This window comes from Indicator indicator, chromosome 1, assembly GCF_027791375.1.
Source record: "Indicator indicator isolate 239-I01 chromosome 1, UM_Iind_1.1, whole genome shotgun sequence".
Classification (NCBI taxonomy): Eukaryota; Metazoa; Chordata; class Aves; order Piciformes; family Indicatoridae; genus Indicator; species Indicator indicator.
In genome coordinates, this window is record NC_072010.1 from 91,217,971 (window position 1) to 91,289,612 (window position 71,642).

At 44.2% G+C, this 71,642-nt stretch overlaps 2 protein-coding genes across 2 annotated transcripts; one reads left to right on the forward strand and one right to left on the reverse strand.

The window, feature by feature from the left end:
• Positions 1–17,384: 17,384 nt before the first annotated feature.
• Positions 17,385–35,620, forward strand: B4GALT3 (beta-1,4-galactosyltransferase 3). The gene is made up of 6 exons (XM_054400669.1): positions 17,385–17,708; positions 28,177–28,412; positions 29,796–29,986; positions 30,652–30,774; positions 33,976–34,080; positions 35,077–35,620. The coding sequence occupies exons 1-6, from the start codon at positions 17,471–17,473 to the stop codon at positions 35,216–35,218; spliced, it is 1,035 nt and encodes a 344-aa protein (XP_054256644.1). The 5' UTR covers positions 17,385–17,470; the 3' UTR covers positions 35,219–35,620.
• A 1,142-nt stretch (positions 35,621–36,762) lies between these two features.
• B4GALT4 (beta-1,4-galactosyltransferase 4) lies at positions 36,763–50,455 on the reverse strand. Its single transcript, XM_054390644.1, has 6 exons — positions 49,995–50,455; positions 48,321–48,553; positions 45,837–46,024; positions 40,430–40,552; positions 37,810–37,914; positions 36,763–37,397 (listed from the first exon to the last, which is right to left on the reverse strand). The coding sequence occupies exons 1-6, from the start codon at positions 50,260–50,262 to the stop codon at positions 37,259–37,261; spliced, it is 1,056 nt and encodes a 351-aa protein (XP_054246619.1). The 5' UTR covers positions 50,263–50,455; the 3' UTR covers positions 36,763–37,258.
• Positions 50,456–71,642: the final 21,187 nt, after the last annotated feature.

The window sequence follows — 71,642 nt, forward strand, 5'->3', positions numbered from 1 at the left end:
CATTGTCTTTCTTACCCATATTCACACTACCCTTATCCATGTCCAGCTGAACCATGGCAGTGTTTGTGAGTCTGGGGCAGAAAACTCTCTGTGTCAAATCAGAGCAGATCTGCAAAAGGAGAGCAATAAGGAACACCAGGTTTTTGCTTTTCAGAAGAGACAACAGAAAGAAAAAGAGGTCGACATTAAAAAAAAAAAAGAAAAAGAAATATATTTTGGGGTTTATTTTGCACTAGAAATTCTGGGGGGGTTTGCTGCTCTGAGGATCCTGAGATTTGTTGGGATTGAGAACTGGGAGTGAGACCTCAGCTACTTCCCCAGCTGCTTCATGCAAAGTGGAGGAGCAGGGAAAACAAAAAGGTGTGTGTGTGGGGGGGAGGTCTCCGATCCCACCTCTAGCTGGGCAAAGGCTTTCACTGTGAAGATGTGGAAAATGGCCATAAGCCTGGTCTCTGAAAAACACTGTGGGGACATGCAGATTAGGAAGGAAAACAGGTACTACCCTTGCAATTGTCTGCCACAGGAGCCACAGGGCAGCCAAAGGTATCACAGCATATGTCCCTGCAGACTGTATTGAAACACCCTCAGAACACAGGCTTTGGCTTCTGAGAGCAGGAGATGGAAATTAATTTCACTCCATATTTTTCTCTTTTAAAGCCCTGAAAACTGTAACTCAGAACTTGTGTTAAGAAAGCTGCCTGCTCTTGTTGATAACATCTACCTACAGGCATCTGAGAGAGAAGAGTTTGCTTAGGCTAGAATAGGACTCTAGCTGCCTTCTGATATTTAGAAACAGGAAAAGAATATCACCTGCATAACTTTGCTTCCAGACAGACTGATCAGGGATCCATAGATAGCATTCTCATTGTGTTTCTTAAAAAAACAAATGAACTATCAGGGGCAGAAAATTATTAAAAATCTTTTTTCTTCTAATTCAATAAAATCTCCCAGGTAGGACTCCACGGTGCAGACAGAACAAGAAGCTCTTCAGCCATATTCCAGCTTGAAATTGTGCGTACTGTGGTTGAGGAACTGATTTACTGATGTCTGACTAGTGTCTACCTGAGCCAGTGGACAGCATTGTTGGAAATGTGTCTCCTGCCCTGTTCTACTGGATCTCATATTGATACCCCTATCTCCTTCACAAGTGGAGTTCCCCAGGGCTGAGTTTTGGGGCCAGTTCCCTTTAATACCTTAATCAATGATCTGGACAAGTAAATTTGCAGATGACACTAAATTGGATGGGAGTGCTGATCTGCTTGAGGGTAAGAAGGCGCTGCAAAGGGATCTGGACAGGCTGGATTGATGGGCCAAGGTCAGTTGTATGAGGTTTAACAAGGCCAAGTGTCAATCCTGCACTTGGATCACAACAACCCCATGAATGCTCCAAGCTTGGGACAGAGTAGCTGGAAAACTGCCAAGCACTTGCCCACAAGACTTGGGCATGCTGATCAACAGACAAATAACCATGAGCCACCAGTATGCCCAGGTGGCCATGAAGGCCAAAAGCATCCTGGCCTGTATCAGGAATAGTGTGATAAGCAGGACTAGGAAGGAATTGTGTCCCTGTATCCACTACTGGTAAGGACACAGCTTGAATACTGGGTTCAGTTTTCGGGCCCTCACTACAAGAAAGACATTGAGGTGGTGGAGGGCATCCAGAGAAGGGCAATGAAGGTGGAGAAGGGTCTGGAAACAGGTCTTATGAGGAGTGGCTGAGGGAACTGGGATTGTTTAGTCTGGGGAAAAGAAGACCGAGGGGAGACCTTCTCACTCGCTACAACTCCCTGAAAAGAGGTTGTAGTGAGATGGATGTCAGGCTCTTCTCCCAAGTAACAAGTGACCTGATAAGAGGAAATGGTCTCAAGTTGTGCTAGGGAAGGTTTAGATTGGATATTAGGAAAATCTTCTTTACTGAAAGAGTGGTCAGGCATTGGAACAGGCAGCCCAGGGAGGTGGTGGAGTCGCCTCTCCTGGAGGTGTTCAAAAAAACATGAAGATATGGAAATTAGGGACATGGTTTAATGGCCAAAGGGCTTTTCAAACCTCAATGATTCTATGGTTCTATGACTCTTACCTCATGTTATGTTTGCTTTGACAGAGGCAGCAAGCAGTGATCCTGAAGTTTGTCAGAAACAACAGCAGCTGTGTGCCCTGCCTGTTCTGTCTAATCCTCTGCCCCACTGATGAAGGATAATAACCACCCCAAAAATGTCTCCATGTCAATGAGCTCCGGCTCTTCACCTTTAACTTGATGCAAAATCTCTTGTTGCCCACCTGGGAGAGCAGTGCTTCTCCTCCTCTGCAGGCTCTGTGTTTTTAACCATTCCTTAAAATTTATTACATGTGATCTCCATTTTCAGCTGTCCCAGTATAGAGGATGAAATCCAGGATGGGTGCAGGTCCCTCTGAAGGTTTCTCCAGGTATATCATAAAACCTGAACTTCACTACAGCAGCTGTGGAGCTGCAGTGGTTCATGGACATGAGCTGTTGCAAAAGCACAAACGTGGACCTGTTAGCCTGAGGCTGGTATGCTCTCAACACAACTTTAAAACAAAGCTAGTCTGAAAGAGGCTCTTCCTCTGAAGGATGCAGCCAGATAACTCCATGGATCAGCCTTCAGTATTGAAGAGGAAGCTGAGCTGAAGCACCTCATTTGGGGTTTGTGAGTTCAGAAGGGATCTGGTGCCTGTGCCTTTGCTGACAACTTGAACTGCCCTTGCTTGACATTATTTTGGAAAATGCCATCCCAGATTCCCAGAGCCATCTGGCTAAATATCCTCTCCCTCTCAGGGAGACCCAGGAGGTACTACACCTCAAAGGCAATGCCTCCATGTCTCACTGGAGAGACCAGAAAGGAGGGACAAAGATGGGTAGACTGACAAGTGTTCTTCATAGCCCGGAACCCTGCTGCAGCACCATCAGGAACTTGAGTAGCCTCAGATCACAGATCTGCTTCCAAGACCTCCAGAAAAAAAAACACCTCTCTGAGCTGGAGGTGGGTGAGAAGTGCTCAGAGAAGAGGAACTCTCAGCCTGCACTCATCTCCTGTGAGAACATCAAGGAATATGGAGAGACATCATTGAGAAACATTGTCTTGAGCATGTAGATGATAACTGAAATAGCAAATGTGACAAGGTTTTCCAGTAGAACATTGAAAGCTATGTGTGGTGCTGTGAAATGAGAGAAGATGGTGTCATGTGGATGGGTTTCCCTTTCCCTCAATAAAACAGGAAGGCAGCCAGGTGGAAGACAGCCCACAAAGGAGGAGGTGGCAAATGAGGAATAAAGGAAGGATGCACTGGATTAAAAGCACAAGTGTTGGTACCATGTGTGTGCGTGGGGAGTGGTGTCGATGTGACTTTTCCAGGAAGATTCCTTGAATAACCCAGAAACCTCTCTGAAAACCATCCTGAAAAAAATCTTCACTCAGGCCGTGAGAAACAAGGCTTTAGGCATTCAAAAACACATTGAGGGTTTCACAGCTGGGGAAAAGTTATGAGCATTTGAGTCATCCCCTGCTCAAGGAATTCTAGGCTGGCAGGAACCTTATTTATTTGTTGATTCATTTATACTGGGATTCTTCTCTGCCTCTTCCTCATTTAATTTTGGTTTTTAGCTTAGATGACCTGACTTGTTCATGAAGAAAGAATATTCTCCCCCCTCACCCCAGAACCGTAGAGCCTGATGTTCACTGATGAATGTCGCATGTTCTGCACTCCCTGGGGTTTCTTCACAATGGTGTCTTAAACTGGCAAAATAATCAGAATCACAGCAAGGAAGAGAATAGAACAAAGGGAATTACAGCTCCTTATTAAAGAGACGTGGGTGGCACTAAGTTTCTGGCTCCTGAGCAAACATAGCAAGGTAAAAACATGTGCAAAGGAGTACTTCACTTACCAGACAGTCCCCATGGGACCTTGGGAAGCCTCCATAGGGGGGTTCTTTGAAGGGTATCTGAGAGAGGAAGTCAGTTTCCAAATGGGGAACAAGCAGCTGCACAATCTGCTATGGAGGGAGGCTAAAACACAGGAGGGGGCAAAGAGGATGAGATGCCTCCTGTCAGGGATGGTTGCAGGAGAGAGCAAAGAACAGGCAGCAAATAGAGAAATGGAGACTGTTCAGGAAGGCTTAGGCCAAGGTCTTTCTACATTGACACACCCTGCCAGCTATCTCAGAATGAAGAAATACTGAATGGGCTGTGAAAACAGTGTATTCTATAGACCCTAGAAATGTCCTTTCACAGAAAGGGTCTGGTATACTGGCACTAGATAGCATGAAGGAGGCCTGGTGTCCACAAAACACTTCTTATTCTCCATTTGTCAGAGCTTTATGTCCAGGTCTTGCACTCCAGTGGACACTGACAACCCATCCTACAACCAGATAAGTGGGCTCAATGCTTCTTCCACCCGGCACTAAAGCAACATTAAGTCCCTTCGTGTTTTTGAGGGAATAAAGGAGTTGATCAATTATGCTCCATTTTCTCCTCTGAGATGGGCACGGTTTCTGCCCATATGAACAGGAGGGAATATGGGGTTAAATTCCCTGATCTTTAATCTTGTACAGGTCCTACACAGGGCTTTTGGCACTGACAGTGGGTGTTTGTATTAAGGATCTATTCCCATTGCAAAAGATATCCCCACACACGTGTTTCTAGAGGGTTGTTCTTTAGGCATCCCTACAAGAAAGCAAAACCATTACTCCTGCCTTTCCCACTGCGGTCTAGATTCCTGTGATGTGCATTATGCTATCAGCTCAGTGCCAGTCAGACCAGCCCTATCACACCATCCCTATTCTTGCCTCAGCCTGGTCCTGTGGTGGAGAGTTTCCATCAATCAAGAAATTCTGTCAGTCGCTAAACTGTGCAGGACCAAGATCTCGTATGGTCAGCACAGATGTACACAGCCAATATTCCAGTCTAGCAGGCATTTGGACCTGTTCAGCACAAATATTCTCATCCCTGTAGAGCAGCTTAAAGACAGCAAGGACTGCTGCTGGCCAAGGTGTATCAGCTAAGGGTAGCTGAGTAACAGACATCACCATTTTAGCAGCTTGTTAGCAGAGCTGGGTTAGGGAGCCCAGGGGTGGAGCAGCAGTCAGAGCTACAGGCTTCAGGGAAAGGGAATAATGCAGTGAAGGAGGGAAGCTGCAGGCCAAGCCTGAAGTATTTAGAGAAGGTATCCCAGCACCTGTTTTTTACTAGCATATTAGTATCTGATATTCATGTTCTCTGAGATTCATCCAGCTCACCAACCAATGAATATTACTAACATTTTCTGTTGCAGAAAATCCTGTTGACAAAGGAAAGAAAATGTCAAGAAAGTACTTTTTAATGGTTATTTATTTATATTGAATGGTACTAGAGCGTTATTAAATGATGTGAATAGTACGTATGATACTGCACTGTTGTCTTGTCTACTCCTTTTTCAGGAAAACACAGCTTGGACTTCACAGTGGAGAAGGTATCAGTTTTAGTTGTCCTCTTTTCAAGGGTACTCACTTCAGCCTTCACCTACACCTTTACAAGGGCTTATAGTGATAGAACAAGAAAGAATGGATGCAAGCTTGAGAAGGGTAGCTTTTGACTAGGTATTTAGAAATAAATTCTTTACAACAGAGGCAGCGAGACACCAGAACAGATTGCCCAAGGAGGTTGTGGAGATGTTCAAGGTCAAGTTAGATGAGGCCTTGAGCAATCTGATCTAGTGGAGAGCATCCCTGCCAGTACCTGATCTTCAAGGTCTCTTTCAATCCAAACCATTCTACAAATCTGACCCAAACGCTACAGGAGAAACTCAAGCTGGCACTGTTTAGTCTGGAAAAGAGAAGACTGAGAGGAGATCTTATTAATGTTAACAAATATTTAAAGGGTAGGTGTCAAGAAGAAGGTGCCAGTCTCATTTCAATGGGGTCTTGTGATAGGACAAGAGGCAATAGATACAAACTGGAACACAGGACGTTACACCTCAACATGAGGAAAAAGTTCTTTAAGGGTGCCAGAGCACTGGAACAGGCTGCCCAGAGAGGTTGTATAGTCCCCTTCTCTGGAGACTTCCAAGACCAATCTGGATGGGTTCCAGTGTGACCTGCCCTTGGTGATCCTGCCTTGGAAGGAGGGTTGGACTTGATCTCCAGAGGTCTATTCCAACCCCTAACATTCTATGATTCTATGAAAAAACATTTCAGATCACTGGGCGTGGTGCCTGCATTTTGGAGATAAAGGAAAGTGACAGGAGAATCTAAGCCTAAATTCCATAGTATCAAGGCATCTCTAGCTGTCATTTTGATGACATGGTGACCATCTCTACTGAGATTGCGCTGCAGAGGTGCTGCCCATAACTCAATGCTTCTGCCAGTCCCTGTAAGCTACAAGCCACTGGGAAAAAAGGTATGAACTCTCCTTGGGGCATGAGATGTCAGTACATTGGGATCAGGTAGGAAAACAACTCTTGGTTCTTCCTTCTCTCTCTAGACTGGAGAAGAATGTGGCCTGTTTCACAGGAGCCCATGGTTAGCTAATTGACAGGCCTGGGAGACACTAACAGACCTGAGTTCTTCTAGTGCTCTCACTGATTTATTCTGTCATTTGGCCAAGACACATGATATCAGCCATCTGAGGTTTTTTTTTTTTTACAACAAGGGACCCATTTCTCAGAAACATGGAAGCACCTTTAAGACTCTTTTGAGGAAGCACTGCTAAAGGTTTAGCATACTGGAGTACAAGCTAAATCCATACCTATGTAATAAAAATCACATTCATAAAGGTGTTGCTTAAAGAGTAATGTGATGTTTGCAAGCCAAGATCTTGCAAAAGGCTGAAAAAGACATGCTGTGGCCAAAGTTACCTGAAACATCCACCCCAGTAGAAAACACATCCATACCTGGCAAAAAGAGGGACAGTTCTGCTTGTCTGTAGTGGCTGAAAGCCTCTATAATGTCTGTACAAAGAAGAATCACAAGGGTTGGAAGGGACCTCTGGACATCATCTAGTCCAAACCCCTGGAGAGCAGGTTCACCTAGAGCAGGTTGCTACCTTCCTCTTCCTGTGATAGAAACCCTGGCGACTGGGAGGCCAGCGGTTAAGACTCATTGATCAGTACTCCATGAGTGCCCTGCTTGGTATCACTCTGTTACACCAGCACAGCCTTCCTCCCCTTCTTGGGCCCTTCATTCTCAAGGCCAAGCTTCCCAGCCACTTTGCTGCATTTTCAACAGGGATCTAGGGCAGGCTCCAAGAGACAAAGCATAGAGGAGAAGGGGGAAGAGGAAGAGAAAGCAAGAAAGAATCCTATTAAATGGAGCAAGATACTTCTCCCAGTCTCTCATCATGTTTGGGGCTGATTGGAGTGAAATTGCAGTTGGAGAGAGTGAAAGCCCCCTCCCCTGGGACGATCCAGAGGCTCTCGCACAAACTTAATTTCAAGCTCTGCTGAAGATGGTGTTTGTTGTCCTTTTTTTTTTTTTCTCTCTTGTATACAATCAATTTAATTTCTCAGGCAGATGTGAAAATGAGAAAGGCAGACCTTTGACTGTGAAGACAGCCCAGTCCTGGCTTCTTACAAATCCATCCTCACATTGTTTTTTCCTTCATCACCACTCTCAATAAATTCATGTGCAGGTGTTGCTAAAGTGCCCAACACCTCCCTTCCATGCTTCAATGAAGATACTTTTTCTTTTTTTGCATTTAAGCAATTTGATTCATTTTTAATTCAAAACACAGCCCAGTTTTCCACAGCTCTGTTTAAAACAGGAGCACTGTGACCTTGAAAAGGTTCAGACCCACTGGCACCACAAAATTCTGATCTGTACTCTGCTTTCCAGTCCTTACTTGTTTGCTCTCGTGAGAAAAAGGCTCACAGTGGTTTCTGATCCACCTGTTTCAGTGACAACAGCTGAAGGGGAAGGAGAGGAACTGCATTCAGCTTCAGAAGGCTCCTGAGGGAGTCATTCTAGGACATTCTCCTGGCCCACACAGAAACACATGCCGTTCAGCTCCTCTACAGACAGCTGATCTAGGCAGTTGTATGTTAGTTTTACAATCTTCAGAGCATATACATACACACAAGTAAAAATATAACTTGAGGGAAGTTGTTGCCTTTCCAGTTGATCTGCTGCTTCTTCTGCCCAGAATCTGACAAAGGGTGGCCATTTTTACAACTAAGCTCTGACTACAAGGAAGTTAGAAGAGCCACTGGAGCTGGGCAATTCCAGTGGGTTTCAGCTTTTCCCTGTCTCCAAGACAGATGGAGGAAGACAGGCCTTGCCTAAGTTGTTCCTACATCATGATTTCCTACTGTGACCCAAGAGAAGATTGCAAGCAAAGCATGAAGCATAAAGCAGTACCAGGCTCTAAAACAATTGGTGTCTGCAACCCTAGGTCATACCATTAAAAGGTATTGGTTCCTCTGTTTGTTTCATGGTTGACGCAGAGATTAATTTTTTCCCGTCCATGGCATTGTACTTCTCAGACCTTCCAGCAGAATAGTCATTGTTGCTTTGTTTTATGGAGGGGAGGACAAGCAGTGTGGGTTTGCCATGGTCATGGGGCAAATGGCACAGGGAGAACATAAATGGTAGAAACTCACAGCAGCATGCAAGAACAGCAATCTTTGCAGCAGCAGCACTGGGTGGGTTTCAATAAAGCAAAACTTTGCCTAGGCAAAAGAAATGTTCAATTAATTTTTCATTTTGAGAAACAATATTAAATGTGACAATTTGCATTCAGGCCTTAAGCAATCCACTTAAATTGAATAACAGGTTGGTCTACACAGCAGAATGACTGAGGTGAAGTTTCCTATAGATGTGTCCCCTACATCTTTGTCCAGTTCTGAAGTGAGATTACTCCGAGCTCCTCATATAAATCAGTCATATAACCATTTTGGTTGGGAAAGACCTTTAAGATCATCAAGTCCAACCATTATCTACTCTACTGAGTCTGGTACTAAACCATATCCCTTGGCACCACATGTATGCATCTCTGAAACACCTCCAGGGACGGGGAATCAAACACCTCCCTAAAGAGCCTGTTCCAGTGTTTCAGAACCCTTTCAGTGAAAAAGCTTCTTCTAACATCCAATCTAAGCCTTCCCTGATGCAGAATCACAGAATGTTAGGGGTTGGAATGGACCTCAAAACATCATCGAGTCCAACCCCCCTGCCAGAGCAGGATCACCTAGAGCAGGTCACACAGGCGGGTTTTGAATATCTCCAGAGAAGGAGACTCCGTGAGGTCTCTGGGCAGCCTTTTCCAGTGTTCTGTTAACCCTCACTGTGCAAAACATTTTCCTTATGTCTACATGGAAGCTCCTATGCTCCAGCTTGCACGCATTGCACCTTGTCCTATCCTTGGACACCACTAGGAAGAGCCTGGCTCTATGCTCCTGACACTCACCCTTTATAAACATTAATGAGGTCACCCCTCAGTGTCCTCTTATCCAAGCTAAAGAGATTCAGCTCCCTCAGTCTTTCCTCATAAGGGATATGTTCCATTCCCTTCATCATCTTTGTGGCTCTGCACTGGACTCTTTCAAGCAGTTTTCTCAGGTCCTTCTTGAACTGAAGTGCCCAGAACTGGACAGAATATTCCAGATGCGGCCTCACCAGGGCAGAGGGGGAGGAGAACCTCTCCCAACGTACTAACCACACTACTTCTAATACACCCCAGGATGCCATTGGCTTCTTGGCCACAGGGCACATTGCTGGCTCACGGCCATCCTTCTGTCCACCAGGACTCCCAGCTCCCTTTCCCTTAAGCTGCTCTCCAACAGGTCACTATCACACCTAGACTGGTCCACTGGGTTTTTCTTTCCCAGGTGCAAGACTCTAAACTTGCCCTTGTTGAATTTCATTACATTTCTCCCCACTCAGCTCTCCAGTTTGTCCAGGTCTTGCTGAAGGGCAGCACAACCTTCTGGTGTGTCAGCCACTCCCCCCCCAGTTTTGTGTGATCAGCAAACTTGCTGACAGTGCTCTCTGTTCCCTCATCCAGGTTGCTGATGAATATATCGAACAGTACTGGTCCCAGTACCAGCCCCTGAGGGACTTCACTAGTTCCAGGCCTCGAGCTAGACTCAGGCCCCTTGACCACAACTCTCTGACTTCTTTCCTTTAACCAGTTCTCAATCCTCTTCACTACCCAATCATCCAGATCGTACTTCCTCAGTTTAGCTGCAAGGATGCTGTGGGAGACAGTGTCAAATGCTTTACTGAAATCAAGATAAACCATATCCAGTGCTCTAATATCATCTATCCACCTGGTTATGTCCTCATAAAAGGCTATCAGGTTGGTAAAACATGACTTCCCCTTGGCAAAACCATGTTGGCTGCTGCCAATGACCTTCTTATCCTTGATATGCCTAGAGACAGTGGCAAGGATAAGTTGCTCCATCATCTTTCCAGGGCTGGAGGAGAGACTGACTGGTCTATAGTTACCCAGGTCCTCCTTCTTGCCCTTTTTGAAGACTGGAGTGACATTTGCTTTCCTTCAGTCCTCAGGCACCTCTCCTGTTCCCCATGACTTCCCAAAGATGATGGAGAGTAGCCTAGTAATGACTAGCTCACTGTAATGGTGCAAGGGCTAAATTCCCTGCTCCCTGAACACAGAAGTGAGGGGCAAAAGTAACACACAAAACTCAGGGTTGAAATAAGAGTTTAATATAACACGAGGTAGTAGAAAGTAGAAGTAGAAAGACTAAGGACCATAAGGGAATGTGAAAGGGAGTTAGATTTGTGGTACCAGGCTCTGCAGACCCTCTTAGCAGAGGGAAGTGACCCAAGTAACAGGCAGCAATGGATACAGGTGCCTGTCAGAAGGGGCAAGTTAAACCCCTTCCAGTCCCCCTCACCTCCTCAGTTGCCCTTGCACAACAGATATGGGGCACTAGAGGTTGAGGGTGAGGTGATCCTGGAAGCAAAAGTCACACCATCTGGGAGGTTGACTAAAGCAAATCAGTTCCCCCTCACATTAGAACTTGTACACACAAAAAAAAGAGGAGGGTAATGGTTATCGGCGATTCCCTTCTGAAAGGAACAGAGGGCCCCATGTGTTGGCCGGACCCTTCCCACAGGGTAGTCTGCTGCCTCCCTGGAGCCCGGGTCAGGAATGTTACCAGAAGGCTGCCTAACATAGTACAGCCCTCTGATTACTATGTCTTGCTAGTTATGCAAGTGGGAAGTGATGAGGTCAATACCAGAAGTCTTAAATCAATCAAAAGGGACTTCAAGGCACTGGGAAAAGTAGTAGAGGGATCAGGAGCACAGGTAATTTTTTCATCTACACCCTTAGTTGCAGGCATGAATGCTGAAAGGAACAGGAAATCATGCCTGATTAATGAGTGGCTCAGAGGCTGGTGTCACCAACAAAATTTTGGATTCTTTGATCTTGGGGAACTCTATATGGTCCCAGGTCTGCTAGGAACAGATGGGGTACACCTGTCACAGAGGGGGAGAAAGATCTTGGCACACAAACTGGCAGGGCTTGTACAAAGGGCTTTACACTAGGCTTGAAGGGGGAGGGGAGTGAGCACAACACTACTAGAGATGAACCAATGGAAGCTGAGGGTCGTAAGCCACAGACAGGGGTAAAACCAGCAGCCCAGCTGAAGTGCATGTACACTAATGCACAAAGCATGGGTAACAAACAAGAGGAGCTGGAAGCCTTGGTACAGGAGGAAAACTAAGATGTTGTTGCCATCACAGAAACGTGGTGGGATGACTCTCATAACTGGAGTGCTGTAATCAAGGGCTACAGACTCTTCAGGAGAGACAGGAGAGGGAGAAGGGGTGGAGGATTGGCGCTGTATATTAGGGAGGCTCTGGACGTCATGGAGGTAGAGACTAAGGATGATCAGGTTGAGTCCCTATGGGTAAGAATTAGGGGGAAGGCCAACAAGCCTGACATCCTGGTTGGAGTCTCTTATAGACCACCTAACCAGGAAGAAGAGGTTGATTTAATTTTCTTCAAGCAGCTGCCTCAAGATAGATTCCCCTTGTTCTTGTGGGTGACTTTAACCTGCTAGACATCTGCTGGGAATTGAACACTGCAGAGAAGAGGCAGTCTAGAAGGTTCCTGGAGTGTATGGAGGATAGCTACTTACCCCAGCTGTTACGTGAGCCTACCAGGGGTGCAGCCCTGCTCGACTTGCTGTTTACAAATAGAGAAGGACTGGTGGGAGATGCGGTGGTTGGAGGCTGCCTGGGGTCCAGTGACCACAAAATAATTGAGTTTTCAATATACAGTGAAACCAGGAGGGGCATCAACAAAACCTCCTCCCTGAACTTCCAAAGGACAGACTTTGGCTTATTCAAGGAACTAACTCGGAAAGTTCCTTGGGAAACAGCCCTTAAAAACAAAGGGATCCAGGAAAGCTGGACTTACTTTAAGAAAGAACTCTTGAAGGAGCAGGAACAGGCTGTGCCCATGTGCCAGAAGAGAAGCCGACGAGGGAGAAAACCAGACTGGATGGGCAGGGAGCTTCTAAAATAATTAAGAGGAAAAAAGAGTGTGTATCACCTTTGGAAAAAAGGGGAGGTATCCCAGGATGAGTTTAAGGACGTTGCTAGGTCTTGTACGAAAAAAATCAGAGAGGCAAAAGCCCATTTAGAACATAGACTCGCCACTGCCATAAAGGAGAATAAAAAATATCTCTACAAATATATTAATGGCAAAAGAAGAGGCAAGGAAAACCTCCACTCCTTACTGGATGCAGAGGGGAATACAGTAACAAAATATGAGGAAAAGGCAGAGGTACTTAACATCTTCTTTTCCTCAGTCCCTGTCCTAGTGGGACAGGCTGTCTTCAGGACAACTGGCCTCCTGAACTGGAAGATGGAGTTGGGAACCAGTATAGTCCCCCTGTAATCTAAGAGGAAGCGGTAAGGGACCTGCTGAGACACTTGGATCCTCACAAGTCCATGGGACCAGATGGGATCCATCCTAGGGTGCTGAGAGAGCAGGCAGAAGAGCTGGCCAAGCCACTCTCCATCATTTATCAGCAGTCCTGGCTCACAGGTGAGGTCCCTGATGACTGGAAGCTGGCCAGTGTGATGCCCATCCACAAAAAGGGCCTGAAGGAGGAACCAGGAAATGACAGAGCTGTCAGCCTGACCTCAGTGCCAGGCAAGGTCATCCTGAGTACAATCACATAGAACCTACAGGATGGTTAGGGGATCAGGCCCAGCCAGCATGGCTTCAGGAGGGGTAGGTCCTGCCTGACCAACCTGATCTGCTTTTATGATCAGGTTACCTGCCTGGTGGAGGGAAGGCTGTGGATGTAGTCTACCTGGACTTCAGCAAAGCCTTTGACACTGTCTGCCACAAGAAGCTCCTGGCAAAGCTGGCAGCTCGTGGTTTGGACAGATTCACTCTGAAATGGGTCAAGAATCTAGAGGAAGTAAAAGTCGTAACAAGGTTTCTGTAGGTGAATCTGCGGATGGATCATTATTTTTTTTTCAGGTAGTGATAGGACATGGGGGAATGGAATAAAGCTGGAAGTGGGGAGATTCAGGCTGGAAGTGAGGAAGAAGTTCTTCACCATGAGAATGGTGAGAGCCTGGAATGGGTTGTCCAGGGGGGTGGTTGAGGCCCCATCCCTGGAGGTGTTTAAGGCCAGGCTGGATGAGGCTCTGGCTAGCCTGATCTAGTGTGAGGTGTCCCTGCCCATGGCAGGGGGATTGGAACTAGATGATCCTTGTGGTCCCTTCCAACCCTGACTGATTCTATAAGTCTATGAAGAACTGGCTGGAGGGCTAGGCCCAGAGAGTGGTGGTGAATGGTGCCACATGCAGTTGGTGGCCAGTCACTAGTGGTGTCCCCCAGGAACCAGTGCTGGGCCCCATCCTATTCAATATCTTTATTGATGATCTGGATGAGGGAATTGAGTCCATCCTCAGTAAGTTTGCAGATGACACTAAGTTAGGAGCAGGTGTTGATCTGTTGGAGGGTAGAAGGGCCCTGCAGAGGGACCTGGACAGGCTGGATGGGTGGGCAGAGGCCAGTGGGATGAAATTTAACAAGGCTAAGTGCAGGGTTCTACACTTTGGCCACAACAACCCCAAGCAGCACTACAGGCTGGGGACAGAGTGGCTGGAGAGCAGCCAGGCGGAAAGGGACCTGGGAGTGCTGGTTGATAGTAGGCTGAACATGAGCCAGCAGTGTGCCCAGGTGGCCAGGAAGGCCAATGGCATCCTGGCCTGGATCAGGAATAGTGTGGCCAGCAGGAAAAGGGAGGTTTTTCTTCCCCTGTACTCAGCACTGGTCAGGCCACACCTTCAGTACTGTGTCCAGTTCTGGGCTCCTCAATTTAAGAGAGATGTTGAGGTACTGGAACGTGTCCAGAGAAGGGCAACGAAGCTCGTGAGAGGCCTGGAACATAAGCCCTATGAGGAGAGGCTGAGGGAGCTGGGGTTGTTTAGCCTGGTGAAGAGGAGGCTTAGGGGTGACCTCATTGCTCTCTACAACTACCTGAAGGGAGGTTGTAGCCAGGTGGGGGTTGGTCTCTTCTCCCAGGCAATCAGCAGCAGAACAAGGGGACACAGTCTCAAGTTGTGCCAGGGGAGGTACAGGCTGGATGTCAGGAAGAAGCTCTTCACAGAGAGATTGCCCATTGGAGTTGTCGTCACTGGAGACGTTCAAGAGGAGACTGGATGAGGCACTTAGTGCCATGGTCTAGCTGATTGGATAGGGCTGGGTGATCGATGGGACTGGATGATCTTGGAGGTCTCTTCCAACCTGGCTGATTCTTTGATTCTATGATTCTATGATATCATAATACAATGCATGATTACCTTAGCTTAGCCTATTTGCAGAAGAAGTGCAGTGAAATACACGTGGAAAAAAACCATAAAACAGAAACCCAAAGCCTGCTACCTGACTCCCACTCTTTCTGCTACCATGCCTGCCGAAAAGAGCCAACATCCAAGAAACTGGAACTCAGAAGCAGCAACTGGAACAGGAAGCCTCCCGTGTTACAATCTGAACTTCAAGCCCCATAATACTTTGCTGCAGTTAGCACTTTCATTTTTGAAGCTTACATGACTGCAGCATGGTATGAGTAACAGCAGCAAGTTTAACTCAATCCATGACACTCACTCAGCACATGTGGCTGCATCCCATCAGGACTCATGGATGTCCAGACTGCTTAACTGAATCCCTAACCCAGTCCTCATCAACCAAAGCATACTCCTCCTCTATCCTGACTTGCTCTGTGGCGTCAGGGGTCCAGGGCTCCTGAGAACAGTCTCCAGCAGTAGAGACAGAGAAAAGAAGGTATTCTGTAATTCTGCCTTCTTTTTATCCTCTATCACCAGGGCACCCACCTCATTCAGCAGTGGGCCTACACTACTATCAGGCCTGGTGTCTTATAAAACCAACCATGATCAAAGAATCTAAAGCCCTGCCTGTAGCACCAGTCTCTGAGCCAGCTATTTACAGAATCCATTCCATCCTACGTCATCACTCACAACTGGAAGGAGGGAAGAGAAAATATCCCACACCCCAGACTCTTTCACCAACCACCCCAAGGCCCTGAAGTCTCTCTTCATTCCTCTCAGGCTACAGGGTAGCTTCTTCCTCACCTGTCTGGAAGATCAGTAGTGAGTAATAGTCTGACAACCACACCAGGCTGGAGAATTTCCTAGTGATATTCCTGAGTCAGGCTCCAGAAAAAATACAGACTTCCTTAAGATGAGGGTCAGCTCAGCACTTTGGGCCCTCTGTTCCCTCTAGGAGTAAGTCTCCAACAATTACAACTCTTCTTCCTGAGGAAGGGGTTGTTATATGGCTGAAAGCTCTGCCACTCTGCTGAGTGGCAGATCCTGGAGGCTGATCTCTGTAATATGACCAACAGATGCAACTTGAGGCAATTTCCATTCATCCTATCACTTTTTACTAAGGAGAAGAGATTGACATCACCTAGCTTCTGCCTCCTTTCAGGGAGTTGTAGAGAGTGAGGTGGTCTCCCCTCAGACTCCTTTTTCTCCAGGCTGAACTACCCAAATTCCTTTAGCTGCTCTTCGTAAGACCTGTTCTCCAAACCTGTCACCAACTTTGCTGCCTTGTCTGCAATGCTCTTCCTCATCTTTTTCCCATGCCACCCTGACTGGAGAAATTTCATATTGGTAACACTTATTTTTGTCTCCCAAATTTAAGTGAAAATGAGCAACATATTAAGAATCCGTTCCAAAAGCACGCAGACAGACTGACACCATGATCTTGTAAGCCCCATTGTGTTAAGAAATCAGCTGGGAAAGAGAGGGGTGTAAAAGTCAAAGTTTTGACTGGCAGTGAGTCCATGACAGGAGGTTCTTCACTGTGGAGTCTATGCTGCTGTTGTCCCTTCAGACACAGGTAGAAAGAGGCATATGCACTTCAGAATCACAGAATCATACAATTGTTAAGGGTGAGAAAGACCTTTTAGATCATCAAGTCAAACTATGACCTCAACGCCACCATTCCCACTAAATCATGTCTCAGAATACCATATCTACACCGTTTTTAAACACCTTCAGGAATGGTGACTTCTCGACCTCCCTGAGCAGCCTATTCTAACGCCTGACTGCCCTTTCAGTAAAGAATTTTTTTCTGATATCAGATCAATCCTTTAACTAATTTAAGGCTAGAAGAGCGGCACACATCAGCATCCACCCCTACCCTTCTCCCTTCCACCCCACAGAGCCATTTTGGCGTCGGCCGCCCTAGCTGAGGGCCGTACTAGCGGCGAGCGCTGAGGGGAGCCCGGGGACTACAACTCCGAGAATGCCCTTCGGGGAACGGCAGGGTCGGACTCCGCCCTTGCTCTGCTTTGCATGCCGGGAGCTGTAGTCTCACCAACGCAAGGGAACGGCGGGCGCGAGCTGTAGTCGCGGTTGAGGCTGCGTGAAAACGACCTCGGCACTGCCTGGCAGTTGCGCGGCAGGGTGAGGACTCTTCCCTCCCTTACCCTCCCCTACCCTCCCCTGAGCTGGGGTGGAGCAGGGAAAGTCTGGGTTGCCCTGCGTGGGGGCTGCGAGTTTGCCTGCCTCCCCACAGACGGTTTCCCCGGCCGACGGTGCGCCGCTCAGTCCCCAGGCGGCCGGTATTCTCTCGGAGCCACTCGCGCTGACTTCCCGCCATTGGCACTTCTCAGAGGGCCTGTCCCGGGCGGGTAGGCGTAAAGGGGGTGTGGGAGGACGGGTGCTGCGCCTGTGCCGCTGCCCTCCCGTGGCTCTTCGGCTCCGGGTGGCCTCGAACGGCTTTTTCTCTCCTTCAGTCCGCCCTACAGAGCTTGTAGCGGGAAGGGGCGATTTGGCTCGAAGCGTCATGACGAAGCCGTGTTAGAAGAGTACGCTGCCGCCTCGGAAAGTTTGAAGAGGAGGTGGAGGTGGAGGAGGAGGAGGAGGTCTTCTAGGCACAACGATGTAGCCCTGAAAGGCAGCCTGTAGAAGGCAGTTAAACACCTCAGTGGTCGGATTCCAGAGCATGGGCTAAAAGCTATGATCCTCTCTCGTGTTGAGAGTCCTTGTTTTCTGCTTTTTCTGTTTGTTTTCCAAGCGATATTTATCCTGATACTCTACCGAGGAGCACCTTCAAATGTGTTCCGCGGGTTTTTAGACTCGAAACAGGTTTTGGACTACTCCAAAACTCATGATGTGTATACCAACCTCAGCTTGTTCACCCAAGCTCCTAATGAAGAGACGATGCCGTACTGCTCAGCGCAGTCACCGATATTTGGTAGGTATGAACCCGTAGTGTTTGAAGTGTTGTTTTGGTACATGATTAAAGCTGAGCACTTAATAGTTGTATAGTTCTAAAACTTGCCCACTTTAAAAATGCTATACTGATGTTATACACTGACAAAACTTCTGTTAATTAACTCACTTTTATTGGTGTTATGAAGAAAAGTATTTTACTGATCTATAGACCTCCAATATTAGGGGTTTGGCTTCACAGAATTTGTACAAGAGTGAAAACAGTATGTGACGCTAGTACCAAGTTAGTAAGTTTTTTTTTCTTCTTGGTGGTCCTGTATAAAATGTGCCAACATTTGTACTTTGGGAAGGGCATACTTTTGATGTAGCCTTATGTCCTGTAGCTTGATACAAATTGATTAAGTTGGTTTTAAATACCGTTTATATGAGAATGTAACTTGGCACCCTGCTCTTCATGGTGTTCTTTTTGGTCTATGATTGTGTCCTTTAGACTTAGAAACTTCTCTTCGAGACTTAAAAGTCTGGTCATGGGTTAGTTTGTAATTTTGCTAGGACTAAATTAATTTGTAATTATGCTAGGACCAAATTACACCTGATCCTGGTGGCCTTATTAATCCAGAATTACTGCAGCTAAAACAGTTGACAAATATGAAGTAAAGATTAAGTCAAATCCATAAACCAGGTTTGTTGGTAGAAAAGTAGGGCATCTCTGGCGATAGTTCCACACAGGCAAGAATGAGTTCTGCAAACATGCAGTTCCAGCTGCTTTTGGGACATCTGCTTAGATTACTGTGTTTTAGGTTCCCTTGTCTGGTTTTCCATATTGCACAGGTTCCAACGTATCTTAGTCTTGTATCTACCTACTCTTGAAGCAGTACTTAGTAGTTGCCCCACTGTTCTAGGAAAGCTGATCACTGCATGTGGAGCAGAGAAAGAGCAAATGGCTGACCTTGCTTCACATGTGGAAGTACTGGGGAAAGCCAGTGCTGTGGTTACTCTTGGGTCAAGTTGCTTGCTCCAGTTAGAGAACGCTGCTGAATGCTTTGGACAAGCCTTTTTAGATTGAGAACACGTATAACAGTGCTTGTTCTTTTGGGAAGTTTTCTTCCTTCCTCTGTTGATGAAGTTGAATGAAATACAGGCAGTATGTATGTATGATGAAATTATTTAACTTTGGGGTATATGCTTCAGCATTTCCCTTGGAATCAGATCTACTAAGTAAATGCTGAAATACTAATAGTACAGAACCTTTTTGCACAGGTACCAGTTCTGAAGAACTTGGTGCAGTCTCTGTTCATCACTAGCAACAGCCTTCCATCTCTTCTTTTGGGAAGCTACAATTCTGTGGTTTAGACTGAATTGTTTTACTTGAAAAAATCACAGCAGAAATATGCCTGCACCCTACTTGTGTCACTACTGATTATGATCTGCTGTCCTGAAAGGAGCCAAATGAGAAAGCTTTGGTCTTACAAGAAAAGAAAACCAAACAAAACTAGGTGTAATTCTGTGCACTTGCTGCAAACCATCAGATAAGGAGTAGTGACACAATAGAGGAGGCAGAGTAAAATTACACTTATCAATGCACTTTGACTTGTGAAATCTTATCAACACTTCTGCTCACTGTGGCCTCTGTTGAGAACAGAGGGGACTGGAAATCAGCCTGCATGTGGTATTTCCAGCTAAAATGAAAACATTATGTTAGTTACAGAGAGAAACAAACAAAATTAACTGAGAGGAGGGAGGGGAAAAAAAAAAAAAAACAAGACAAGAAAAAATGAGGAAAATTAATTGTGGAAGTTTTGCTGCATAAATAAAAAATCTTGAATTGAGCATATGAAGCCTTTTTACTGTTAAACACAAATCATTTAGAACATTGATACAAGTTCAGTTTAAGGAAAATGAGCACTCTTGTTAAAACTTCACTTTTACTCGATATTTCCCTTGAAATATAAGAAATAAATGATTGCCTTTTGTATGTGATGTGTGCATATGAATAGAAATATAAATACTCTATAAATGTCTTGATTGGTTGTTATCATCTTCTCTCATGGGACTGATCTCTCTTGGAAGCATATTATATCAGAGAACAATGCCATTTAATGGTAATTTCATAAACTTCATTTAATATGATCTCAAATCAATTCTTGAGGACTCCACTTTCCAATTCAGAGCTGGTAATAAGTCACTGTGTCCACCCCAAAGAGTGTTAAAGTAACTGGAAGAATGCCAAATGGCTTAAATGGTTTCCACATCAGGGCTTTTATGAAGTGCAGCACTTTTCCCACTTAATGTATGTAGTGGATCATTTTGATAACTATTTGAATGTGAGGTCAGCTTGCAGCTCATCTGTCTTTTCCCAGCCTCCTGAAGCTGCAGTGTCTTGGTTCTTCCAGGACTGTGGAGCAAGAATTAATATGATAATTGCTAAACATCTCTGCCTTGGAGGAACTAGACTTGCTGACTACTGCTGCTTTTTTTAATGCTTAGTAGTGTCCATTGAACCTTCTGTGACCAAGAGCTTTACAAGAATTGTATAGATATTAAGTGTCTTCATCAATACTGTGAATAAAATTACTGAACTTCCCTTAAAGGTTAAAGTTCATGCACAAATAACAAGTTGCCTGTTTCCTCCTTCTTTGTTTTTGGAAAAAGCAAGGTGTTCATATGCTAGAGTTGTGCTTATTCAAACTTAATGAAGTAGTATTTAAATTCAAAGTCTGACTTTCTAACACTGCATGTAAATTATGTTGTTTCTTCTTTTACCAGGAAGAAGCTTCATGTTAGAAAGACTCAAATTTTGTTGTTGTTGTTGTTTTTTTAAGAGGTGTCTTGATGCATGGTTTGTGCTGAACAAGTTGGTTTGGCCCTTGAGGACGTCAACAGTTGAAAGTTCTGACTGTAACTCTGTTGTTTCCAATTTGCTCATGCTATGGAAGATTTTTTTTCCAATCCCTTCTTACAGTAGTTACTCCCTTTCATTCCCATCTGTCATAACCTTTGCATGAGTGTGACCATCTGTTGTGGTAATGAGTTGCTCCTGCTATATTTCCTAATTGGTGCTCTCCTACTAGAGTTTCTTCTCTTGGATTTGAAGAGAAGTACAAAGATGGTAATGCTGGGCTTTATTTTTGTCTGCAGTTGAGGTAGTCTTGTGTTCTGCCATTAGAAAACAGTGCTTAAATTAAGGCTGTCAATCTGCCTTTTATGTTTTTTCTTACCTTTTTTTCTTTCAAACAGTGGTGGAATCATGCAAATATGACTCTATTAATACGGTGTGTGGTGCTGCACTTTCTCATTGAGGTATTAATTCATGCTACCCTTCCTGTTTGTTTAGTCTGTGAAAGTTCTGCTTATTCTGTTTGAACTCAGTTCAGTTGTAGCTATTGGCTCTAATTGTGTAGCAAAGGGCTTAGAAGTCATGTAATTTCTTTCTGACCAGATAGATCTGGGCAGAATCAGTAGATATCCCTGATAGTGAAATGTGTTGACTAGAAAGTAAAGCAAGCAGGGACGATGCTGTCACTGGTGCCAGCTAACAATACAGACAGGGAATTGTGAGACTGAACTCCACACACCAAAATTTCAAGTTAATTAAATGTGATGATGCAGGCACAAAAAGAGGTTAGGAACCAAACTGTGGAGAAATTGCTTGGATACATCAGGGTGTTAATTCTGTACTTTGGCTGAATTGGCATCCTGTGGTTTCTAATGTGTCCAGGAAGGGTTTTTCCTTCTTTCCCAAAGCTACGTTTTATTTTTACCTATTTGGTCCAGCTCTGTTCACATCTGGGATTTAATTGGATTACAGTGTGTTAGCCTTTTCTTAGTTGGGCAGGAAGGAGACTGGAGAGCCAGAATTTAGCTTGTAGCCAAGGAATGTAGGGCAGCCAGAGGTTTTGGGGGATACAAGTCACAAACTAACCTTTTTTTCTCTTTCCTTGGACGTATAGTAGATTGAGGTTTTTGAGCTGAGTTGAGGTATGGAGTCAGGCATCTTTGGAGAGAACATGACATCTTGAAAAACCTGAAAAATGCAGATGTTACCCTAATGAGTCATATGCTTCGGCATAAAAGGAGACAAGAAGAGTGAAACTATTGCACATTACCTTGCTCATCTGTCCAAATTTAGATTTGATTTTTTTTTTTTAATTTAAGGATTATTGCTACAGAATCTTACTCTGCAATACAAAGAGCCTTCGTTGTATTAGAGGAAACAAAGCCCTGCCTTTGTGGTACAACAGAAGGGAATAATTCCCTTTCTTATATTTTCCTTGGAGCAGTGATCTGTAGTTGAAATGTTATATTCAAATTGCTTCTTTTTATTTTAGCATCCTCAAGCTGTCATCAAATCAGCAGTTAATGCTGCTCTATTTAAAAGATCTGATAATCAGGGAGTTCATAAATCTAAAAAGCAACATAAATTACATGTTAAAAAACAATGCTGGACTGAAACATGGTGGTCTTAAAGGCAGAAAAAATGGAATTGTAGAATGCTGTGGATTGGAAGGGATCTTAAAAGATCTAGTCCAACTCTTCTGCAGTGAGCAGGGATGTCCTCTGCTACATCAGGTTGCTCAAAGCCCTCTCCAACCTAATCTGGTTGCCTGGGTTGGGTCATCTCTCATGTCTCTGGGCAACATGTTCCAGTGTTTCACTATCCTCATAAAAATTATCTTCTTTTTTTCTAGTCTAAAAGGAGACTGCATAGAAGTAGGTAATAACACCATAAAATGTTAACTGAGAATGTGACCTAGATTTATGGTTCTCTGAAGAACTACTTTTCTGTTCCAGTTGCAAAGGTACAGCACTGCACTCCAGATTCCTGCTGAGGGTAATAGAGCCAAAATGAAATTCCCTTCCGTGTTTCAGATGCCTCAGGAAGAAGGACTGAAAAGTGATACTTAAGAGACAGCTATTGCAAGATCTTGCTGACAAGCAAAATTCAGGTTTTCCTTTTAAAAACAAACAAGACTCAACTAAACAAAAAACCAAAACTGTGAAGTGGGATTCACAGTGGCTAGACCTTTTTGGCAGCCTGAGAAATGGGATCAGTCACTGTTCAGACCAACCTTCAGGAAATGCTGTTATGAGTGTTCCTTGAGGGGAAAAAAAGGAGACTCTTACTGAATAAAAAACAACCCAAAAAATGGTGGAAGGATGCTGCTTTGTTCTGTGTCAGTTTAAACAGGATGTGGGTGAACACAGGCTCAATTTGTTGTGGTTAGAGTTGTAGCAGACACTAGAATGTAGGATGGGCTACAAGGAACTGTCTTCTGGACTCACCTGCTTAAATACTTACATTAGACTTCCTTTCCCAGTTCAAATGAAAGCTACTAAAAACTAGGCCGAAATATTTGCTTTTTTTCTCTTGAGCTTCATTACTCAATTTTTTTAGAGAGAATACTTCATTTCAGTGGTTTAAGAGGCAGTCTTATTTACCAGATACTGAAAACTTGCTGTAAGACTGCTGTAGCATTAAATGTGAGGTTGAAAGGAAAAGAAAATCTTACTTAACTATGTAAAAAACAAAACCACCAAAGCCTGGTCTCTCAGGCTTCTGAATGTAAACAAGTATTTTGAGTACCATGGCCTGGAGAGAATAATTGGTCATGCTTAAAGCTGTTTTTTGTCAGTTTTTAATTGTGATTTAGGTGAAGGCTTGTTCTTAGTTCATTTAAGTAATCCTAGAATGGCTTAGGTTGGAAAGGGCCTTAGAGATCATCTACTGTAACCCCTCTGCCACAGGCAGGGATGCCTCTCTGCTGGACTTGGTTGCTCAAGGCCTCATCCAGCCTGGCCTTGAACACCTGTAGAGGAGGCATCCATAGCCACTCTGGGCAACTTAATCCAGAGTCTCACAAGAACCTTTTTCCTCAAGTCTAATCTAAACCTACTGTCCCTCATCTTGAAAACCATTCCCGCTTGTCCTGTCACTAGACACCCTTAGGAAAAGTCCCTCTCCAGCCTTTCTGTAGGCTCCCTTCAGGTATTGAAAGGCAGCTTTAAAATTCCCTGGAGTCTTCTTCTCTCCAGGCTGAACCACCCCAGCTCCCTCAGCCTGTCCTCCTACCAGAGATGCTACAGCCCTTTGATGGTCTTTGTGACCCTCCTCTTGACTTGCCCCTGTGGTTCCAAGCCCTTCTTATGATGGGGACACCAGAACTGAATGCAGGAGATTTGAATAATTTTCTGCATGTGTGCTTCTTTTTTCTTAGAAGTTGGGAGTGGTTAGAAACTATTACAATGCATTGATTTGTGTATAAATATAACTTTCCTGCTACTCCTAGAAGGACAGGCATTTAAATAATTGTAGAATTTGTTTATTCATGCTGTTGTGATATGAGACTTGTGTTAAAATGGTGAGTGACACTTTATATTGATTCTTTCTTATTTGTGACTTGTCAAGCCTTTTCCATCTGGAAGGATTTTTAAAAATATTTTTAATAAGTAAAAATTGTTGAATGTGTCTGGAGTGTTTTGTGTTTAAAATTGAGGAGCTGTCATATGTAGCCCATTCCTGAAAATGTAACATCTCTCTTCCTCCTCCTTAGTTCTGTCATTTGCATCTCCAAAATTTTTGAAGCAGTCTGGTTATTATGGTGTAGGTAATTAAATATTACCACAAATACAGCCCTTGTGGCATGTGATTATAGTGTCAAATTGAGCTTAAAACGTTTTAAAATATAAAGCTAACATTTCCTGAAGTGTTTTTATTCATCCAGGTTTTAAACTATTTCCCCTCCAACCTGCTGAGGACATATTTATCCTTGAATCTCATCTGAAAGAGCTGTAGAGATTTTCTCCATATGAGTAGCAAAAACAAAGAGGTCCTTTTCATCATGGTTAATTTTCAAAGCTATTCTTACAGTGAATACATTTAAGGGCCCCATCTAAGCAACACAACACAGAAGGTTTGCTTATGGAATAGGGAGCAAATGCTAGTAAAAGTAAGCTGTGCAGGAGCCTGGTGAGACTTGTTGGTTGTGCTGGGACTTGGGATACCTCTGGCAGATTGCCTGCTGTCCTAGTGCTGAGCCTAACACCCCTTGGTGTGGAGTCATGAGAAGGTGACCAGCAGTCAGTGGTGGAATTCATCATGTGGGCACAAGCTGTGTGCTGTTAGCTGTTCTGTGTTAGGGCTAGTGCCTTCAGTAGTAAACATATGTAGATAACCTGATGACAGGTGAAGAAATTGAAAAGAGCAGCACCAGGAAGACTAAAAAAGAATTTAAGGCCCTTGGGAAATCGATTGACGGGGCAGGAGCTCAAGTGGTGTTCTGCTCAGTTCCCTCAGCAGCAGTGGTGTACACTGAGAGGAACAGGAAAACCCACACCATCAACAGTTGGCTTAGGAGATGGTGCCAGCAGCGGAATTTTGGCTTCTTTGATCACGGGACAACTCTTACTGCACCTGACCTGCTGGACCAAGTTGGGTTGAATTTATCTAGAAAGGGTAAGAGGGTGCTGGCACTGGGGTTGGCACGACTCGTTGGGAGGGCTTTAAACTAGGTCTGAAGGGGGTGGGTGAGGAAACCAGTCTCCCTGGAGAGAAGGGAGGACCACATAAACTGGTGAACTCAGCAGCCCAGCTGAAGTGCATGTACACCAATGCACGCAGTATGGGCAACAAACAAGAGGAACTGGAACTCTTGGTTCACCAGGAAGACTATGATGTAGTTGCCATCACAGAAACATGGTGGGACGATTCACACAATTAGAGTACCGCACTGGGGGGTTATAAGCTCTTTAGGAGAGACAGGCAAGGGAGAAGAGGAGGAGGGGTGGCCCTGTATATTAGGGAATTCTCTGATGCCTCAGAACTTGAGGTTGCAGATGAAAGGGTTGAATGCCTGTGGGTTAAAATCAGAGGGAGGCCGCACAAAACTGACATCCTGGTTGGAGTCTGTTATAGACCACCCAACCAGGATGAGGAGGCCGACGAGATATTCTATAAGCAGCTGGAAGCTGTCTCAAGATCATCAGACCTTGTCCTTGTGGGGGTCTTTAACCTACCAGACATCTGCTGGGAACTTAATTCAGCAGAGAGGAGACAGTCCAGAAGGTTCCTAGAGTGCATGGATGACAACCTCCTGATGCAGCTCTTAGGTGAACCTACCAGGGGTAAGGCTCTGCTTGATCTGCTGTTCTCAAATAGAGAAGGGCTGGTGGGAGATGTGATGGTTGGAGGCTGTCTAGGGTGCAGCGACCATGAGATAGTGGAGTTTTCAATATGCAGGGAGATAGGGAGGAGCAGTAACAGAACCCTCACTTTGGACTTCGGAGGGCGATCTTCAGGTTGTTCAGGCAACTTATTCGGAAAGTTCCCTGGGTAACAGCCCTTAAGAAGAAAGGGGTCCAGGATGGTTGGACCTACTTCAAACAGGAGCTCCTAAAGGCACAGGAACTGGCAGTTCCCACATGCCGTAAGACGAGCCGGTGGGGAAGACGACCGGCCTGGATGAGCAAGGAGCTCCTGAAGGATTTAAGGGAAAAAAAGAGGGTTTATCGCCTTTGGAAAGGGGGGAAGGCAACTAGTGATATGTTTAAGGATGTTGCTAGATCATGTAGAAGAAAAATTAGAGAGGCAAAAGCACAGTTAGAAATTAAACTGACTGCTTCCGTGAAGGACAACAAAAAGCATTTTTATAAATATATTAATGCTAAAAAGAGGGGCAAGAGGAGCCTCCACTCTTTATTGGACGTGGAGGGTAACATTGTAACTAAGGATGAGGAGAAGGCTGAGATTCTAAATACCTTCTTTGCCTCCATTTTCAACAGTAAGGCAGGAGGACTTCAGGATAACTGGCCTCCTGAGCTGGTTGATGGGGTCAAGGAGCAGTGTTGTACTCCTGAAATCCATGTGGAATTAGTTCGAGACTTGTTGAGTCACTTGGATATTCACAAGTCCATGGGACCTGATGGGATTCATCCTAGGATGCTGAAAGCTGGCAGATGACCTGGCCAAGCCTCTCTCTATCATTTTCCACCAGTCCTGGCTCACTGGAGAGGTCCCAGAAGACTGGAAACTGGCCAATGTGACGCCCATCCACAAGAAGGAACGGACAGAAGAACCTGGGAACTACAGGCCTGTCAGCCTGACCTCAGTGCCAGGGAAAATCATGGAGCAGATTGTCTTGGGGGCAATCACTGCGCACCTGAAGGATGGCCAAGGAATCAGGCCCAGCCAACATGGATTTAGGAAGGGCAGGTCCTGCCTCACCAACCTGATCTCCTTCTATGATCAGGTGACCAGCCTGGTGGACGTAGGAAAGGCTGTGGATGTAGTCTACCTCGACTTCAGCAAGGCCTTTGACACTGTCCCCCACAGCAAACTCCTGGCCAAGCTGTCAGCCTGTGGCTTGGACAGCAGCACTCTGTGCTGGGTTAGGAACTGGCTGGAGGGCCGAGCCCAGAGAGTGGTGGTGAATGGTGCCACATCCAGCTGGCAGCCTGTCACTAGTGGTGTCCCCCAGGGATCAGTGCTGGGCTCCATCCTGTTCAATATCTTTATTGATGATCTGGATGCGGGGATTGAGTCCATCATCAGTAAATTTGCAGATGACACCAAGCTGGGAGCAGGTGTTGATCTGTTAGAAGGTAGAAGGGCTCTGCAGAGGGACCTTGACAGGCTGGACAGATGGGCAGAGTCCAACAGGATGGCATTCAACAAGTCCAAGTGCCGGGTGCTCCACTTTGGCCACAACAACCCCATGCAGAGCTACAGGCTGGGGTCAGAGTGGCTGGAGAGCAGCCAGGCAGGAAGGGACCTGGGGGTACTGGTTGACAGCAGCTGAACATGAGCCAGCAGTGTGCCCAGGTGGCCAAGAGAGCCAATGGCATCCTGGCCTGCATCAGGCATAGTGTGGCCAGCAGGAAAAGGGAGGTCATTGTACCCCTGTACACAGCACTGGTTAGGCCACACCTTGGGTACTGTGTCCAGTTCTGGGCCCCTCAGTTTAGGAAAGATGTTGAATTGCTGGAGCATGTCCAGAGAAGGGCAACGAGGCTGGTGAGAGGCCTTGAGCACAAGCCCTATGAGGAGAGGCTGAGGGAGCTGGGACTGTTTAGCCTGGAGAAGAGGAGGCTCAGGGGTGACCTCATTGCTGTCTACAACTACCTGAAGGGAGGTTGTAGCCAGGAGGGGTTTGGTCTCTTCTCCCAGGCAACCAGCAGCAGAACAAGAGGACACAGTCTCAAGCTGCACCAGGGGAGGTTTAGGCTGGAGGTGAGGAGAAAGTTCTTCACGGAGCAAGTGGTTGGCCATTGGAATGTGCTGCCCAGGGAGGTGGTGGAGTCACCATCCCTGGAGGTGTTCAAGAGGGGATTGGACGTGGCACTTGGTGCCATGGTTTAGATAGTCATGAGGTTTAGGGTGACAGGTTGGACTCGATGATCCTTGAGGTCTCTTCCAGCCTTCTTGATTCTATGATTCTATGACAGTTGAGAAACATCATTGATTTTTTTCCTTTTTATTCGGTCTCTCCTTACAGTTGGTCCATTAACCATCACTTTCAGGGTGCTTCCTAGTGAAAGAATGATCATCAAGAAAAATCCTTTTGTTCAGTCTGGTGGCCGCTACAGACCACCTCACTGCTTGGCTCGCTACAAATCAGCCATCCTTGTAGCCTATAGGAATCAGGAGAAGTACCTTCACCATCTTCTCTACTATATCCATCCTTTTTTGCAGCGCCAGCAGCTCAGTTACAGTATCTACTTGATTCAGCAGGTAAGTCTAAATCAGATGTGCCTGGTGGCATTGCTGAGCTTCCTAGTTAGGGGTGAGGTTCTGAACAAGACATGTGAATCTTCTGTGGAACTACCATTTTATGCATGGTTTGAGAGGAGGTTATTTATGTGCTGTCCCATGTTCATGGCTGCTAATGACTGAAATATCATACTACTTATCAAGGTCATCATTCTGCTAATGATTTGGTTCTGCTTTTTCTTCTGAAGGGATAAGTTGTCATTAAGCAGTAGCTCGTATTTTCAGCTGTTCAAGAGCTAGATGTGGCTTGTCTGTAGCTGTTCATTGTGGCTACCAAGCAAAAGTGTTGAGACCAAATTGTAAAGTGAAGTTGGAATTTTTACCCTCTATCAGGTAAAAACATCTGTCTTGACCCTGCTGTGGAGCAGCCTTTGCAGGTCAGACAGCCATTTTTTAACTGACGTACTCTAGCATTGCCAAAGGTCAGTGACAAGGGAGCAAGTTTGGATTTATTAATTAAAACTGATCATAGAAGCATAGAATTTGGGTTTGGGTTGGAAGGGACCTTAAAGATCATCTAGTTCCAACCCTGCCCCGCCGTGGGCAGGGACACCTTCCGCTAGACCAGGTTGCTGTAGGCTTTGTCCAACCTGGCCTTGAACACTTCCAGGGAGGAGCCATCTACAACCAAGAATTTCTTCCTAATGTATGGTCGAAATCTATCCTTTTCCAGCTTGGAGCCATTCCTCTAGTCCTGTCACTACCAGCCCTTGTAAAAAGTCCCTTCCCAGCTTTCTTCTGGTCCCCCTTCAGGTACTGGATGGCTGCCGTAAAGTCTCCCTGGAGCCTTCTCTTCCCTGAGCTGAAAAATCCCATTTCTCATAGCTTGTCCCCATAGGGTAGGTGCTCCAGCCCTCTGAGCATCTTTGTGACCCTCCACTGGTCCCGCTCTAATGCTTCAGTGTCCTTGTGTTCAGGGCCCCAGAATTGGATGCAGTGCTCCAGGTGGAGTCTTCCCATAAATAGGTTAAATAAAACTGATTGGGAGGGAGAAGAACCTTTTTTTGTTTAACCAAGTGTTATTTTTGTCCTTGTTTCTATGCTTTAATAAGCAGTAGTCAGAACAAAAGTATAGATGTGCAGGTGTACAGCTGAGGACTGACTTACTGGTCTCCTAAAAGTCTGCCTTCCTCAGATGCCCCCAGTACATAAGCCCCTGACAACACAAAGCTTACAGTTGTTGACAACTGTTGTGAGGTGAATGGGTGACATTTTCAGAGTCTGGGGCATGAAATTTGCAGCCAGCATTATTCAGAATAAGATGGGTTTTTTACTGACATAAATTGCAGTTGGGAGTTACGACCTTTGTTGTTTTGGTGAAGAAATGTAGGTTTTCTTTTCCAGGTGGGGAATGGCACGTTTAACAGAGCAAAACTGCTTAATGTTGGTGTCCGGGAAGCCCTGAAGGATGAAGACTGGGACTGCCTTCTCCTGCATGATGTCAATCTAGTGCCTGAGAATGATTACAACCTCTATGTTTGTGATGAGTACTATCCCAAGCACATGGCCAGTGCCATGGATAAGTTCCAGTACACGTAAGTGCCTCTGTTTACTGTCCGTGCTCACTGCAGGGGCGTTGGACAAGGTGACTTTCGAGGGTCCCTTCCAACCTGATGCATTCTATAATCCTCATTGGTGCACTTTCTGCATAGAAGTATGTATGGGGGGCAGTAAAAGAGACAACCTTTAAGGGGTTTTCTGTTTGGTTTTGCAGTAATGACCTCCCCCGAAAAGGGTGTTCTTGGCCTAAGCATGCAGCCTTGAACTGTTCCTTGTTTGCAGTTCCACTGTCAGCTCAGCTTTGCAAATGAGCAGCGGATTGTTGTTTGCCTTTCCTAAGTATAGGGTTGGATTATTGGGTCATGTGGGAGATGTATGATAGGATGCAGGTATTTTTAACTGACCCAAAATGTGAATTTCAAAACCACCTTAACTTTGGTGTGCTGAAGGGGAAAGGCTGGGGGTGGGGAATGATGGAGGGAATGGAACATGATGGGAACAACACTGGTTTTGCTATTTTGAGAGTTGGCATTGTCATGGTAATGTCTGCAAGGTGCACAATTAATGTATGTGTGACGTGGATCACATTGTTAGTTTGTGGAGGACTGGTATTAGCATATTAGCCTTCATTATTAATGTTTTTTTTCTGTTTTTTTTCTTTTCTTTTTCTTTTTTTTTTTTTTTGGCTTTTCTCTTTTAGTCTGCCATATAAGTCTTTTTTTGGGGGTGTATCTGCTCTGACTCCAGACCACTACATGAAGATGAATGGTTTTCCAAACACATACTGGGGCAGCAGTGGTGAAAATGATGACATTGCTACAAGGTACTACTGCACAGAATAGGCTTAAAATAGAACCAGGCTGGCTGGTAAGGCATGCAGCATTACCCTAAGAAAGGAACTAAGATGCTGTCTCTCTGTGCTTGCAGTGTCATTATAATCCAAAACACTGCTGGGAACAATTAATCTCAGAAGATGGTCGGAACCTATGAATCCGAACATTGTGTGCTGAGAGGACGAAGTGTTCCTCAGACTCTGGAGGGCAGAATGTTACTTTGTATCCTTGTGCCTTCCCTCACTCTGGAGTGCATCCAAGGGTTTATAATCAGCAATAGCTGACAAGCTGACTCCATCGACATTATCAGCCCCAAGGGAGGGAAGGAATCTGCAAGTCTGATGAATAAGAAAACCAAGAGGGTACTTAGTAAATCTCAGACGGTTGGGAATTTAAGTTATGTTAAGTGCATCTGGGTTGCTCCAGGTATTACCTAATCACCAATGCTTGGAATTAAAGAACTCAAACTTCTGTCTGTAGTAGTAGGTGATGGAGAAGCCTGTGCGCTATTGCAAGTGATAGCAAGATCTGACGTTTTCTTTCTTGTACTTGGTTGCCATGGCAACAACAGACTACAGAAGGGAGTATAATGAGTTTAGTTCTAGGTACTCTGCTTAATTCAGATTCTTCAAGGACAAAATCATGGCTGTAGCTTTTTTATTCAGATTTACAGTTGTACCTTCATCATCTAGTACTGAGGGAAGTTCTCCAGCAGTTTACAAAATTAAACTAACAATAAAGGCCTTCCTTGTGTGTTTTTGGGTCTTGCACAGTGTGATAAGTTACACAGTTTTGGTGGCATGTTCTGTTGGAGACCTGTAGGAGTTTTTTACAAAGCAGTATTCTTCTGGGAATTGGAAGTTAGATTTTCTAACATTGAATTCTCCTCCTCCTTTCAGACAAAGCCAACTAAAAGGGTATGTGATTGTTCAGACATTCAGCCTTTACTAAAGGAATGAAATGCCAGGAAAATAGATCTTTACATGAGGCACAACAATAGTGGGTCTATTCACCTGTTCTTAGTACAGCTTCAGCCAGTAATGTGGTTTTCAGTACCATGGTGAAGAGCCATGCCAGTTACATGTAGGAGTTCACTGCCTTACAGAATTCTCTCATGGCAAGTATGTTCTGTAGATTCCAAACCAGCCTTGGGAAGGGAAGTAAATCATCTGTTGCTTCTCTGAAAACTTAACACTGGTGATTATCAGTGTTCTGGCCTATAGCTATGGAGCAGGTCCAGAGGAGAGCCACAAGAATGATCAGGGGATTGGAGCACCTCTGCTATGAAGACAGACTGAGGGAGCTGGAGTTGTGCAGCCTGGAGAAGAGGAGGCTTTGGGGAGATCTAATAGCAGCCTTCCAGTACCTGAAAAGGGTGTACAAGAAGGATGGAGAGAGGCTGTTTACAAAAGCCTGCAGTGACAGAATGAGAGGCAATGGCTTCAAACTTAGAAAAGAACAGATTTAGATTAGATGTTAGGAACAGGCTCTTTACTATGAGGGTGGTGGAACACTAGAACGGGTTGCCCAGGGAGGTGGTTGGGGACCCATCCCTGGAGCTGTATATTCAAAGTGGAGGTTATGAACTGTGCCTGTTAGTGATTTATGCACATACTTGATGATCTCAAATGTCTTTTCCAAACTGGTTAATTCTGTGATTCTGTGATACTGAAGTCTCAGCCTGCAGAAGTTAGGAATGAGCTGGCTAGTTTTGAATGGCCAGCTTGATGCACCTATTGAGATTTGGATTTTAGGAGGTGCTCAAGCACTGCTTACGAAGTCCTGTCAAGATTGATTTGTTGTTTTTTTTTTTTTTTTTTGGCTGAGATACTGCTTATTAAAGCAGAGTTAGTGAAAAAACATACTTCAGTACTTCAGTCCTAGCAACCACCAGAATTTACCTTTAATTAGAAGAAAACACTCCTTGGAACCACTTCTGTGTTAACATTATCAACTACAGGAAAGTGTCTTGGATTCTTCTTAACAGCAAAGGAATGCATTAACATAAAATGATTCTATAATTCTCTGGTTTAGACCAGACTTGATAGAATTAGATAATGGTTGGACTTGATGATCTTAAAGCACTTTTCCAACCAAAACAATTCTATGATTCTCGCTGTTTCATGTAATGGTTTCAGTTCAATCTTGCAATGCAAAAACTGTAACAGGCAAAGCTAGTTTAGTGTTTTTTTTTCTTGTCTTTGAATGTGCGGCAAGCTTATGTTCAGAAAACAAGACACCTTGTCTAAACCTCATTTTGAAATAAGTTTGTCTTGCTGTCAGTGAAGTGTTGTGATGGCTCTAAATGTGCAAATATTTTCAGCTCTGTAGCCTCTTTCAGCTTTCTAACATTCCTGCTTCAGTGCAGCTTGCTGCTGTACCAGATCTCAGTGGAAGGTAATCAGGTGTTGCAAATGTGCCAGTTAGATAACCTCAGCTGAGCAAACATTCATTCCTTCACACACAGGAATTTTCTCTGCACAAGAGCTGCCCTGTGATAACAGAGCTCTGCTAGCCCTGGCGCTATTGTAGGCACTTGTTATTCATAAACTAACATAGATGGCGTCAGCAGTGGGGTGCTTGAAAGTCACCCCAAAAGCTGTTTTTAGGAACTCTGTTCCAGAATTCTGAGCCTTCAGTTCGCTTTTGTCTTCTCTGTCATGCAGCTGAGCAGCCCACAGCTATTTGTCCAGTGCCTGTATCTTTTATGAAGCCTGATCTCTAATCAGGCCCTCTAAATGAATGGCACTCCTCAAATTGCTGAGAGTGCCTTTCTTTCAGAAACTGCAGGTTTGGGTTCATTTGGGGTTTTTTTAAGTTTAGTTGATGTACCTCTAGGCAGTAAGAGCTCTGCTCTTAGAAGAAAGTGAAAATAATACTGCTCCTTTGTCAGATTTCTGGGAATTGTTTTCAAATGCTCTGTATGCTGTTGTTCATTCCCTGCTTGCTGTAAGCCTCTTTGTACCCTGTCAAAGCAAGCTGCAGGTGGGAGCTTTCTAGCCAAAGCCTAGTTAGAACCTAGTAGAGAATATAATGTGGCACTGTGGCATAAAACTCACTCCCATCAGCTTCTCTATTTTGCTCTGATCTCATTAATTCTGAAAATCATCTCAAACTTTTAACTTTGCTATAACTAAGCCTACAAATAGCCCCTGTATGCCTAAGCAAGCATTTTGTTTGTTGTTTTATAGAATTCAGTTAGCAGGAATGAAAATAGTCCGGACATCACCTCACCTGGGACGCTATAAAGTGATGGACTATAATGAAGAGACAGAGACAGAAGATCCTTGGAGAAGGTAACTGTTCTGGGCTTGGCAGTTAGGAGGCAATCCTTTGCCTTGTTTCAGGTTCACTGTTAGGATCTTCCTCAGAAAAGGGGGAGAGTTTACTTAATGCCACCACTTGTTTTTTCTGCTTTAATGTGTTTTGGTTTTGTTTTTACTTTAATGTGGCTACTGAAAAAGGCTCCAAATCAGTTTCATCTGAATCATTCTGCACCTAGGTTTCTCCTAGTTTCCTACTGTTAAGGACGTGTGCTAGCTAGGGAGCTAACTCATATAAGATTTAAGTATCAGATTATTAAGGAGATAAAACTTTAACAATAAAAAGATACTGCCTGCCTCATAAACAGGGAGAGTTCAGTTTGAAGAGGCACTTTGTTACCATTTCCCTATAATAAAAACTTGGTCTCCAATCTGTCTGGATTTACAACATGCCATTAAACTGGTAGAGAGCTGTGTTGTAGTTTGAAGACATGAAGCAGGTGCTATGAGAGACCTTAGCGAAGACCCAGTTTTACATAAAAGAGCTGGAGGAGGATGTTGGGTCAAGTGCTGTGGCAGCTTCTCATACTAACAGTGCAGACTTGCCTGTCATCTCAAAACTCAGGTTTCCATAACAACCCTGTCTTACAAACTACCCACAGCAGCCTGTGTACACCATTGCTGCCAGCCTCTCTGTGGCACTCCCAAGTCTCTCTAAACTGCTGCCAGATTCATTGGGGTTTTTTTTGCACACAATTGGCACCTCACTGGACTTCCTGTCTGATGAGGTTCTAGTCCAAATTGTCCCTTGTTTATAAGATTCAGTACGTATTTATTCTAAGATGTTTAGTCTCATAAAATGCCTTCTCTCTAGTTTGTGTTATGTGAAAAGAATTTTCTTTGGGCTTCTCTGGGAGTAGCTTTCTGCTGCTAAGTCCCTGACCCATCTGAAAGTCTCTCCTCTGCAGCATCAGCTGCAATCATCACCTTTGTTCTTCTAGTTAACTGCAGGTTTTCTTCCTTCTTCAGGCCTACTCCCCGCCATAACACCAGGAAAACATGGAAAGATGATGGAATGAATTCATTAGAATTCAAGCTCCTTTCCAGGAGAAAGCATCGTCTTTATACCAACATCACTGTCGACATTGGATACGTTCCCCCATTTTCTTGAGAGAATTAAAACAAAAGCAGAGTTCAGTCTCAGCAGGACAATGTGTGTTGTTCAGCCTCTGCCTCCTGCTGTGGAGTCTGCACCACCTGACACCACTTCTTTTGTTGTTCATGCATTTCACTTTTCTGACAGTTTAAGAGTGGGAAGAAAAGGCTTCAGTTCTAGGGTGACAGCTAATAAACAGACTGTGACTTACTCTGACAGTGTCAGAGCACTGTACAACCAACTACTGAGGTAGCCCTTAAAGGATGAAAGTCTCCTTGGCAGTAAGTGACCTAGGTTTTCTGGGAGATTCGCTCCACAGCTGGATAACTTTGTCCATTGGGATGCAAGCCATGCTGTCAGATGGGCCTCTCAAAGGCTGTGTTTTGAGAAAATGTTGAAGCCATTTACACTTCTGTAAATAACTTACCTTTTGTGAATTTGAGTAAAGTAACTTACGTGTTTGGGTTAAGATTTCTAGAATAGTTAATGAGAGCATAAAATAAAGGAGCAAGTTACCTTTAACTATACCGAAGTCCTTGGGTTTTTTCTAGCTTGATCCATCACTGTTACAATGGGGACTTGTGTAGTTCTAAGTAATTCAGGCTGTGACCTAAGGCTGTCACCTAGCCTAACCTCCTGCTCAAAGCAGGGAAATCAATCTAGTATTTCAGCTCAAACATTCATTACCTTTCATGGTTGATCTGTCTTCAACATAAAATACTTCTCAGAAATTAAATACGGGAGGAAAAACTCAAGTCAAACATGTCAACAGTGGAGCTGAGCCCCTGGCAGGAATGTGTTTGTACTTACCTGCCTGTGAGACTGCCACAGTCTGCCCAAAACCTTACCCTTCTGTTGTCTTTCTTCCTCTGTAAAGTCAGTCAGCAGCACTGCTGCCCCAGTCCCAGGTGTTTTTTGCATGTTACATGCAGATACCACCAGTCCCTGCTCTCTGAAAAAGCTGCATCTGTCCTACTAACACCTAAGAACTTAACTCAAAACTTCACTCTCCTTTATTTGAATAACATGTCAACCTCCTAGAAGGCCATTCTTCAATGTTACAGTAAGCAGGAGTTGCTTTTTGTCATGTAATTCTTAATAGATTGTCCTAAAAGAACCTCTCCCAAGCCTGGCTTCACATATACCTTGCAGGGGATGCACATCCAACAAGCAGGTACCAGGCCACTTGGGTGTAATGGAGCAAGATGGCAGCAGAAATCCTGTGGTTAACAGTTTGTTATCCAGAGACTTTCACCAGTCTTCTAAACCAAGCACCACAAACAAGAGCCTGTCTATGGGTATACAGGTCTGCACTCTTAACAGTGTGGCCCAAAGCATTCACATATGTGGACAGGAATTTCTCTCCCTCTGAGCTTTCCTGTATTTCCTTCCAGATTGGTTCAGAAGCACACAGCTTGGAGCCTGCTGCACAACTAAGGCTCATTTTGCCACAGGACATGTTCACCAGGCCCATGGCAGGGTGAACTGAGCTCATGAAGGACACAAGAAGCCTTCTGAATTCAATGGAGTGTTTATTGAGAAATTTAACATGTCCCTTTATTGCCATTCCCTCATCCACAAGCAGTTTCTCTTTAGGCTTGAAAAAAGAAAAAAAGAAAGCTTTTCCAGCAAGTTTGTAGTTGGTGAAGAATTCTACTTTTAATGAGAAAACACTGGCCTATGCCTTTTGAAGTCACAAGGCAGCCTTCTCCCTACAAAAAATACAAAGTTTAGGAAGAGTTGCAAGAACAATTTTTTTTTTTTTCCAGGAGACTTATTTCAAGTCCTTCCACTGGAGCAGCCCAAACAAGGACACTTTTGCAAACGTCCCAGCAGAAAGTGCATAAAAGGATGTGAAGACCTGTCCCTTGAGTCAGTCCATATGTCTAGTCCTCACAGAAGGAGGTTCTCAACAAAATCAGTAGACACTGTGAAGGCAACCTTTCTTCTGTGCCACTGAAGCATGCTGAAGCGGAGTGCTGGCAGTCAACTGCTGTAAGAGCAACCGCAAACCCCGCTTGTTGCCATTTCCAATATCCTCTGTGGTGTCTGTCCTTAGGTCTTGGGCCCCTTGCTGAAGTCCACTGTGATGTTGACATATAAAGGGTTATGTTCCACTGAGATCAGATTATATGAACAAGAGTTCAGTCCATCTCTTTTCCATGTTCTAGATACCTGACGTAGAAGCTTCATTCTGAGGACAAAGAACAAAATCTTCATTAACAGGCATGGGGAGAGGAGTTTTGAGCTCTTTCTCACTGCTAGTAAACTTGGAGGCAGAGCTACTGCCATTCTTTAGCTAGTGAGAAGGTCAAATGATGCTCTTCCAGTCTTCAGCAAAGGCTGAAAAGCCCTTTGATTTAATCTCTCTGAAATCATATGTTCAGATCACATCCATGTAATTCTAGTTTTGCAAGTTTCTAAGGAACATCACCCAGATCTCATGTACAGAATAGCTGCCAGCTGTGAAGTGGTGTCACAGGGGTTATTCCCAAGGCTCTGGGTACCAGAAAAATGCCTATTTGGCCTATAGCAAAGAATTTGGACCCTGGACACCTGACTTGTGGACACAGACAATGCAAGGTGGAAGACTGTTCTTGACTCACCTCCCTCTATTCTCCTCGTTACCTCGGTCTCGTTTGTGGAAGATCATTGTATACCTGCCTACATCAGCAGACGGCCTCACCACTCTCATTTTTTGCATCTCAACCCTGGAAGAAGCAATAGTGCCATGAGCAAGATGGTCACCTCTAAACAAGGTCTTAAGGAGAAGAAAAAAAATTAAAAAAAAAAAAAAAAATCAACATTTGGAGACTTCATCTCTTGTATATGCCACGGAAGAAGAAAGTATAGGAAACTCATCTGTGTTTCTTCCATAACGTGTTTTGCTAGAGAAAAGGAGCTCAGAGTTGTCTTTCTGGAGAACAGTATGGTGACAGATACCCTTTTCTATTGAACAACAGCAAGTAGCTACTCCATCAGTAGAGGTCACATACAGCTTTAAGCACACATTATACAACATAGTACATTTAAACTAGCATTGTCTGGTCCAGTTTGTATTGCCCTGAATTAACCTAAGAGGTCTGTAGCAAGATTCCAGGCATTTTGCAACACATTCATCTCAACTCCTGCATAAAGCCCAAATACTTGATAATTCTCCACTAAAACAAAAAAGGCCAAACAAAACAAAAATTGTTTCTGAGAACAGTACCAGACACACTAAGCCCCATGCACATATTCAAGCATCTGACATCAGGCACTTGACTGGAGCTTTTGGCCTTAAACGTATCTGTGGAGCACAGTAATTTTGATGTCAATAGAAAGGGTTAAGTTCATGTCAGAAGAATAAGGAATAGCCCAGATATTGGTTTGTCACATCAGCTGAAAGAACAATAGGAAACCAGGAAGCTGAGCCCTTTACAGATTTCTAGTGACTGTTTGTAGCAGTAAATTATCAAACAAATGCATCAGACTGTCTGAGAAATCTCTTTGTGATGCACACTATAAGACAAGGCCAAAAAGTGTCCATCACATTTAGCATAGATAAGTGGGACCCAAGAGATTTCTGGCCCCGAGTTCTTGAAAATACTGAAGAGGATGCTGCCATCTGCTGTCTTCGTTGAGGAAGGCTGCAAGGAACCTTTTGCAACAGAAATGGTTCTATGATCCCTCCATATAACTTCCCACTGAGATAGCAAACTTCCCATCACCTACTCACTGCAAACTCTGTAATCAGCCCAGTCCAACATCCACCCATGAAGGGCATGAGCCAAATCCACACAGCGTGTACTCTTGGTCATATGATTTGGTTTCCACACCAAGACCTTACCAGCTGCACAGTTATAAGGTGCCACCCACAAGTCATCACTTGCAAATATCATAGAGACCCTCAGGAAATCATCCTGATCTGCTGCACAGCTGGTTCTCTGCTGCCCACAGGAACATTTCAAAGAACATCACCTTTATTTGTTCATTAACTTTTGACACTTCTCAGGCAGCTGGGGAATAAGTGGTACCACGCCATCTCTTACCACTATAAAGGCCAGCTCCTGAGAGATCACAGGAAAAAAAAAAAAAGAAACAAAAAGCCCCACAAAACAAAACAAAAACAAAAAAGAAAGAAAGAAAACAGTTCTGATTAGGTAGTCACATAAATCCATGCCTTCAGTAGAGCTTTTAGATTTCTTGAGAGACAGCTTGATTTGCTGAAATGACCCAGAGGAAAAAAAATGGGAAATTTTGGAAGTTCCTAACTTTAACACACTTGATTTCACCATCATCAGGGATACAAATTTTATGTCCTCAAAATGTTTGCATATTTAAGCAACTGGAAAAGATAAACACTGAAGAATGACATGATATACCCAAGACAAAGTGGTAGGTTCTGCCAGCACAGCTTGAAGGGTTGTCATTTTTTTGGTGGTGGTAGACTTTTCCTTCCCCCCACCCCACAACTTCCTTCACTAATACCAATGCAAGTTTAGAGGTTTCTTCCTAGGCAAAGGGCCAAAGATCAACAAAAGTTTTCGTCCCACTAAACCTCTCAAGCTAGTAATTTTCCCTTACTTTGACAGGTATGTCTGCAAAACTTCTCTTAACAAGAGCAAAGGGCACATGCAGTCTTTCCAAAACTCAAGTTAGTCACTATCTTAACGATAATCAATGCCACCCACATACAAACTAAGCCTTGATTGGAGTAAATCATGGCAGTCAATGAATGCAAAACACTCAATCCCACTAAAACAAAAACACTCCCACGCTCTGGTAAAGCACAGGAGCTCAATACACATGTTTTTCTTTGAAGCCTGAAATTTGACTTGCCAATCTTAATATTTCTGTTGTAGCTACTTTTCAAGTGAGAATACAAATACTGTGTGGCTGAGGAAAAAAAAAGAAAACAAAAAACCCACACAACAAAACACAACAAACCCCACAAAAACAACAAACCAAACCAACCAAATGAAAACCCAAATGCCCTAAAAAAAAAAAAAAAAAAAAAAACTCATGCCCACCCAACAATGCTGTCAGGAGGAAGACCTGGTCTCGGGCATGCTTGACCTTTGCAAAGAAGAAACTGTTCACAACACTTCATATCACACTCCCAATCCTGTTTGGAATTAAGGGCTCCCATAAGCATTCCACTTTTGGAGGCCAGGTGTGGAGTCACACTGATTATTTTTTTCTAAACCAAATTCCATTTCCCTCCAGCCTTTTAAAATTATTTACCTGATTCGAAGGTCATCATCTTCTCCACCCCAACCCCAGTAGCTGTTAGAGAATCCATTCACCTTGGAAAACTGATCTCTTGTTAGAGCAGTTACACCTCCAAAATATCCACGGTACCGTAGCCTAGAAGTACACAAGAAGAGAGAATGAGGAATTAACAGTAAAATTCTACCAACAACTAAAGTATCACCCTGAAAATCTGGATCTAGACTTGTCCTTCACAGACATGTGAGACAATGGAGCCTTCTTCAACAGTTTCTCTCTCATTACATGATTCCTTTCACCACCCAAAAAGGCACTTCACCTCAAGGACTCACAGTAGAAAAGGAACAAATCCAGGCTCTAATGCAGCAGAGGCTTTGCAGTAACAATAGCAAGCCATCAACTATCTTGAAGCTGAACCCAAAAAACACAGAATTAAATCAGACCACAGCCAGGAGGCACATGCTATGGGATACTGCAGGACCAATTCCAAGGTAAGGTGGAGTGTAAGTTACTTATTAACCTCATACAATGGCGCTCAGCTCTAAAAAAAGACATTAATTTCTAACTTCAGCCTTGTCCTGGAAACTGCATCCACTTTAAAAGGGTGTTTACACACCATGCTCATTTATCTTCCTACACCATTTTGCTAATGGCTTTTTAGGATACCCTCCTCTTTTTTTGGCCCTTGAGGTAAGGATTACAACACAACCTCTACTGCACTGCCACTGCCAGCTTCAGAGGTGACATGCATGAGGCTGCAGACTGTATTTCAATTTCCAGTCATACACGAATCTAAACAGACTAACAAATTGCCATGGCAATGCACGTGTCAGACAAGCAAGGGTGCAATGCTTATTATTGTTTCTGGCTTACCATAAGTCTAACTTACAAACAAAAAAACATATCAAAAAACCACCACAGACAACCTCTCTCAGACCATTATATCTCAAATGGCTTCTATTCCTGTCATAGCATCACAGGAGAATTGTGGCGGTTGAAGGAACCTCTGGAGGTCAAACAGTTCAACTACTCTGCTCAGAGCAGGGTCTGCTATACCATTCAGGACATAAGCATCTCCCAGGATGGAGGCTCTACAACCTTTGTGCAGCCTGTTCAAGTATTTAACCACACAAGTATTTAACTCACAGCAAAAAAAAAAAAAGAAAAAAGAAAAAAAAGAAAAAAAAAAACCCAAAACCCACAAACACAATCCACAAAAAAAAAAAAAAACAAACCAACCAACCAAACCCCCAAACAAAAAATGAAGCAAAGCAAAACAAAAAGAAACACCAAGAAAACCCAAACACTCCATCACATTTTTCATATATTTAAATGGAATTGCCTGTATTTCAGTTCGTGCCCATTGCCTCTTGCCTTTCACCAGAAGGTTCTGTCTCTTTATTCCCTTCCATAAGGTATGACAAGATCCCCCTCTTTTGTGGGAACCCAGAAAGGGAAATAACAGAATGTTTAGATGGCCTTCAGGTCTGTGAGGCCCTGGAGGTGGTAAGAAATGCTGTACCTCTAAAGCATGTGAGAAAAGGATGGGAGTATTACTGTGCTGAGGAATCCAGAACTAGACACAGCACTCCAAGTATTGTCTAAATGGTCTTGAGTAGGAAGGAACAATCACTTTCCTCAACCTGCTGACAACACCTCGCCTAACATTGCCCATGATGCTACTGGCCTCTACCACAAGGGCACATTGCTGGCCCAGATCCCATTCTGGGATCCCTCCTTCTTCCCTGTCCTGAAGATGCAAGAGGCATTTGTTTTCTTCCAGTCCTCAAGAACTTCCCCTAATCATCATGATGTTTCAAAGAGCAGGAACAGCAACCAGTTCCATTACATGGAACATACATAGATACATTCCATCAAGTCCCATGTTTTTATGGTGTATGCCATGTTTGTTCAAGTAGTCCTTAATTGTATCCTCCTCCACCAAAGATAAGTCTTCAGATGGTATCAGATGCCTTGGGACTCCTGAAGACAAATATTGCCAGTAAAGACCAAGGCATTGAAAATCTTGGCCTTTTTATTGTCTTTCGTAACCAAGTCCCCTACCACACAGCAAGTACACGTTCCCCAGTGTTCTCAACAGCTGATATACCTGTAGAAGCTCTTCACATTGCTTGGAAGACTCAATTCCAGAAGGGCTTTTGTTGTCCCAGCCCCATCTTTGCATGCTTAGACAGCATCTTGTGTGTCTGTGCAACTCACCTGACTCTTGCTCCCACCTCTTTCATGCTTCCTTTTTCTGTTCAAGTTTTCTTGGGAGCACTTTGTTTATCCACACAGCCCTCCATCCACTTTTGCCTGACTTCCTGCACGTGGACTATACTTGAGCATGAAGGAGGCAGCCTTTGGCTATCTACCAGCTCTCCTGAACTTTCTTCTTTTCAGGGTCCAAGTTATTCTGCCAAGCAGATCCCTGAACAGGAAGTCCAAGGTTGTGATCCTGCTAATTGCCTCACTCCCTCCTTGTTTCTGACCTTCACATCCCTGACCAGTTCTTCCTTGTTTGCAAGTATAAAGTACAGCAGAACACCTTCCCCTTCCTCAGCTCTGATGACCTTTGTCAGGAAATTATCACCTATATTACTTCTTGTATTACCCTTCCAGCAGAAAACAGGATGCTTAAAGTCCCTGGTAAGGGACCAGGCCCTGTATACACAAGGTTTCTTTCAGTTATCTGAAAAGAGCTTCAGCTGTCACTTGCTGGGGCTATGACATACTTCCCAAAAGACAGTGCTATCTAGAGAAACACAGAAAAAAGAATTGTTCTAGGCAGATGCAGTCTCTCATGCTCTACCTGTTTTCTATCTGGAATTTTCACTCTTCCTTACTTTCTTCCTGAGACGAGACCAAGCACAAAGTAGGGCAGGCCCTATCAAGTTTTAATTATGGATTGCCACCTTGATGCTTCTGCCATGGGTGCTCTAGAGAAATGCAGTGAGCAGGTGCAATGGATGGCAGGAAGATCCCAAAACCAGCAACAGCAAAGGAGATCCCTCCACAGCTGTGCTTTCAGGCTGCACTGCCAGTCACTAACATTCCCACATTCTCCCATTCCAGCAGCATGGTAGGGTCTGGGACTGCCCACCCACACATCCATATGTGCACTGATCTCTTATGCACCCTATAATTCCCCTACACCACCAGAGAGGCAGCCACTGAAGGAGCCAGAGCTGTAACCACAAGACTGCTGCTCATTCAACCCCCTCAGGCAGAGCAGGGCTGGTAGGGCCAGGCATATTTTGCTCCCAGGTAACATCTGCAAATATGCACCTCTGTAACAGTGTTCAACTCTTCTCTGAGGGCAAGAGAATATCAGCTTCTTTGAAATTTTTAAAACTGGCCTGAAGAACGCTTACAATAGAAACAGTCATTAGGAAAGGATATTGTGCTCGTCACAAGGAAGTAGCTAAGCTAAGATTTAGAAAGTTTTCCCACCCTTGCCTTCAAAATATTAATAAACAATTTTTTTTACCTAAAGAATCTAAAGCTAAGTTGCGGCTTATGTAACTTGTATCGGTGTGAGAGCTGAAATTTCCCCCACCAACAATAACCAGGCTAGCTCAGTCTGGAAAGCAAATGAAAGCTGTATTTACAAGCAAATCTACAATGAGATGCAATGAATATGTACAGATATACAAAATTCACAACATTTACATATATATACAATCAACAGAAAAACACAACTGAGCTCCCTTTGCTTCCCCCCAAAGGGGCCTTTCCCAAGGGGCCTCCTCCCCCAGGTTCCCCTGGCAGAAAGCAGATAGTCAAGAAGCAGAGAGGCTGTTAACTTAGCTCGCCAAGGTCGGTGTGTTATCTTCAGCCAGAAGCCCAGCAAGCTGCGAACTCAGACCCCGACTGCCCAACTTTGTTTTGAGTAGTGGTTCTTAAACATTTCTATCTATCCAATGGAAGTGTTTAGAACAATCATTATTTTGCTTTCTTATACCCAATAGTGACTTATTTACATTCTTTAGCTTTCTCTGCTCTAACTCTGTGAAGAACAATTAAAAAGACAGTACCCGGTCACCAAAAGACCACAGCTGCTAAGATTACCATGCACTGCATCACCACAGAATATATCCCCCCTGGAAGAAAAACAAAATTCCCCAGGACACCCATAAAACTCCCACATTCCCATCTAGAACATTTTGTGTTAATGCAGAACACATGACTTCAGTTTTCTCAACCTCCTCTGAGTGACAGGTCTCAGTACGCTTACCTCAGCCTAAGCAAAACACTGAGGTCACCAGCTGAGATTTCAGTCTGTGGCCTCAGCTCAGTTTAAGTATCATTCTTGAGCTAAGGGTCTGAATTCCTTCAGACAGACCCAGGAATTCTCTTGGAATTAGAGCATTATTGCACCCACTTCATAAATGTGTAAACAGAGGCAGTGACACAGAAAAAAAAGGTATGAATCAAACTCAAACCTGTAAATACTGGTGCAGGGTATTTTCAACAAAAACATTTAATCCATTCCCTTAAAGCCAAAGCTTAAAGCTGACCTATACCTAACAGCTCCTCTCCACTAAGAGGAGAAACATGAAGAAATTAACAGTAAGAAAATCTCTTGGTAAAAGCAGAAATCCATCTGCATGCCTAACTGAGCAAAACATCTTCAGTAACTAAAGCCCAGAAGGTTAAGCAAAGCACCTCAAGCTTTGTGCCATGTTATTAACTTGGATACTACCTGCCTGTCAATTAAGCAAAGCAGTGTTTCCATGGCTTTGGTAAACTGACCATCCTGTAGCCCTCAGCCAGAGTACTCCGAAAGCCTGGTTCATTTGTGCTTGTTCCAGTTTTCACTAAATGACTTAAAAGTCTTAGAGTATTACTCTAAGAATTTGCACATACCATCTCTTTCTCAAATATTTAACAAAAGAAACCCAATAGCGAAGCAGAGCTTTGCTTCTAAGTACTTGGAGGTCAGCTTTAAAAAAAAAAAAAGCCCACTTCTAATTAATATTTAGAATGACACAAGAAGCAAGTCTTGAAAGAAATGAGTTCAACAGAAACACTCTAGTTATTAAATTCACCAAGCTCAGGAGCATTTCCTCTCTGAGGGGGACTGAACCTGACTTTTCACTTCATTTACGTTGCTCTGGGACTTAAGGGACCCATTTAAAAATCAGAATGATCCTATATTAGACACTGTCCAGCTGCTTTCTTCTCAGAAAACTCTTCACCTCACCCCAGAAACCAGAATGACAACAACGAACATTTGTACAGATGACCATAGGTCTGACTTCAGAGAAGTCTGTGCAGTTCTCTTTTGTCAGAAGGCACTCCAAAAGCCTAGTGTCAGGAGGACAGGTACATAGAAGCATACAGCTCCATCAGAAGATGAACATTATCAGTAACATGGCATTTCCTTGTTTATAGTCTTTCCGTATTCCTGGTTTCCTACCTGTATCCAGTACTGTTCCTGCCAACTACAAGGTGCTTTGGTTGTCTGTCACACATGTAAATGTTAAAGTCATTTTCTGGCACCAGATCCACATCATGGAAAATGAAGCAGTCCCAGTTTGCTTCTTTTAGGGCTTCCAGGTATCCTACATTCAGCAGTTTAGCTCGATTAAATTTGGTGCTGCCAGCCTGTGGAAGAGAATGGAAAAAAACTCTGAAGAAGGTGTTAACATTAAACCTTTTGAACCAGAACTGTTTCCAGGCATTTGTTCTGCTCACATAAGTTCATAACTGTTTGTGTGTTGCAGCCTTTACAGCAGCAACTACACAAAGAACTGCCCCATAACATGGGTACAGCATCCAAAGTGACCAGTGATGCAAAGTGTTTCTTCAGGCTCTACTCGTCACAGACAGAGCCCTGTAGGGCAGGAATGCCTACAGTCATCTGGGCACCAGAAGCATGCATGCTGCATGATGCAATCTCACTGCAGTCCTGGAGCTCCCATCAGGCTACATAACACAAGGGGTATCAGTAAACAGTTTAGAAACTGGCACTCAATAAAAGCGTGTCAGTAAGGTTTACAGAATTGATTTTTTTAAAAACCAAAAGCAACCAAAAAAACCCCCACACTAGAACCATACTAATTAGTTTACAGATGTCAGCAAAACTGCCACAGATTAAACAGTGTACAAGCAGAAATAGAGGACAGCAGCGCTTAATGAGTTCACTGTGCTTCCTGAGGTCACACAGTAGGTGGCAGAGTGGGACACAAAAAGCAGGTCTCTTCATGTGTAACTCCTCTATCTACAGCTTAGTTGCTATGCTGCACACATACGCCCCTAGCACAGAGCTTCACCTGACTTCTAGTAGTCTTCCTTTGCTTCTCCTACATCAGCACACCTCTGCTTCTCAACAATACCGTTTTTCACCTCTGAGGTATACATACATATACACACATCTGGCAGTTTTGTAAGCTTACCACCTCACCATTCACTCTGGAGCAACAGGAGTGTTTAACTTGCTATCCATTTGTTACTGGGCTATATACAGGTGCCAGCCTTCAGAAAGTTTTCTGCTCCTCGAGGACAAGGTGATGAGTTGCCTCAAGTTCCCACCCCGGATTCAGAGGACCATGCCCTGTGTTCCCTGACATTGACAGGGCAGTCATTTTCCAGAGCTAGGAACATGATGTGTTTGAAAAAAATAATAAAAAACCCAAACCAACAATTTTCAAGAGAAAGGAATCATTTTCTAGAGGGTGCCTGGACTGAAAGAGGCTTCATGGAAGATGAGGAAGAATCCCCAGAGAAGACTGGGTGTAGGAAAAAGCAGTTACATACAAAGCATGTTTCATTGTTCTAAAAAGTAATGCTTTGCTCTGAAGCAGCAAGTTGTTCACCATCACTAACAGTCATCTGCTCCTGCAGAAAGATTTATGGGGATTTATCACTTCATATCTGCGGTCAAGGCAGTCGGCCAACAGCAATCTGGTCTGTATCAGGAATAGTGCGGCCAGTAGGAATAGGGAAGTGGTTGTCCCCTGCACTCAGCACTGGTGAGGCTGCACCTTATGTCCTGGGTTGTTTTGAGGCTACAAGAATGTCTTTCACTACAAGAAAGACATTAAGATGCTGAAGCATGTCAAGAGAACAGCAAGAAAGCTGGTGATGGGTCTAGAGAAGAGGTCTTCTGAGGAGTGGCTGAGGGAACAGGGATTGTTTAGCCTGGAGAAAAAAGGATGCTGAGGGTAGATCTTATTGCCCTTTAGAACTCCCTGAGAGGAGGCTGAAGCATGGTAGGTATCGGTCTCTTCTCCATAGTAACTCATGATAGGACGAGAGGAAATGGCCTCAAGTTCCACCAGGGGAGGTTTAGGTTGAGAAAACTCACTGCAGGGTTTCTCAAAGATTGGAATAGGCTCCACGTGCAGGTGGCTGAATCCCCACTTCCCTGGAGGTGTTTAAAAGACACAGAGACGTGGTGCGGAGCAGTATGGTTTTGCACCAGCCTTGGTAGAGTTAGATAATGGTTGGACTTGATGACCTTTGATCTTTTCCAACCAAAACAGTTCGACAATATACACAGCTTATTAAGCACAACAGCCAACAAACAGAAGAGCTAAATACAAACTGAGGCCTTTGATCCAAACAACTCCAAATTTAAAGGCAGAAAACACCCAGTTACATACATGTATATTGCAAGAAAAACGAGCTGCATTAGTAATGCAAAAGCTGCTTATCTTGAACACCAACTCAGAAATAAGTTAGACTGGGACATGGATACCAGTTAAAGATACTGTTTGTTAACACTTCCCTGCTTGCCACCAGCAGCTGAGACCCTGTAGTGTTACCATGCATCCCTCAACAAATAGAAGTGCTTAAAGCAGACATGAAGGATTGATGTTAAGCAGAGGGAGCAGCATGACTCCTCAGACTGCAGATATCATTCCTCCCCCCAAAATACTTCACTGCACAGTTGCCTCACCTGGTGAATAACATAGATGCCATAGTCCAGCTGCTGCCTTTGTAGGAACGGGTGGAGGTGCTCCAGAAGGTACAGCAGATGCCTCTCTCTATTGCGGTGTGGGATGATGATGGCCACACGCTGCAGTGCTGAGCACTCTGTAGGGTGATACCTGCCTTTGGTTACTTGAGGGTTCTCCTTTTGGACTTCTTCTAGTGTGAGAGATGCTTTGAAGGAGAGTTTGCTAATACCTTCTGTAGGAGAAGCAACAAGAAGCTTTTCTGAGTTGTTTCTCATTGTGGTTAGTCCAGTCACCTAATGAAGCATTCTGCAGCCAGCATACAAAAATCAAGGTTCAAGCCCCAGCTGGTTTCCCTGGCTTTGCAAGAGTAGTGCTAAAAGGGTATTAGGCAGGTAGAGGAAGGAGAGAGTATTGCGTGTTCAGTTGATTAAACTGATTGTAGAGTATTGAGGATTAAAAAAAAAAATAAAGGGGAAAAAAAATAACAAGTTAAAAACCAAACCAGCTGCAAGGGCAAAGCAGAGGAGAGGGGAATGGAAAGAGGCACAGGACTGTTGCCATGAGAATTCATCTCTAATTAAAATGTGAATAAAAGCATCACAGGTTTAAGGCTATCCATTTTTTAAATATCTTATACCAAGGCTTTCTGGAGCCAAATGAAATTTTCGTAACTTCTCTTGAGCTGAGCTATCACTCCTGCCCCTTCTGGACTCAACAAACCCAAGAATGAACTGCCGAACCCAAGGGAGATGTGACAGTTATGGCTGCACTGGGTTTACATAAGCAAAAACGTCTTGCATGCAAGAAGTGAAGGTGTGCAGCTAGGCAGCAGCTTTTTGGACTATGTTGGGAAAGAGGGAAGAATCAACTTCCCAAACGAATGTCTGATTAGGTTCACAAAACAGAAGAGGAATAAAACTATGAAATGATGCTGCAAAGCAGAAGCCTGGTGCTGCCAGCAATCCCAAGACAAAAAATAAAGTGGACTAATAGAAAAGGCCCAACCAAGGAAACAGTTATGTATTTGAACCTTAGTTATAAGCTGTGAAGTCCTTCAGTTGTCAAGACAGACAAAAGTATATTTAATAATGAAAAGGCAAAAAACTGAGGAAAGAAGGAAAGACTTGGGGCCAAGATCAAGATAGTTCAATAAAAAATTTTAAAAGGAAAAAGTTACATGGACGAGCAAGGCAGAAAGAAAAATGCACTTGTTATTTCCCATTGGCAGGCAGGTGTCCAGCCATGTCCAGGGAAGCAGGGATTCGGCACATAAGGCAGTTGTTGGGAAGGCAAAACGCTGTAGCAATGAACAACCACCCCTTCTCCTTTCCCCAGGCTTTTATCGCTGAGCATGACACATGGTATGGTCATACAGTATGGAATATCCCTTTGGTCAGTTGGGGTCAGCTGTCCAGCTGTGTCCATGCTCAACCTCTTGCCCAGCCCCAGCCCACCATATTTTAGGGGGCCAGAAAAAGAGACACACAAAAGCTCAGTGTGCAAACACCGTTCAGCAGTAGCTAAGTCACTGGTGCAAAACCCTGACTGCAGCTGGTTGTGTTGAATTTATTTCACAGGAAAAGTGACTAACTTAAAATGGCTAGGAAGAAAACCACATCAGCAATACCAAAGCAGACATAGCTTGTTAGAAACAAGAAAGTATTGTCACTTACTCAAGTATGGAGAAGGAGATGGGCAGTGACCCTGAAATGACTTCACCGTGGAAACTGTCACAGTTGATACCATCTGCTCTTCTTTTTGACTGTTGTCCAGGCCAGCTACCTTTCTGAAATTTTCCACCATGATCCTAGCTTTAGAAATTTCCTGTCTGAAGTCCACAAAGTAACTGAATGTCACCCATAGCACCATGAAACACAAGGTGACAAGGACCAACACTTTGAATTTATGGAAGAAGGGAAAAACATACAAGCTGAAGGCCATTGCTCCCCCTGATCTGCAAACTGCTTCCTCTGCTTAAGCCAAGGTAGGCCACTGCCACCCAGCAGGGCTGAAACCAAAGGTCCCAGGAAGAACGTCACAGTAAGGAAGAAAAGCTTGAGGTAGGGAGGGCTGCCACACTTCCTATGGTTTCACGGTTCATGGAGCCATGGCGCCGATTACTCTTCAAATGTCCAAAAACATGACTTAACCTGGGGACACACACAAAAAAAGGGAGTTAGTTTCTATCACTGTCCACAGCTGCACCTTCAGTGACTTCATGAAAATAGCTTATGACAAAACATGAAAGGAACAGCATGAGCCAGTAGTCAGAAACTAAGACCTTTGGTCCTAGCTCAGATACAAACCAGCTGCATGAATTTAAGCAAATCACTTTCCTACTTTGTTTTCTATTCCCAGTCTTCTGATCTTAAGAAAAAGCACAACTGCTACCCCATGTTACATCCACGTACAGTGCCTGACAACACTCAGACTTCACTACATCTATTCCAACCAAAATCAACAACAGCTGTATGTCAGGAGATTCTGCTGCCTATGAGTAAAGTTAGCTCTTCCCACTAAAATGAGAAACACATGAATCTCTGCAGAATTAAACTGTTTTCTTCTGAAGACAGTATAATTGTTACCATGTTGCTCTACATAATGCAGTGTGAATCCTGTAATATTTGAATGGCATCAGAAGTCACTCCTTTTTATCTGCTGCCTACCATACCACCTTGTGAGTCTTTGCCCAGTATTCCACTCTCACATGCTGCTGCAGGAGGCGAATATTCCGTCCTTTCAAGGAAACAGTTTGGTTTTTCAGTGTTAGGTCTGTGAAAATCCAATCCTTTGTTCTGTTTCCCACCCTCTCAAGACCTCCATTTTCATAGAGCCTTCCACTGCCATCATACTGTGAAGTTACTGTACTAATATGTTACTATCATCTCATTGTGGAAAAAGAATTAAACTATTACAAGAGAACTTTGATGAGGAAAACACACAAGAAAATTACCACCTGTGAGAAGAACAAGGACTGAGGCTAAGGGAAACTCTCTCCCTTCCTTTAGCTTGGATCCAGTGAATTTTAAGACTCCAGATATTTACTAAGTGTGGAATTAGTGCTTCCTTGCTGTGTATTTAGAATCTCTTGTTAGCTGAATTTTTTTGGAGGATTTTAACTTCCAGCTGCATCATAGAATGGCTGGAAGGAAACTCCAAAAGACCTTTCAGTCCAACCCAGTATCTTAGAAACGTGGAAATAGAACTGGAAACTGTAAAAAGTAGAAGTAGTAGTTTGGTTTTGTATTTGTGAAAATTCAAGGTTTGGTTTCTTTTTATTTTAGTTTTCTGTCCAAATTATACTTTGCAAACTGGAAAGTGATCAATACTGGAGTGTGTGCTTAAGCATGAAAGCTTAAACTGCACAGCTGCATCTTTGAAGCTTTACAACATATAGATCATAGCATATCATATCACATGAATTGGGAGGAGTGTGTCCAGCAAATCGAGGGAGGTTCTCTGCTCTGCCCTACTGCGGCCTTACCTGGAATATTGCATCCAGTTCTGGGCTCCCCAGGGAGGGACAGGGGTCTACTTGAGAGAGTTCAAGGGAGGGCTACAAGGATGAAGGAAAGCACTGCCTTGTGGGGAGAGGCTGAGGCTGTTTCATCTGGAGAGGAGAAATCTGAGAGGGGATCTGATCAATGTCTATAAATGTCTGAGGGTTGGGGGTCAGGAAGAAAGGGACAGGGACAGCCTCTGCTCACTTTTGCCCTGTGACAGGGGTTCATGGACCGAGACTGCAGCATGGGGAGGTTCCAGCTCAGTGTGGGGAGGGGCTTCTTCACTGTGAGGGTCCTGGAGTGCTGGAGCAGGCTGCCCAGAGAGGTTGTGGGGTCTCCTTCTCTGGAGGCTTTCTAGCCCTGTCTGGATGTGTTCCTGTGTAACCTGTGCTAGATTCTGTGGTCCTGCTCTGGCAGGGATTTGGACTTGAAGATCTCTGGAGGTCCCTTCCAACCCCTAACATCCTGTGAGCCTGTGAAACAAAGGCAATGATTAAAGACAACACACGTGAAACAGGATGGATCAAAGAGAAGCAACACAAAACCATGGACGGCTATTTTATACCAGGTTTCAAAACAGACATCAGACCTTGGAGAGATACTGCAGGCAGAAGGAATACAACAGCTCTACATTCACACTCATTTAGCCCAGGTGTCTTCCAGAAAACTTTGCTGGTTCACAGAGATCTGTGTGGGACTCACACCTACGACTGACAAGAGGAACTACCTGGTGTACTGCCAGAGCTTCTTGGGACAGCTGATGCTCTCTCTATTCATGTAGTGCCCACAGGGAGGGACATGTTAACCACTCCATGTGCAACACCTAGTGTTGTTCTAAGGAAGCAACAGAGGGTATTCAGTGACCTTACCACTGACAGTGAAGGATATCCACATCCACTTCAGCCACACACAAAGAGAGGAAAAGGCTACATAACAGGTGAATATTACTTGCAAGGAAATGAGGAGGAAGAGATAAGTTATTAAGATGAAAATAAATAATTAAAAAGTCACAGAGTCATAATAATAACGACATTTTTGGGAAGTTTTTTGCCCCATATGGTCTGGAAGAACACAATGACAGTCTTCAAAACAAACATGAACAGAAGCCTGCATTCCTCTTGGTCCTTCCCTCCTTGTCTCCGGGCCCTTGAGACTAATTTTTCCAATGAATTTTTCTGTTCTTAGACAAATTACACTGGAGACCACATGGGTATCTGCCCTATTATCTGCCCTATGTGTTTTAAAAGACACAAAAAAAAAAAAAAAAATCAGCTTAATGCTGTCATTTACATCCTTTCCCCTGATTTCCCACATGGGAAATCATTAGCCTGTAAAGGTATTGACAGCATGGGTCTCTACTACTTTCCAAAAGTAACCTGAGAATGAATAGAACTAGTTTTTACTCTGTTGGTACACATTAGCTCTGTTGTCAGAACAAGAAAGCAAGCACCTAACAGAGCAAAACCTAACATCCAACTAACCTACAAGAGAAGGAAATTGACACAGTTCAGGACAGCTATAGACATCTATTAAAAAAAAAAAAAAGGTGGGAGAAGAAAGAAAAAAAAAATCATGAGGCTCAGAAAAATCTAAGATGCATGCTGATAGCACACTACTTTTTATCGTCAGCTTATAATAAACAATTGGAAAGCAACTTTGAATGGCAGCCAGTACCACATTTTACAGATACAGTAATCTTGACTATTGGATTACATTCATTTTATAATGCTAAGAGGACCAATTCACAACTAAGGAAATAATGGCCCAAAATGCTTTACCGTATTATCCCACCATCTATCATCACCAAAACAATAGCGATCTAAATGGAAGGGAGAATGCCCACCATCCCCCCCAGTTTATACTCTGCAATAGCTGCATACAGGAAATCAGTGGCAAGCTGTCTGAGAACAGTAAACACTCTAGCACCCCTGAGTAACATTAGCCTGTAATTATTCAGACCTTGCAATTCACTCATCTAAACTCCCCTTGCAAGTTTCCATGGAATAAACCTAAACTGCTGCCTTTCATAACCTCTTAGTTGCTGTGCAGCGTTCAGCAGGTGAAACACTTTCCCCAACAGGGGTCATTTCTCCACAAAAATACAAGGGTATCCTTGCACACAGTGTGAGAGGAAGGAATTTTCTCCTCCACCACTCAATCCAAATGTGTTCCAGATTAACCTGGGCTGAAAAGGACAGCATAAAGTTAAAATGCTCAACTGAGCATATAACGAAGGCTTTTTAACAAATGCCTGTTGATAGTCAATCTATTAAATTCACAGCCTCCCACTTGATCAGAACTGGACTGTATTCTTAAAAACATCACAGCTGCTCTGATACACAGACCGGTGCAATAGGGCTGTCCTCTCCACAAGAAAAGTCTTTCATTTTGCAAATAAAATATTTTAAAACTATCCATGGAAAAGAATATAATTAAACATCAGAACTCAATTGGTAGTTATTACAAGTGGCTTACAGGCCATGCAGATGCAAAATTGCTAAGGTACAAGGGTGTTAAATTACAAACTCTGAACTTGCTGCACCAACCTTATTTCTCCCCTCCTCTCCTCCTATTCAGTTTGGTGAAATCTCACACATATCAATTTCCTTTGTCAGCTTTTCAAGGTTCCTTTCTAAGCAGACACTCAAGTTCACAGTACTTGCCTCTTACAAATACACTGACCGTCCTACTGTCCATGGGAATCATTTCCCATGATAACTAAAACCACATCTCCACTGAGTTCTCTCTCTGTTGCTTTTGCTTAAAATCCCCTTGAGCACTTCAACAGCGAAGCATAAGTATGTATGCACAATCATACTTAATCACTTTCATCACAGCACTCAGGCAGAAGGACATTACTGAGGTTTCATAAACTTGCAGTTTTGTATTTTAATGTTTTCTATGGAGAATATATTTCTATGGATTTCAAAGTCTGGAAAGCATGCAGATAGGGCCAGTATTTTAGATAGAAAAACATACACAAATCTTTTTACCTGTCACTTTACCTTACATTACCACTTCATAGGTTAAAAGATATTTGTTAGTTTCCATGAGACACAAGAACAGCATGTGCACAGAAAGGCCTGTCCGATTCTACTAACATATGAGCTGCACCCTTATGAAGACAACTAAGACACCCAGTGAAGGGCTATCACTTTTGTTCAGGAACTTAAGTGAACAGTAACTGGAAATACAAGGACAAACAAGAGGTTAAGCCTCAATAAAAACTTCTCTCAGAAAAACTGAAAGTAAGCTTATCATTGACCCTGTGGAGAGTATTGATTGACCACATCATGCTAAGGACTCTTCATTTGAAAAAGCATTCTTTCACCAGGAAGCCTGGACTCCTGGGTTGCTAAGTCAGGCAGCTAACACAGAATAAAGGCCCAGAGTTTAGGCCTTGTTAAAGGGGAAAAAAACCCAAAACATTATGTCCAGGGCCTGCTATTAAAAAGCCACACTTGGAAAAGTAGTATAAGAGCCAGCACTGTAATACATCCATAAAATCATTATTAATAGAATAACCTTAATAAAACCCTGACTAGAAGAGTCATGCAGAATCTGCTCCAACTTTAATAAAGCCCAACAGTCATTCTGCTATTGACATGAAACAATAGAGCAGATGCTTTGCATTTACCTAACTTCCAGTTAGGTAAAATTAAACCCTTACCAGTTAAGTACAGTTTGAGGATATGCAACTCACAATTACAGGATGCTTGAGGTTAGAAGGATCTCTAAAGGTTGCCTGGTCCAAGGCCCCTGCTCTAGAAGGGGTGCCTTGACTCAGCTGCCCATGATGGTGTCCAGATAGCTTTTGGATATCTCCAAAGGTACCTCCACAGCCTCCAGAGAGCAACCTGTGACAGAGCTTGGTGACCTTCACAGCGTGTTTCCTGATGTTTCAATAGAACCTTCTGTGTTTCAGTTGCTCCCATTGCTTCTTGTCTTGTCACTGGGCACTACTGAGATTAGCCTGGCTCTTTCCTCTTCACATCCTCCCTTCAGGTATTGGGAAGTTATTCCCTGAGACTTCTCTGCTCCATGCTGCACAGTTCCAGCCCTCTTAGCCTTTCCTGACAGGAGAGATGGTCCAGTCATTTTCACAATATTTGCAGCTTTTTGTTGGGTCCCCTTCACTATGACCATTTGTCTTATACTGTGGAGCCTAGAACCAGACGCAGAAGTCCAAGTGTGGCTTCACCAGTGCAGGGTAGAAGGGAAATATCACCTCCTTTAACCTGCTGGCAATACTTTATCTAATGTACTCCAGGATACCATGTGCCACCTTTGCTGCAAGGCCACACTGCTGGCTCATTTTCAGCTTGGTGCCACCAACCCTGAGTCCTTCTCTACCAAGCTGCCTTCCAGCAGAGCAGTCCCCAGCAGGTAAACAGTACATGGAGTTGTTCAGCCACTTCACAATTCGTTGCAGTCTGCAAACATGCTGCAAACACACTCTGCCCCATCATTCAGGCCATTAATAACAACGTTGAAAAGGACCGGACCCAGTATGGATGCCTGGGGTACACCATACATCACTGGCCTCCAAATAGATTTCATGATGCCGATAACTACTTTGTGGGCCCAGCTGCTCAGCCAGTTTTCAGTCCACCACATTGCTCACTTATCCAGCCAATACATCAACAGCTTGTCTATGAGGATCTCACAGGAGAGAGCCTTCCTGATGTCCAGATAGACAGTATCCACTGCTCACCCCTCATTCTCCAGGCCAGCCAATTCATTGTAGAAGTTTATCAAGTTGGTCAAGCATGACCTCCCCTTGGCAAATCCATGCTGACTACTCTTGATGATTTTCCTTGTCCTTTATGTGTCTGGAAAGAGCTGCTAGGATTAGCTGCTCCACCACATTCCAAAGTATTGAAGCGAGGCTGACAGGACTACTGCTCCCTAGGTCATACTTCTTGCCCTTCTTGAAGACAGTAGTGACACTTGCTCTCCCTCAGTCTTCAGGCCTATTTTCAGTAGTGGCCTCACATTGACATTTGTCAGGTCTCTGCACTCATGAATGTCTCCCATCACAGCACATGGACCTATGTATATCCAGATTGCTCAAGCATTTTCTGACCTCTTAAGTAAATCCTCTTCCATCAAGTGTACGTCTTCCTTACCTTTTGACCTGCTCACTGGAACCTGGAATTCTGGAACCCCACATTTGCTAGGAAAGCCTAAAGTAAAGAAGGCATTTAGAAGGCTCAGCCTATTCTATGTTCTGCATAATGAAGTCTCCCAACCCACTGAGCAACAGAGCCATGTTTTCCCTCATCTTCCTTTTCTTACCTATGTACTTGTAGAAGCCCTACTTGTCATCTTTGGTATCCCTAAAACACCTAGGCAGACACTACAGCTTGTGCAAACAATTCAATCAAAAATTCAATACTACATGAACCTTACTATCAGCAATGACCTCCAAGATACCGGAAATGTTTTTTTTTTCTTGTGTACTTTGGAACTCAGGGTGACTAACCCTCGAATAAAGGTGAGAAAGCACTGCTGTGTGACTAGATTCTTCTCATAGCTATCACACCTGACTAGCTAGGTCTGACCAAGAAACTTTCAGGAACACAGAGTACAAATCTTCTTGTGAAATCAGTCTCAGTGAAGCATAACCAAATCTAGTTTAGCAAGCTACAGCTGACTAGAATGGCACAGCACTTAAAGTCACAAGGTTAAAAGCACCATGGTACTTACTCAAAATCCATGAAAAAAAATTAAACAGAAAAAAATGGGTGTGCAAATATCGTATTGGCCAAAAATCCAAAATCAGTGAAAAATGAGAAAGGTCTCCATCTGTATGTAGACATACCCTTACCTAGACAGCCACTGCAAACAGTGTTTCTTGTGACTCAGTACTCTGTACTTCTGTACTCTGCAGACTATTATTTAAATATTTTATTTGGGTCAAAATCAAAAGCAGAAATGGGTTAGTTCTGGGAGTATCATGAAGTAGTATGACAATCATCTTTACCAAACTCTCAGCTAGTTCTAGTCCTCAAGTTTAACAAACATCTAAACCTGCTCCCTTCACAGGCATGCCCTTCTTTTTAGCAGACTAGTTTTTCAGTAGGGCATTGAGCTAATAGTTTTTAACATCTCTTTTATACAATATTTTTATAATCCTATTACTTCTATTATAAAAAAAAAAATAAAACTACCACTAACTGCATGGGAAAATGCTGAAATCATGGGCTATTTAACAAACAAAAACCCCACCAACAAAAAAAAAAAAAAAGCAAACCACAAAACCCAAACGACCAACCAACAAAAGAAAAAAAACACTCACCAAAACCGACCAAACGCACACAAAATGACAAAGAAAAGAAACCAAATCCTCAATGATTTTTTCCACTTCTCAGGATTTCAAGCCAAATGAAGCAAGAATGTTAAACCACTCACTGCTGCTGCCACATCCCTCCTCCCTGTAGAGCAGTCACTCTAAGAAGTATGGAGAGTGGTAAGCAAGCAGCAGATACGTTTGATCCAGGAAACACAACACCATAATGGGACTTCTGTTAGCTCTCACATTACAGGAACGGGCCAGCTCAAAAATTTACAGGATGGCCAAAAAAAAAAAAAAAAAAAAAGCACCAACACATCCTGCTTTTCCCCAGCCCTAAGCGGCTCCCTAGTGCCATTCCCACACACCCTCCGTCAGCTCACATTCCAGCTTGGGATGGCAGACAGCCTCTCTCCTTTCCTCCTAGCAAAGCAGGACACTCAGCCATATCTCGACAGAGCACTATGCCAGAAGCAATATTGCACACGAATAATTACTGTAACAAACCTTTCACGTAGAAACAAAGGCCCAAGCCTTTGGTCCTAAAAGCAAACCACAATTTCTATTACACACATTTTGGCAACTGCTCTCTGTGGAGATTTTTAACTTCAGAAATGCCATTCACCTCACATAGACCAAACTGCCTACCCTCTTGTCCATACCTGTGGAGAAGTCCAGGCACTTCCACTGCACTCTTATCACACAGAAATATTTGCTGATGTCAGTACCAACACAGATAGAAGCGTGTACGTTATACAAGGGTGCTTCAATCAGTCTGGCTTTTTCTACCTCTCTGCCCCGTAACACTCCTCCAGCAACCTGGCAGAATCAACAGGATAGAAACCAAGGAGGTGTCTCTGCCACCTTGCCCATCTGGGGTGCACACAGCTGCCAGAAGAGCTTTGCTGCCAACCTGCCTGAGCCTCCTCCCTAGCTGCTATATATTAAGCTGACAGACAGTTCCTTCCACAGAACTGCACCTACATAAGAGGACCTTATGAGCACCCTTTTATCACGTAAGAGCTGGGATTTTCTCATGCTTCCAGTCAACAATGACAAAACACCACAGAAAAGATGAGGCCTGAGCACACATAGGGTGCAGGGCTAAGACAGATTGAATTAGAGGTGAGAAGAGAAAGTATAGACACAGCTTCACAGTGAGTTTCCTGTAATTCAAACCTGTTTGAGTTCCTTGTGCAATAGGCACATTCCAAGCACAAAGACATTTCAGAGCTTTCCCAGAAACCCTCCTCTACAGCTCAAATGTCTGATTTATTATTAGGACTGCACAGGAGTTTTGGGGGGAAAGTTTCCTTGTTTCAGACACCTAGTAGTGTAGATAAAACCCTTAGGACTACTGTGTGTTTTAATTGGTCAGCAACAAATTCCTATCAGCCTGGATCTCAACTGTCACTTATCTCACCTTCCCGTCTGCTCCAGTCTCCAAAACATACTTCCTCTGAACCAGCACCAGCTCTCATGCAGTCATGGGGTTAGCCAGATCAGGAGGCCTGAGCAAGTATTTACAGCAACCTTCTGTGATCCTCTGTCTGCTCTTCTCACTGGAGAACATCAGAAGACCTGGTTTCATGATTCTACAATTCTATAACCACAGAATTGTAACAGTAGCTCAGTTTCCAGTTTAGTAGGAATGATTATTTTAGGAGGATGATAATACACATTTCCAAACAATAACTGGCAGCATTCAACAAACTATCTCCAACCAGCCAGTTTGGAAGAGGAAATATATGAATTAAAAAAAAACATGCCAAGGTTGTTCCTGTCATGGCGGACTGAGCGCAACACGTACACACTTATAGTCACGTAACTGTAGAGTATCAAACATAGAGCCTTTATTATTATTAACAACACACATTTATATGTTTTCTATGCTACTGTGGCCACTTCTAATTGATTAACAAGTTGGTTTTAATACTCTTATTGGTTATTGCTACATCACTACGGTAATAGCTATTCCTGTTAACTTTCATATGGGATGATTCAAACCTTTTATCTCACAGTTTCCCAGGTGCTCTTTGTCCTTGCAAACCACCTGCACCTCTGGGGCCTCCCATATCTTTACTGATACACAGTAATCTGCCCAAGGCCAAGTTATTCTTTCCTAGGCAAGGAATCTGCAGCCCCGCCGCAGTCCCCCACACAAGGTGCATTCATGGGGTTTGATTAGAGTAACAGCCACTGCCAGATAAGACATTTCAGTTACCGGAAGACTGCTGCTGGTCCCACTCTTTTCTTGCCATCTATTACTTGGTAACTACTTTATATTCAATGCAAAAGTACAAACAGCAGTTCCAACTCCCTGATTTACAACCTAAAAAAGATAAAGAGCATAACACACCAGGAAATAACCTAGATATTTGTCTCATACTGTCCCCATGTGCGTGGGCATCCGAGAAGCATTGCAACACATAAATGAAGAAAGGCCTGGGACAACACAACAAATTTATTTCACACAAAAGGAGCATCGTAACAGGAAGGCACTGAAACACTCTCCATCCATCTTTAACTCTGAATTGCTGGACAAAGAAGAAAAGACAAGCATCCCAGTATCTCACCTGTCCTTAACAGTGACACCATTGTTCTTCTACCCAACACTACCCTAAAAGGAGGAGTGCTATTTCTGTGTTCAAATCTGCTTTATTCAATGATTAAAGAGATGAACAATTTGCTCCACACAGAACACACTGGACAAAAGCACCAGTTCCTAAGCACTGGTAATCATGAAGTCCACTGTCTTTTGACCATGTGTCACTCATTTTCTGGCTGCCAGACACTCACCCAGCAACTTTATCACTTCCCCAACAGGGCGAGGGGAGTGGGGGACACAATAGGATTAAAAAGCTCATGGTTTGAGATAAACCCAGGGAGATCAGTTACCAACTACTGTCACAGGCAAGACAGATTCAACTCAGGAAAAATTAATTTACTGCCAATTAAAAATAGAGTAGGATGGTGAGAGACAAAAGCTATACTGCTTTCCCTCCCCACCTTTCCTTCCAGGCTCAACCTCACTCCTTCATTCCTATCTCCTCTAGTCCCCATGTCACAACATTACAGGGAATGGGGGTCTGTCCATAAAAGGTCCTCTCTGCCATTCTTTCCTCCTTACATGTTTCCCCTGCTTCAAATGTAGGTCCTTCCCACAGGCTACAGTCCTTCACAAACTGCTCCAGCATGGTCTTCTTGACAGCCTGCAGGATGGATATCTGGTCTGCACCAGGAGCACCTCCTCCCCTTTTTCTCTGGACCTTGGCGTTCAGAGCTGTTTCTCACTTCTTTGCCCGACCCCATTCACTCATCTCTCAGAGCTGCTGTGCAGCATTTTGCACTTTCTTAATAGATTTTCACCAAGGGACAACCAGGTTGGCCAACAGGCTCAGCTATGGACAGCAGTGGGTCTATTTTGGGGCTGGCTGGGACTGGTTGTGTTCAGCACAGCTGCAGCCCATGGCCTTTTCCTCATAGAAACCAGCACCTGCACCACCACCCACTGCCAACACCTTGTCACCTACACCCAGTATAACATCTCACTAGCTGAAGCAAAATATAGACTTAAAAGTGGTTTAAAAGACCCAGTATATTTCTTGAAATTAAACCAAATGAAATCTTAATGATTACTTATATCCATTTACTCAGAATAGAGTCATTTTCTGCCTACTTGTAAGAGTCCTCTCCATCCTGTATCTCCAGCCACAGCAGGCACCTGTGAGCTACACCTGTGAGTTTTGTTGCCCTCTACTGATGTCTGAAAGAGTAAATCCTCACTTCTACCACCTCAGATTAAACAACTGACACTTTCTGACTGTTCATCTAGACAGTCATTGCATGGTGTAACTATCCTGCCACAGCTCTGCAAATCTATTTTCATGTAGACAAACTTGAGACAACAATTTCAGGAACACAGGGGGGGGGCGGGAAATCAAATTACATTTTCCCTTAATACAAAGCCCTAGAGGAATCTTGACTTTAGGACTGCTTTTGTTCCAGTGCTTCACATCTCAAATATTAAATAGTGGAGCTATGGATACTTTTAACATTTCCAGACACTCTGGTGAGCAGAGACATACACAGTCACATATTACTTACAGAACACAGGCCTGACTCTTGGCAAATAGCACCTAAAACATCACATCAAGACTTCTGAGATCAAAGGAAAAGCTTATGCTTTCTTTACTAAGCCACTACAGAGACTTTGCTGCATGACCCATCATTATCAAGCACAGACCAGTTCAGCTGTTGCTACTCCCAAACTCCAATACAGTTTTCACTTTCCTAAGATGTAATGAACTGTGATCTTATGCTGGGAAATGCAGTCTGACATCACCAAGCCAAGAAACACATTTATGAATGGCCTCTCTTGTTACACAACTACAGCTGAGCTACTGACCTCACTGTAAAAGACACAGTACTGTCAGGCAGAGCGCAAAGAAACAGAGCAAGGAGTACAGCAAACAGTAGTGACACACCCTGTAACTACCTAACTGCTCACCACAGAAGTGTCTTTTAAAAAACATACTGCACAGTTTAAAAAACACCTTCCCCCACAAAGTCAGTGGAACACTCTGAAAAAGCACATGGTAAAACAGATTTCTGTGAACACAGGAATCTCATGTATAATGTAAAGACAAGGTCATGATCCAACTCAGCAATAATCTATCTTTTTCTGGCAGCTGCTGCCTTGCTGGAGTGGATGCCAGATGTCAGAGAACTCGTCACTTTACACCAAAAAAGAACAAAACTCCACCAATAAAACCTGAACACATCTGGCCAAATTCCCCACTCACCTCTTCCTGCACAAAGAAAAAAAAAAAATCAAAACAAACAACAACAACAAAACTGCAACAGCTGAGAAGAATACTGTATTAAAATGTACATTCTTATTTTAGCTTTAAATACCTAATAGTGATTTTTTTTTTTTAACAGTATCAACCACAGATAGTTAAAGTGATACTGGATGGAAGTTGAAGCAGGAGTATAGAACTGTGGTTACTTAACACATTTGTAATTTTCAGTTTACAAGTTTCAATGTACAAAGTTGTACAACTTCATTAGTTCTCTTTTTTTTTAATGTGTATTATGAATGCCCGCCTAAGAACAGAATCCCCTTATTTGCTTCTCACAGAAGTACTTCATCATGAGAACTGCCTCAAAAACATTCCAGTTCCTTAGGCATGAACAGATCTTACTTTTTTTCAGTCTTAGTCAAGATTACAAATTGTTCGTGTCTACCTGCAGAACTAGCTATCAAGATCCTGTGCACATGGCATGATTTTGTTAAGCTATTAAATGCACAGGACCTTTTCCACGTCAGAACATAATTTACATCTATGCAGATTTCCAACCAATTATCTGATGGATTTCAACAGGGATGAAAAGTTTAAAACATATGACATAAGAGCTCTAACTCACATCCTTTGGAGGTGTTATGGCCAAGAACAGCATCTGACAATTCAAAATCATTACCACAATTATAGTTCAAATGCTTCTGGAAGCAATCCTAAAAACATGCCCCCAGGCCCCCAAGAATCACAATACTATTAAACCTTTGCGACAAGCAGCTCAGCAAAATTCCAGGCAGTGAGAGATGGAGTATCACAGTCAGTTACTAATCAGTTTTCTCTACCTCACCACATCTTGTTGGGGAGTCTGGAGAACTAAAAGTGGGATGTAATATGGATGACTCCTCTCCTACTCCCTCAGGCTTAAAGAGCTACTGTTCTTCTACAACCCTCTCCCTCCAAACCCAAGCATCAGCAGAACTCTAGCTCTTTCCAAGAAACTCAGTTTCTGGAGTAGGGGAAAGTGCTCCTTTTCAACCCTTTACTTTCCACTTCTGTACAGTTATAACCCCTCCCTATCTCACTGACAAAAATCAGCTGCAAAAGTTCAGAGGTCAACTACATGACTGAAGACTGAGTGGACACAACATTAGCACTGCAGATGCCCCAGTAATATCTGATCTGAAAATTTTGCTATTATTTATAAATGCGTACATTTAGAATCATCATGATACCACTTCAAAAGGATTACCTGAGTTACAATGCATGATAACTTTATCCCACAATTCACTACCTGACAAATAAGTATTACCCAGTTCATCAAATGGTTTAGGCTGGAAGGACCCTTAAAGATCATCTAGTTCCAACCACCCTGCCCTGGGCAAGGACACCTTCCACTAGACCAGCTCACTCGAAGGCCTCATCCAACCTGGCCTTGAACACCTTCAGGGAAGGGGCATTCACGACTTCCCAGGGCAACCTGTTCCAGTGTCTCACCACCCTCATGTCTTCCTAATATCTAGTTCAAATCTGCTCTCCTCAATTTTCAATCCATTTCCTCTCATCCTATCACTACAAGCCCTTCCAGAAAGTCCCTTCCCATCTTGTAGGCACCTTTCAGGCATTGAAAGCTACTATAAAGTCTCCCCGGAGCCTTCTGTTCTTCAGGCTGAACAGCCCCAGTTCTTGCAGCTTGTCCCCATACGGGAGGTGCTCCAGCCCTCTGATCATCTTTGGCCCTCCTCTGGACCCATCCAGCAGTTCGATGTCCTCCTTATGCAGCTGTTGCTCTCAGAACAGCAGCACTTCACATATGCTAAAAAAATACTTTCATGCAACTTAGATTTAGCACCATATAACACACACAAAAAAACCCAACACAGAATTCAAGCACCTCTCAACTTCCATTTTTCCCCTATAGATTATTTAAGAGAGAAGAATGTGGAAACCCAAACAAGAGTGAAAAGAAACACCCAAGCCTTCCAAAGTTTCTTACTTCTTAATAAAAAGTATTTATGAAAATTAAATATAGCTGTTACAAAAATTACAAGGAAATACTTACATAAATCATAGAATCACAAAATCATAGAATCAAGAAGGCTGGAAGAGACCTCAAAGATCATCGAGTCCAACCTGTCACCCTAAACCTCATGACTATCTAAACCATGGCACCAAGTGCCACGTCCAATCCCCTCTTGAACACCTGCAGGGATAATGACTCCACCACCTCCCTGGGCAGCACATTCCAATGGCCAACCACTCTCTCTGTGAAGAACTTTCTCCTCACCTCCAGCCTAAACCTCCCCTGGCACAGCTTGAGACTGTGTCCTCTTGTTCTGGTGCTGGTTGCCTGGGAGAAGAGACCAAACCCCTCCTGGCTACAACCTCCCTCCAGGCAGTTGTAGAGAGCAATGAGGTCACCCCTGAGCCTCCTCTTCTCCAGGCTAAACAGTCCCAGCTCCCTCAGCCTCTCCTCTCAGGGCTTGTGCTCAAGGCCTCTCACCAGCCTCGTTGCCCTTCTCTGCACATGCTCCAGCAATTCAACATCTTTCCTAAACTGAGGGGCCCAGAACTGGACACAGTACTCAAGGTGTGGCCTAACCAGTGCTGTGTACAGGGGTACAATGACCTCCCTGCTCCTGCTGGCCACACTATGCCTGATGCAGGCCAGGATGCCATTGGCCCTCTTGGCCACCTGGGCACACTGCTGGCTCATGTTCAGGCGGCTGTCAACCAGTACCCCCAGGTCCCTTTCTGCCTGGCTGCTCTCCAGCCACTCTGACCCCAGCCAAACCCATCAAAACCAAGATAATTGATACTTAAAATGTTTATCAAGAAAAATAATTTACAGTAACAGTATCCTAGATGAAAGGTGATATACTTCACAGTGTTAAAGAAAAGTTCATGAAAAATTAAAGTAAAATAGTGACAGAGCCCCAAAGCCATGCTTTTCAGTATCCTAAATTTCATCAGAATATTTGTAATTAACAAAAGACTTACAGAATGGTTACTGAATTGGAAAAGGAAAAAAATGTTTAGAGGAAGAGCATCTCACAATTACCAACTTTACTGATAAAAAAGGTTTACATATACAAAGAATGTGAGCAGATCCTAAAGGTGATTTCTTTGGGTTTTTTAATGTTAGCCAACTTAATGACATCAAACTTTCACTTTTTTTCTCCAATCCCTTCCTGAAAACTGAGGAGTTCTAAACTGACACAACTGTTCCTTCAGAACTTCTTTAGTTGTTAATTGAAAGAGTGGAAAGAATTTTAAATCCATAGAAGAGCTCCATTGTTAACTCTTTGAGACAAGAAGGCGTTAGTAAGAAATTGAGTGCATATATTCCTTTTTTGACTATTACTACCATAGTGCTGTGAAAAATCTTACGGCTACACAGTTTCTAATCATATTGAGAGCTAAACTTCAAAAGCTTTTGTATTACGACTTGAAAACCAAACCTTCTCAAATACTTCTGCTAGCAGCCCCATTTCTGCTTCCCCTTGAGACCTGCAAACACACTTACATCTTCAACTGGGGCATTTTCATCAAATGAGAACTCCCATGAATATGTGTAAACCTCTCAATTCCTCCACTCACTGTTCTGGCTCCTCCAAAATACCATCTAGAGCAATGAGTGAAGAAGTTTATCTATCATCTGTGAGAAAATTTTAGCTCACAGCATCACTTGACTGCACTCCTGTTTCCCCATGTGTGAAATGAAGAAAACACCACCAAGTACTGAACTTACTATGAAACCGTTCAAAAGCTTTGCTTAAAATGGAAACACCAGTGCACTACATCCGTCTTCCTAACTCCTGATCCTCGAGCCCTACAAACTGAGTGTTTCCACTTCGGATGTAATTTTCAGATATGTAACGGCTGCCTGTTCTATCAGTCACGCCATACTACAATGAAATCATGCCAGCAGCAGACTTATTTGCAAGACCAGATCCCGAAGCCCTCCTTTCGATGCTCATGAGAGACCACCGCAGAGGGACTGATTCCCTGCCCACTGGGAGAGGCTAGAAAGGGCGAGCTGCAGAAGGCTAGCCAAAGTTTTCTCCACTCACCAGACGCTCCAAGTACGAGGCACAATTAATTAACCCCCCTTTCGCTCTTTCACTATGAACTTTAAACTAGAACACCGTCGAAACCGCTTATCCCCACCGCTCATTTCCACTTCCTTACCCCTTCCTCCACAATTCCACCCAGTCCAAACACTCCGTTCCCGTCACTGCAGCCCCTCTCTCCATCCGCCCGCCCGGATTGCGTGCCGGCCCACCCTAACAGCAGACGGCTCTCCCCCAATGTTTCAACCGACTCCCGTACTTACGGGACCAGCACCGAGGGCACGCAGTGCCCGCCTGCCGTTTCGCCTCCCGGGGGTGACTCCACACAGAAATGGGTTACCCCGGCCGCGCGCCAACGACCAGCCCCCGCTCCCCGTGCGCACGCGCCCTAGCCCCGAGCACGAGCTAACGAGCGAGCGCGAGCGCGAGTACGAGTGCACGCACGCGTCCTCTCTTTTCCCTGCCCCAGCGCCGCGTGCCGGGGGCGGGGCGGGGCGGGGCGGGGCGGGGCGCCCGCAGCCTTGGCCGACGCGGATGAGGGCACAGGGGGGAGGTGAGGAGGGTGAGGCAGCGGGCGTGAGCCGGTGTTTTCGGGATGTACAGGTCCTTCCTGCCTTCCTTCCGTCCTGAACGGAGTGTGGGCTGACGGTGAGGGCTTGAAGTCGACCCCATCCACCCACAGATTGCGGGGATAGAGCAGCAGCGGAAACCACCGTGACAGGGATAGAGAGACTCCGCTGCAGCGGTAGTTGTCGTCTTGTCTGTCTTGTGTGCGTCTGGCTCGGCATGGCAGGGCAAGGGGTCGCAGGCCGTGCAGGCCAGCCGGCCTTATCCGTTTGTTTGCTTTAGGGTTTCAGAGCAAACTCTGGAGGCATAATTTTATCAGCAAGGTCAGATGTTGCCGACATGGCAGGGTGCCCACAGTGTGTGTGGTTGGGTGCTAGAACTGTGCCAGGTCTTAGCATTTGTGGGGATTGTAGAGTCGTTTTGGTTGGAAAAGACGTTTAAGATCATTGACTCCATGGTTCGAAACTGGAAGAGGGTAAATCTAGACTGGCTATTAGGAAGAAATTCTTGTACAGTGTGTGTGGTGAGACACTGGAAGAGGTTGCCCAAGCAAGTTGAGGATGCACCCTTCCTGGAAGCATTCAAGGCCAGGTTGGACAATCTGGTCTAGTGGGAGGTGTCCCTGACCATACTAGGGCAGTTGGAACTAGATGATCTTTAAGGTCCCTTCCAACCCAGACCATTCTATGATTACCTAACTCTACCAAGTCTGGTACTAAACCATGTCCCTCAGCACCACATCTCTGTGTTTTAAACATTTCAGCCACTTCCTGGGGAACCTATTCCAGTCTTTGAGAACCATTGCAGTGAAGTTTCTTCTATCCAACCCAAACCTCCCATGGTGCATCCTATCACTTGTTACTAGGGAGAAGAGACCAGCACCTATGTCGGTACAACCTCCTTTCGGGCAGCTGTGGAGAGCGAGAAGGTCTCCCCTCTGCCTCCTTTTCTTCAGACTAGCCAGCCCCACTTCCCTCAGCCAGATTAAGATCACTGAGTCCAACCATTATCTAGCTCTATCAAATCCAATGCTAAATGACATCCCTTAAATGCAGAAGTGTCTGGGTTTTTTGAAGTTGCAGGGGAATTATGAGGGCCATTGGCATCATTAGTATTGCTGCCACTTGTCAAAAGTTGAGGTTTTGCTTCCTCTCCAAATGTATCATCATACCACTTACAGGGAAAATTAGATGAGGGGTTCATAGAATCTCAGGAATCAGAACTTAAAATGCCTGCTTCCAAAACCTAGTTGGTCAGGAAAGACAAAGGTGTTCCTTAATCTTAAATCAAATCAAAAAAGGGCTTTTTATGTCGAACTCTAACAGAGTGCTGCAAATAAAACCCATTTAAGTGTGCATGCCCACATGCAGATGGCTGAAAATGTTTAGCTGTTATTAGTAAGTGTCCTAGGTTAACAGCCCACTCTGAGAAGCAAGCCCACACACAGATGGGAGGGAAAGTAACACAAAAAACGTCTGGGTTGAGATAAAGAGCTTAATAAGATCATACGCTATGCAATTATCTTAGCAATAGCAAAAGCAGCAGCAGAAGCCAGCAATAAAACAGTTCCCCCTACCCAAGCACACAGCAGCCAGCGCAGCAGAACGCCAGTGCCCCAAGCTTGGAAGCTGCAAGCAGTGACCAGAACAGGAAGCCTCTCATGTTACAATCTGAACTTCAACCCCCACAATATTTTTCTCCAGCCAGCACTTTCATTTTGAAGCTGGCATGACAATGCATTGAGTGTCAGCAGCAGATTCAACTCAACCTATGACATTCCCCACCCTGTGTTCTGTATCATCTACATCGTGCCCAGCAGCAATTAACACATCATTCTGGTGCTCTGCTTCCAACATCCAGCTGCTGAGATCTCCCTGTCACACCAGTAATATAGATGGGTTCCACTCCTTGTAGTTTGATGGCATCAGGGTACACTGTGCACCTGTATCTACTAAAGCTTTATGCTCCTATGGGTTCAACTTGCCCATCCAACAGATCCAATAAACCCAGATGACCCTCTCCTCCACCTAGTTAGAGGCAGGGCCCCTCTAGTTTTGACTGGAATTACTTGCATCTTGTGAAGATACTTTGGGAGTCCTTTCAGAAGGATCACAAGCAGTATTAGTTCTGTTCTTTTTTAGTAATTTTCTGATGGAAACTGAGACAGCAATCTTCTGGGGAGAAATTCCTTGTAATTCACATACTCATATAGCTAGGTCTGAAGTGGGTTTTCCATCCCACTTCTTCATGTCCTCCTCGTGGTCACATAAATAAAACACAGGGTATGCTCTGGTGTGTACCTCCCGGAAGCACCTGCTCCTCATGGCTGAAACAGAGGACCATACAGGTAGGGAACATTCTCCCAGATTATCTTGATCTTCCAAGACAGTTCCTTGACAGGCGAAACACAGGCCTGTACAGAAGAAGAGAAACTTTGCTTGTGTTGCCAGAGCCTGCTAGTCACTTCACCATTTGTCCTTGGCCATCTGCAAAGGCCAGAGATAAAGACTAAGTGACCACCTCTGGCGCTACCTCTTGTTCCCTTGCTGACCTTGATTCATCCTCATTGAGCTGCTTTCCTTGTATATCTATTCTTCTGTACAGGGGCAGCTGATACTGGCACAGGCTGGTTCTTTGGTGCAGCTGCCATGCCTGCTGTTGGGATTTGAATAGCCATGGTGCCTGCGAGTCTGCCTGTAGGTCCAGAGACCTTCTCTTGCACCTGAGCACTCTGAACAGTGGCGAGGAGGGTTTGATAGTGTGTGGTTTGGCCCTGGCTCGGGGCCAAATGCCCACCAAAGCTGCTCTATCACTTTTCTTCTTAGATGGACAGGAGAAAGGGAAGAATATAACAAAAGGCTGGTAATAAGCTAGAAGCAATTTAATAATGCTAAGCACAAGCAAAGAGCAAAGCCTGTGCACAGAAGCAAAAGCAAAGAGAGATATTATTCTCTACTTCCCACCAGCAGATGACCTGCAGTCCCAGGAAGCAGGTCTCTAACACGCCTGATGGTTGCTCTGAAGGACAAATACCCCCATGCTTCCTTCTTTCCCAGTTCTTGTATCTGAGCTGACATATGGCATGGAATACCCCTTTGGCCAGTTTGGGTCAGCTGGCCCAGCTGTGTCTCCTCCCAAGATCTTGCCCACCCCTCCGTGTACTCTTGGGTCAGGGAAATGTTGGAACAGCGCAGCCTGGGTGCTTATTCAGCAGTAGCCAAAACACTGGTATGTTATCAACACTCAGCTACAGCACTGCAAAACACAGCAATAGAAAGATTCTGAGGAAAATTAACTCCAGCTCAGCCCAAACCCCATACAGATAGGCATGGGCCAGGCCCCAACACATCACAGTGATTTCTGTCTCTCAGGAACTTCTGGGCTGACAACAGACTTCCCAAACATTTCACCTGCTTGTTAGGATTTTCCCCTTGCTCACAGGTGAAATTCCAAAACACTGGAGGTGATCACCAGCCTAGGCTTGTGTCCATACTTTCACACACTCCCTGACACCCGTAATTATCCAGCCTTGGGTCAAATCTCAAGGTGGTATTCTTGGGAAAGACCTACATCACTGGAGAAAACCTGGTATGTCAGTAACGAGCACAGCAACAGTGCAACTCTAAGCCATTTCCCAGAGGTGACACACAGCACCACAGGGACCCAGGCACATACAGGACCCCAGCATATTGCCCCCAGCCACCCCTGGAAAGCAAATGCATTAATAGACAACATGGTTTCACAGAAGACAAATTGTGTCTTATGAATCTGGTGGCCTTACATGACAGAGTTGCAGCTCCAGTAGACATAGGAAGAGCAACTTACATCATCTACCTGACTTGTGCAGGGCATTTGACATTGTCTCATATGACATCCCTGTCTTTAAGATGAAGAGAGACGGACTCGATGGATGCCCCACTCAGAGGATAAGGAACTGGCTACATGGTCATGCTCAAGGAGTTGTGATCAACAGCTCGATGACCATGTGGAGACCAGTGACGAGTGGAGTTCCTCAGGGGTCTGTCCTGGGTCCAGGGCTCTTTAACATCTTTGTCAGCGACATGGACAGTGGCATTCAGTGCAC

Bases quoted from the DNA above. Each gene is read 5' to 3' on its own strand.
- B4GALT3 (XM_054400669.1), top strand. From the start codon at position 17,471: ATGATCCTCTCTCGTGTTGAGAGTCCTTGTTTTCTGCTTTTTCTGTTT. The intron at 28,413-29,795 runs GTAAGTCTAAAT...TTTCTTTTCCAG, and splicing joins GTATCTACTTGATTCAGCAG to GTGGGGAATGGCACGTTTAA. The intron at 30,775-33,975 runs GTACTACTGCAC...GTTGTTTTATAG, and splicing joins AATGATGACATTGCTACAAG to AATTCAGTTAGCAGGAATGA.
- B4GALT4 (XM_054390644.1), bottom strand. From the start codon at position 50,262: ATGGCCTTCAGCTTGTATGTTTTTCCCTTCTTCCATAAATTCAAAGTG. The intron at 46,025-48,320 runs GTGAGGCAACTG...TCTCTTCCACAG, and splicing joins GCATCTATGTTATTCACCAG to GCTGGCAGCACCAAATTTAA. The intron at 37,915-40,429 runs GTAAATAATTTT...TGCTTCTTCCAG, and splicing joins GATGATGACCTTCGAATCAG to GGTTGAGATGCAAAAAATGA.